The sequence below is a fragment of the Euprymna scolopes genome, chromosome 23 (genome assembly GCF_053919585.1).
Source record: "Euprymna scolopes isolate OS-2025 chromosome 23, ASM5391958v1, whole genome shotgun sequence".
Lineage (NCBI taxonomy): Eukaryota > Metazoa > Mollusca > Cephalopoda > Sepiida > Sepiolidae > Euprymna > Euprymna scolopes.
Genome location: NC_136504.1, coordinates 10455346 through 10527434, shown reverse-complemented (window position 1 = coordinate 10527434; position 72089 = coordinate 10455346). Strand labels below are relative to the sequence as shown.

The window sequence follows — 72089 nt, the reverse complement described above, 5'->3', positions numbered from 1 at the left end:
CCAGTCTACTTGGCTCACAATCAATTATTGATAAGTACGCTCCCCCTCGGTAGTGTGCTATGTCAATAGCTAGTCTCGTCCAGTTCGTTAAAACTCCAATTTCCCCAGGATTATGTATATTTGGGGCAGGATCGATCGATTGACACCGAACACAGTTCTTTACTATCATCTGAATTTCTTCCCGTTTTACATTCGGATCCACTTGCCTCACCAAATATAATGTTCTCTCCACTCCCATGTGATGCATGTTATGCAACTCTTTAATTTCTCCAATTCCAAGACAGCATATCGGCGCCTCTTCTTTCTCAATTAACCACTGTTTTTTTATCCGTGTTAGCGCATCTGCCTTGTTTCTTTCAGAAGGCACAAACACTGCTTTTATTTGCAGTTTCAATTCAGACATCAACTCTCTAAGCATCCCTAATCTCCGCTTTATTATCACTTCTCCAGCACCCTTTGTTCGTATTCTGCCACTCTCCTCCACAGTAGAGTTCACCCAACTGAGTACAGTGGCTGAATCAGTTCTTATTTCAATATTTGTCAGTCTCCATTTGATAGCTAAATTGACACCCTTTAGAACAGCATGTAATTCAGCTATGTTAATGTGATTAAAGTCATCACTTTTCCTCAGCCAAGTTGCATCTTCCGCCACCACACCGCCAATCTCGACAACCATGCCAGTTGCAACATTGCTTGCATCACACCACATGACTCCTGTGCTCACTTCAGGTATGTGCCAAGCGCCATTAACAGGGTCTTCTTTTTTCACCTCAGCTAAAACCTCCTGCATCACTTTCATGGTTCTGCAATCAACTTTTTCTTTCCAATCCACTCCATTTGCTCTTCTTTTCACATAACTGGATGCTAATCGCAGCCATCCAGCAATTGGATAGTGCCCCAATAATTTACCACAGATCGAAAATAGCTCCCGCCTACTAATTTCTGCTCCCATTTTTGGGATCTCGTTGCCTCTCCTGAACATTAGTGCACCCATCTTATTTTTCATAAGCTTAAGGCCCAGTGCCGCTCCTCCGTCCAGGGATTCCGGAGATTTTGCTGCTAACCCAAACCCCTTCAAATGTTCCACAACTTCCTGTGTCGATATTTTCGTTACGTCTACCATTATATCATCAATGTATGAATCGGTGGCCTCTTTCGTCCTACTTCCTTTCTTTAATACTGTTTTTAAAATGGCTGCCATAATCTTTGGTGCGACATTAAGTCCGAATCCTAATCGTGTTAGGCAATAGGTTTTTCCTTTATAACAGACCAGCTGGTACTGCCATAGTTTCTTTGCCACATGTAGTTGCAGGTAGGCAGACTTAAGGTCCACTATTGCAGTCCCTCCTACCAACTGTCTCCACTTTCTTATCTTTTCATCACATACATCTATTATGTCGCTCCCTGTATGACACGCGACAAAACGGTTCAACTCACGAAAGTCGAACACTGGCCTAACTTTCCCTTTTGTGGCCTGAAATACTGCCATCAATGGCAACACGCCTTTTCTTTCTCCTTTCCATGGTAACAGAATACCATCCGATATCCATCTTTCCACCTCTTTCTCGAATTCTAATTTCTTATCGCCTTCCAGAGAGTTTTTAAAATATTGGACTTTGTTCTGCAATACTGGAGGCTCTCCCTTCCATGTCCATCTTACTGTCCATTTATCTCCATCGAAGTTTGCTTCAAAGTCTATATCCTCGATTTTGCAAACATTCAGCTGATGGGCAGCCACGGCACATTGTATATCTCCAAACTTCACTTTGGCTTTCTTTATAGTTACACCTCCCAGCTCATTAATCACGTCCATTCCAATTATGACGTCGATCCCATCAACGATGTGATTCATCAAGATTGCCCTCACCTTTACGTGCATTCCACAGACTTTTATCTCCACTTGTCTGGCTCCTTTACATTCTATATTCCTCCCATCAACTGCTTTCACTGTACCGCTCCTTCCATATCCCTTCAAAAGTTTGGAATTGATTAAAGTAGTGGTGCACCCAGTATCGACAAGTGCAGTCATTACAGAATCATTCACCTCTACTTCTATTATAGGAAGAGGCCAGTATCGCGCCTTCATTTCATTATTAGGGTAGCTTGCGGCGCAGAAGCTCCTCCTTACCCATTTCCCTGAATCTGAGGACAATATCTCGCAATGTGGCCAAATTTTCCACAATTGTAGCATGTTGCCCTGGCCCTAGGGATCTCTGTGCAATCTTTTTTTAGGTGCGGTCCTTGACATCTAAAGCACTGAAGGCTTGATTCTTTCTTTCCCTTATTAGTCTCATTAGTTTGCGCACTTGCGGCCAATGTCCGAGTTTCTACGACTCTTTTGCTGACTAAAAGCCGTGCAGTCGGTATCAGTTTGCTGACATCCATTCTCTCTATGTTTGGTAGCTTCTGTAATGCCACAGATACATCGTCTGGGAATCCAGTTATGAATGCCAGTTTGGCTGTATGTTCCAGCCCTCTTCCCAGATATCCCGCCAGTCCAGCCAATCTTTTGATTTTATTAGCATAAACATCCACCGATTCTCCTGTCCACTTGAATCGTTGCAGTTTTTTGTATGCCTCAAAAGGCCCCTCAGTGAAGGCGGTCACGAGTCTCATCTCCATCAGTTCTGCATCTTCTTGTTCTGCATTATTCATCTCAAGATAGAGAGCGAGTGCATCTCCCTGCAAAAAAAGTGGAATAAAACTGGCAAGGTCTGGCACATGTTGAAGCTTAGCCACCAGTTTTACTTTCTTTATCCATCCGACTACATCACCTTCTCCACTAAAAGGTGGTATCACGTCTTTTCCCAATCTCAGCATCCCAGATTTCATGATCTGTTCTTGGCCGAAATAGCTTGTGGTTAAATACAATGATCCCACAACTCAATCTTTACTCTTCAATCCTGCAGTCCAATGCACTTCTGACAGCAATTGCTTCTGCCAAACAAAAAAGACACCCTCTCTCCCAAATACAGGCTTTTTATAGGACAAAACCGTCCAAAGTTATTTGCATACTCTTCCCATGATCTCTAGTCTATAAATATAGACGCAGTGGCCATTCTCTTCTTCTTCTTTCACTCTCTGAAGCGGGCGTTGCCAGTGGTAAAAGGTTTGCACGATTTTCTTTTTTTTTTTTTTTTTTTTTTTTTTTACTTATGAAAAGTTGTTAATATTAACATACAACATGTCAACTCTCAATATTTTGTGTGGCCACCATCATTATCCAAAACTATCTTTACTCTCCTGGGCATGGAGTTTACCAGAGTTTCACATGTAGACACTGGAATACTCTTCCACTCTCCAATTATGATGTCACGGAACTGACGATATTTGAGACGTTGCGCACCTCCAGCTTCTGCTTGAGGATGCCGCAAAGATGTTCTATTGGGTTCAAGTCTGGGGACATGCTTGGCCAGTCCATCACCTTCACCCTCAGCCTCTTCAGTAAAACATTGGTTTTCTTGGATGTGTGTTTTGGGTCATTGTCATGCTGGAACAGTGCTTTGCGACCAAGTTTCTGGAGGAAGAGGATCATGCTCTGCTACTGTATTTGACAGTACATGTTGGAGTTTATGTTTCCCTAAATGAAATGTAATTCTCCAATACCTGCAGCACTCATGCAGCCCCAGACCATAATTTTCCCACCATCATGCTTGACTGTAGGCATGACACACTTATCTTTGTACTCCTCACTTGGTCGCCGCCACACATGCTTAAGGCCATCAGAACCAAACAAATTAAATTTCGTGTCATCAGGCCATAGGACATGGTTCTATGGGCTTTGTTGACATGTCTTCAGCAAACTGTTTGCAGGCTTTCTTGTGTATTGTTCTCAGCCATGCACACCAATTTGAGGAGTACAGTTTCAGACATGGTAGAAGAGTCCTATCGCTCTTGGGATTTGTACACAACTGGTCAACTGGTAGGTAGTTTACAACAAAAGAAAACTGAGTTTCATTAAATGAAAATGTGATCATTGTTGGCTTCTCTATGGCGACAATTTTAACCTTACACACACACACACACACACACACACACACACACACACACACACACACACACACACACACACACACACATATCAGTCTCTAAGGCATTTCCTCTGTATTGTATAATTATAAGAACGATAGATTTATTTTAGTCGTACCTTATTTTTATTTTATTTTTTTCTTTCTGATAGTTTGATTTTATTTTAGTTGTTCTCCGTTTGAATTCGTTTTCCGGTACGACCCCCTCCCAAAGAAAAACTCGGTTTGGCTTTGAAAAGTGAAGGGGGTAACCCTGTTTAGCTGACTCTACGCCCTTATTTATTTAATTTTTTTTTAAACCCCCATTGAATGTTTTTCCTCCGGCATTCTTCTTACCATGATTACAAAAAAAAAACTCCGTCTTCCCTTTTTAACTGCTATATACAGTCCTGGTCAAAATCATAAGACCACTTAAGAAAGTAAGCATTTATGCATATTATCGAATTTTTAATCAAACAAATGGTTGAAACCATTGCCAAAAGGGAAAATATAATGGAAAAAAAATGAAATCTGCTTCATTCGAAACCTTAACCCTGATCTAATAATTATTTTTTAAAAACCAAACATTTTCACCTGGTTAAAATGATAAGACTACTTTAATGAAATCAGTTAGTTTTGAAAAAATGAATACAAAAAGCTTTCTATGTCACTAAAAGCAACTTGTTAGTGGATAAAAAACATCTTACTTAATTATAAATGGCAAAAGGGAAACCATTATCAGAGTTTGAGAGAGGAAGGATCTTTGAGCTTAATAGGAGTGGACTCTCCCATAGATCCATTGCAAACGAAATGAATCGTAGCAAAACGGTCATCACCAATTTTTTAAGAAATTCAGATCAATATGGGCAGAAAAAGAGTCGAGGTCGACCAAAAAAAAAAAAAAATAACCCCATCACTGGATCGCCGTATCAGAAGAAGTTTAAAAAAACCTCCAGTATGAGCTCAAGTCGATTGAAAAGCCAAACAGCAGGAGAATGTAGTCCTAAAACCATCAGAAGGCATCTGAAAATGAAGGGTTTCAATTATTTAAAGCGACTGCAGAAACCACATCTTCTTGAACAGCACAAAACTAACCGACTTAAATATGCCGCCAAATACCAGACTTGGGATGAAGAGGAGTGGGAACATGTAATTTTCTCCGATAAGAAAAAGTTTAATTTAGATCGTCCAGATAGATTTCAACACTATTGGCATGATAAAAATTTGTCCAAAGAGACTTTCGGCATAGTGGAGGAGGGTCTTTAATGATCTGGGTGCTTTCTCGTCAGCTGGGACCCTAAAGTTGCAAGTAGTGAAAGGCCAGAACATCATTGAAGTACATTTCAATGCTTGAAAATGCTTCTATCAGAACTGAAGGTTCGTGTCTGTGTGGAAGAAATTGGATTTTCCAGCAAGACAACGCTGCGATACACACTTCTCGACAAGCACAAGAATACTTTTCTTCAAATAATTTTTTTTTTTACACAGTGATCACCACTTATCAAAGGCTCGGAAGCCACTCAGGGATAAGAGTTATTGCAAGTACATTACGTTAGTGTGGAGATTTGATGAAGTGTTTAATTAAGGGGGCGGTTCATTAGGAATTTGTTAACATTGAACACACCCAAGTTGTAGTCCGGTGGGAAGCAGGCAGACGGAACAGAGTTCCACAGGTGTGCAGTTCTAAGAAAGAAGCTTTGTTCATGGAATCCACGTTTTGATCTAGGCACAGATAAAGAGTGGGGGAAATTTTTCACAGTGGATTCGGCTAGACGGGTGTTTTTCGTGAAAGATTGGCGAGGGGGGACCAGAGATTGGAGTTCAGACGAGCACCTGCCATGGAAATAACGATAAAACAAGGATAGGCTCGCAACGTCTCTTCTGTGGGAGAGAGGTTGCAGGGTAGAGAAAAGGGCATCCCCCACTAAGCCACAAAGTCTATTTTGTACTCTGTCAAGGCAGGATAGGCTGTTTTTAGCAGCTCCTGCCCAGATATGGCAACAGTATTCCATCCTTGGACGTACTTGGCTTTTATATAGATAGAGAATTGCATCAGTAGTGAGATATCTTCTTGAGCGGTAGAAGGATCCCACCATCTTTCCAGCGACCTTGGCAACAGACTTGATGTACGTGTTCCATTTCAGATCAGGAGTAAAGGTCAAACCCAGAAGCTTGTCAAAACACGGGGCCTCACCCAGACGAGAGCCATCCATCACAATTGATGCCAGATGGGGATCAGAGCGTTGATGTAAGGATAGGAGTTTGGTTTTGGATGCATTAAAGGTAACCAGCTACATCTTCCCCCACTGAACCACGCGCTCGAGATCAGAGGAGAGAGAATCAGAGAGAACTTTTTCATTTACAGCTTTTGATGTGTTGCCGTAGATGGTCATGTCATCAGCATAGATGTCAACGAATGATTTAAGTATGTGTTTAGGGAGGTCATTGATGTAGATCAGGAAGAGAGTTGGGCCTAGGATTGACCCCTGAGGGACTCCAGCATTTATATTGCAGGCCTCCGATTTTTGTCCATCTACCACTACTCTTATGAGCCTATCGGAGATAAATGATTTAATGATTGAGAAAACATTTCCAGTTATACCGTAGCTGGAAATCTTGTGAAGTAGACCCTTATGCCATACCTTTTCGAAGGCCTTTGATATGTCAAGAGCAATTGCCCTAGAAAGGAAGCCTTTGTCAAGAGATTCACTAATCCTGTGGGATATAACCGTCAGCATATCTACGGTAGATCTTGCAGAGCGGAAACCATATTGTGTGTCACTAAGAAGGTTATTCCTGCTGAGATGGTTGACTATTTCTCTATTTAATATGGATTCCAGCAACTTACTCAATAATTGGGATGCCATCAGAGCCAGTTGCTTTACTGGAATCTAGGTTCTTGATTAGCTTGGCGACCTCATGCACGGATATTTGTATGTTACTTAGCTTGTTCTGTGTTATAGGAGGAAATATGGGGAGTTGATGGCCTTTGTTGCATAGGGTAGAATTAGCTGCAAAGTTCTTTGCAAATAGTTTGGCCTTATCTGAGGCTGATAAGATGACCTCTGGTCCATTGATAATGGTTGGGATAGAACGCACACTTCTGTTCAGGATCCTATTTGTTATTTGCCAAAACTGGTGGGAACCAAGCCGCTGATCAGCTACCTTGAATTTAACAGACTGGGCATATAGCTCTCTTGCATTTTTTATTACTCTTTTACAGTGGTTGCTGGCAGTCCTGAAAGCAGCTTTAGTCTCAGTGCATATATTACGTTGGTAGCTATGGAAAAAGTGATTTCTGTAGGCGATAGCAGCAGCACATTCTGGGGACAACCATGGCTGGCTGTTAGGTTTTTATTGGAATTTTTTAGATGGTATGAATCGGTCTATGCCTACAATTAACCATTCGGTGAAATCTGATACTATAGAGGACACTTCCTTTTTAAATATGGAGTGCAGATGTAAATCAGATATGAATGTACAGAAGCTATCCCAGTCAGCCATAGAGTATCGGTATACAGTACGGTGGAGGGGTACATCTGGGGGCTTCTTACATTTCGTTTTTATCTTAACTGATACGATGGAGTGGTCGGAGGATCCTAGAGGAGAATGAAATATGAACATAGGTCAGGGGAAGTTGAGAGAAAAAGGTCTAGGAGCCTTGCATATTGACGGGGTGTATCGGGCACATGGGTGGTTTCACGAACAATCTGAGTGAGGTCATAAGTCAATGGCAAAATCATGACAAAACCTCCCCTCATCATCTGTCTTATTTGAATGGGTCAGCCATTCCACATAATGGACGTTGAAGTCACCACAGATGTGGATGTTAGCCGAGGGATGTGAAGACAGCATGCGGTCTATTTTCTCAAATATGCTCTTAAAGATAGTAACTCCGCTGTTGTTGGGCCTATAGAGGGCAAATATAAATGCAGTGGTGTTAGCAAGTGCAACTCTGAAGCAAATATAGGGTAAATTAGGATCTTGTCCAGAGATATCCCTGCCACACGGGAAGCCATCCTTAATGTAGGCACATATTCCATGCCCATGGCGATCTTGGGTGTCAGAATTAGCTGTTAAATTAGAGTATCCGTTAATTATGAACTCATCTAGGGAAGTGGTCGGCCCTATTCCAGTTTCACTTAGAAATAATATGTCCGGTTTCGTCTCCTGTAATTGGGTTTCAACCTCTGGAAGGTTAGAACGTAGACCCCTGATGTAGGAGAAGGAGACCTGGTAGTAGGGGTCTACGTTGGAAGATGGGGTTCTAGGTTTAGTCGAGTTTTTATTCTGGAGATATTTCATGTTGAGGTTTTGGGATTTGTGGAATAGGTCGGCATACTTGGTTAGAGCAGTACAGAGAGGGAAAGTAAGAGAGAAAAAGACAGGAAATTTTTTTTTTTTTTTTTTTTGTAGCACACGAAAAGGTAAAGCCGTAAAAATTACCCACTAGTATGGCATCGAGAGGCCCCACCAGAGACTACTGCATGGTCCAGATCCACTCACCAAATGGCAATACAGCAGTCCCAGTACTTTGTGCCTGCTGATAGGACAGCCTCCTTAGTGGTTAATCCAAGGTTCGGGTCCCTGACTATCAGGCGGATAACGTCAGCCCAGACAAAACGTTTACCTCCAGCACCCTTACTAGTGATATGACCACAAGGACAGACATAGAGACAGAAAAATTTCCTACATCTCATACTACTGGTCACCAACTACTACCGACCTTTAAGCAGCTTTTTCTTCACCCTTTGTCAGAAAAATCACTCATTGAATGAGGACTGAATGACAAAATAGGAGAAGCGAGAGTTACTAGAGCTGCCGATAACACATCCACTGTATTATCTACTCCCCATAATATAGAATTTTTAGATCATCCAGCATATTCTCCGGACCTCAATCCCATTGAAAATATTTGGGGATGGATGGCAAAAGAAGTGTTCAAGGATGGAACCCAGTATGATTCGATAAAGGAACTTTCTGATTCAGTTTTCAGTACATGGAATAAAATTCCTTCGCAACTGATAAAAAACTTAATCGCAAGCATGCCGAAGAGAATTTTTGAAGTAATTCGTAATAATGGAGACTAAACTAAATACTGAGACCCTTTTTAGTAATTTATAATTGCCTTTTGTTAGATAAATTATCAATGGTCTTATCATTTTGACCAGGTGAAAATGTTTGTTTTTAAAAAAAATAATTATTAGATCAGGGTTAAGGTTTCGAATGAAGCAGATTTCATTTTTTCCATGATATATTCCCTTTTGGCAATGTTTTCAACCATTTGTTTGATTAAAAATTCGATAATATGTGTAAACGCTTACTTGCTTAAGTGGTCTTATGATTTTGACCAAGACTATATATATATATATATATATATATATATATATATATATATATATATATATATATATATATATATATATATATATATATATATATTATTCTTATTTCCCAAACAAGGCATATTGTCACTATTTGGGATCATGTATAATAAGAAATTCTGAGGAGTTGAGTTATGAAATGTCTGTTCAAGAAAAAACCCATAAAATCAACTTTTTTTTTCCATTTTAAAATTTCTTAATTCTCTCTAATATCCAACAAAATGTCAATTGCATTTCACTTTCCCAAAAGTAAGGTTTCAGCACAAGACAAGGCAAGAATGTGCACACCCGTCATAACCTGGAAGTCAAGGTAAACTTCTTTTAATGTATTTAGCAATAACAGTGACAGAAGCCTACTAATTCCACCGGCTTTTGTCTACATTATTGAATTAATTGTCAATAAAATAAAATAAAATGTAAAAATCCAAACTAAAAGAACTGAATTATCTCTCTTGTATGGAAGCAAGGGAGATGATTCAGTTAAATGAAGAGTTATCGAACTTGAATTCCATGTTCACATTATTTATCAAATTTTCGTGGTTTTTAACATGATTCAATTATTTTTAGTCATTTTGTATATTTGATTAAGTGACAATAAGTCGGTTTATTATTTCAAATCCTTTATTTTATTTCATAGATTAAGTGGAAATAAGCCTTTCAAATGTCCCAAGTTTTGACAACAAGAATTGTTTTTAATATTTTTTTACTTTAATATTTTTTTTACTAAAATATTTTGTTATTATTTTTATGACAAAGTGAAGGAAATTACACTGAGGGTTACACCATTATCACCTTCTTAATTACATGGATGATTATTTTCGGAGTTTTGCCTTAGAGTGTTCGTGATGGAAAAAAGACGAGAGACATGTTAAACGAAAAGAAAAAAATCAAAACAAACGAAAACTAAAAAGCACACATTGACACAAGAGATGTATGTATATCTATATGCATTTAGGAATGGTGGATTACAGCAATAGAATGTTCGTGAATGTTTGCGAGTTTTTGTCGAGCAAAGATAGAGGTTTTATTTGGGATAAAGAAGAGTTCTGATGTTGACAGTTTTAGTGCCATGCATTGCATGAATTTGAAATATCGTATTAAAACTTCTTCACTCAATTATATGGATGATATTTTCTTGATTAAAAGTTATTAAAGAGAGTGTTCATTGATTTTTATATTATTAGAAAGAAATTGAAATAATGTTTAAATGTTGTGTGTATCTGTGTGTGTGTTCGTTAAGTTGTGATGGATTTTAGTTATCTTTTAGTGCTAAGAGGCCATTGTAGTCTCGCCGCCTTCACGACGAGACTACTCAAATAGAATAACGGCGCACACACAACTCCAACTGTAAAACCCAGTCACATGCGCAACTGTATAAAGTTTGTTTCAACTGTGCACACAGTTCCTTTCTACACCCACGCAAATTCTGTGGATATATAAACGAAATTCTGTCTTTTCACGCGGAAAGCATCTTATGTCATAACGATGTTTTTTTTTCATCCAATCAGATTACGAAGAAAACAAATTTCACAAATAATTTTTTTCAGGCAGTGTTCGTGGAGCCAGCTTGAAATCAATAAATAGTGCATTTCTTGCCAAACCAATCAGTTGATCCCCAACCAGTTGTAAACATCAAAGTCGATCTCATCCATCCATCCATCCATCCATTCATCCATCCATCCATCGCTTTGAACTCCTGGAGGGGCATAGGCCATCTACAACTTTTCTTTTTTTAGATGTTTTTGTAGCGAGGAGTTCTTTTTACAGGGTGATAGTGCTGGTCCCACACCCAACCTTCCCAAAGAGTACATACAGCGCATAGCCTTCCCAAATAGTCACCCATCTGGTACTGACCAGGCTTAACGTTGCTTAACTTCGGTGATCTGGCAAGAACCGGTGTGTCAATATGATTGTGCCATATGCCGATCTCCATCCCTGGGACGTTAAATGCTTGCACGCCTGATAATTAATTCTCCTTGTGGAGATGGACTTTTTATCCTAATGGACTTTTACCCTTTTCTATCTCTCTGCTAAAGTAAGCGATGGACTTTTATGTTTGATTCTTCCTGAAAAGAACTGGTTATTTCTCACCAAGAACTTTCATTTTTCTACTTCATTTCATTTTATTACCTCAGTCGCAGGAAGAGACTTTCAATTAAGAAGAAACTTTCTTGTCTTCTCTTCTCACTTTATATCGATTTTGCGAAAATAAATTTTCTATTAAATTTGTTCATCCGTCTCGTTCATCCTTGTTTGATTGTGCAACTCCATTTCACACCCATTTATCATCATTTTTATTTCCATTTGTTGCAAAACTGTGGGTGTCGATGTTAATCCCACAACAAGGCTTTCGATGAGGCACTGTTGTATGCGTGCAGTCAGTTCTGGATTCAAGTATGGAAGAGAGAGAAAAAAGGTCAAGGTGTCTTGGTTTAACATTTTCATCTATTTAGTCACGTGCTCAGTTTGTTTAAGAAATGGCGTCTGATTGGGAAAACTGGAAGGTAATTTTTATGGGCACTGCTTTACAATTTGTCACTGTTTTACAATTTGTCACTGTGCAGAGGAAGAAAACTCTCGTTTACTAAGAGATTTGTTCATTTTTTCATCTCATGATTTGAGACGCGGTATTTTTTTTAGTGAAAACATTAAAAAAAAGAAGGTAACTTTTTTTTTTCTTAATTAAAAAGTAAATGTTATGGTAAGTTTATTGAGAAATTAGTCTTTAACCTTTAAAAAAATACCAAGAATGAAACTCTTTAATAAACCAAGAATAAAACTTTTAAAGCTGCAGTGAAAATTTTTTTTTTTTTTTTACTGTAACCAACCTTATAATATTAATAACACCAACATCTAGTTTTTAACGTTACAAAAAATGAAGATGCGATGATAGTTGTAAGCTGCAGCAACTTTTTTCTACATTTTTTACGACTTCTTTATTATTCTTGATATTCATAAATGACCTCCCTTACAAAATTGTCTCTGAGATGGGTATATATGCTGATGACACCACGCTCTATAACAGGCATGACAGGAAAACAAATGGACACATATCTAAAGAAATGTCAGAAACACTAGAGGATGACCTCCAATCTGTAGTAGAATGGGACATACATTGATAGTCACATTGAATGCTGCCAAGACTAAACTTGTTTCCTTCAATAATTACAAGAAACCTTCTCTACCATCAATAGCAATGGCCAAAGACATTATCTGAAAGTACTTCTTTTAAACTCCTTGGCCTTATGTTCACTGGAAACATGAGTTGGAACAATTACATTGAGAGCATTGCCAGGACCACTGCAAAGAAGGTAGGTTCTCTCTATCATGCTAGAAAGCTACTAACGCCCAAAAGTATCCTGTACCTCTATAAGGCCACCATTCGCCCATGTATGGAGTATTGTTGTCACATTTGGGCTAGTGCATCTGCTCCTAGTCTTTCACTCCTAGACAAGGTTCAAAAGATAGGTCCTGAACTGTTTACACTATATACACTTGAAATGTAAGCTTCAGCATCTGTCCCATCGACAAAATGTTTGCATCCCTCTGCCTGGTGAATGCTCCAACGAACATCAAGCACTTGTACCCCCTCGACATAAATAGCCTTGACAAACCCGACAAGCAGTTAAATCAACACAGTAGAGATTCCTAGGTGTAAAAGAGCTTTCTACTCCAGTAATTTCTTCCCCAGAACTGCTAGACTTTGGAATTTCCTTCCGGGTCCCTGCTTCCCCAATTGTACTGACATGCTGGAGTTCAAGTGTAACGTAAACCGTCATCTTGCTGCCCGATTCCCTATATAGTGCCCCTGTAGCTTAGGTCCCTGATAGTAACGCCCTACATCAAAGTGGCAATGTGCCTTGTTTGGGGTGAAAATGTAATATATATATATATATATATATATATATATATATATATATATATATATATATATATATATATATATATATATATATATATATATATATATATATATATATATATATATATATATATATATATATATATATATATATATATATATATATATATATATATATATATATATATATATATATATATATATATATATATATATATATATATATATATATATATATATATATATATACAATGATAGGAAATTATATTTTTTTTCAAACAAAACTTTTTATTAAAACAAAGATGAAAATATGAAGAAAAAAAAAAAATTTTTTTGTCTTTTTACTGAACAAAACTTGTGATATTAATAACACCAGCATCTATTTTTTAACATAAATAATAAATCGCAGCTTTTGTTTAATAAAAATTACAATACGTCTACAACTATCGTCGCATTTTCATTTTTTGTAACGTTAAAAACTAAATTGTTGGTTTTATTAATATTATAAGCTTTGTTACAGCTTTAAAAGTTTTATACTTGTTTTATTACAAAGTTTCATTCTTGGTATTTTTTTAAAGGTTAAAGACATTTCCTTTTTTTTTTAATTAAATCAATTCTTTTTTTAAATGTTTTCATCTAATGAAAATATCGTTGGTTTTCTCTTAATAGTTGCGTAAAGGCTACATTTTCTATTATTAATGTTATCGACTTTCTTACATTAAAAAAATTCGTCGCAAGCTTTTTTTTTTAATGTTTTGATTTAAAAAAAATATCGCGTCCTAAATTGAAAATATGAAAAAATTAACAAATCTCTTAGTAAACGAGAGTTGTCTCCCTTTGCACAGTGACAAATTGTAAAACAGCGCCGTTTTATGTCTGCACAAATCAGTCTTGAGCTTCTAAACAAAATATATTTAAACTAATAGGCTGCAAAGTGTTGTTGCTGCTGCTACACTTTAATGTGTTAATATTTAATATTTTAATGAGTTTTGAAAAGGTCACCCGTAAGAAATAAAATTAAAATTTTTATAAACAATTATTATTGAAATTAATGTTATTAAGTAGTAATGCCCCTTTTTTTTTCTAATACTGTCATTAAAACGCTATGTGAATTCTTCAGCTGGGAAACACCAGGTAGCCTTGCTAGTTTAATTTGTGTGACGCTTTGATTTCTGGGTAACGTAACTGACTAAAATAAAATAGCAGAGGGGAAACCCTCTATGCTGGGACAATTATTATTTTTGATCCCAACCAGAGTGCCTCTTTTGCCTTTTTCCTTTTTTTCGAGGAGCTAGTTTAACCCCACATTAAAAACGACCTTGTGTCACATGTTGCTTTGGTGGGAAAGCAAATAAATACTAATAGTGAATGTTTGTTTGTATTTCAGTAAACTTCTAATTGCTTTGAAGCTTTTAAGGTTAAAATTAGTATTAATGTTTGAAGTTTTTAAGGTTAAAATTAGGATTAATGTTTGAAGTTTTTAAGGTTAAAATTAGGATTAATGTTTGAAGTTTTTAAGGTTAAAATTAGTATTAATGTTTGAAGTTTTTAAGGTTAAAATTAGGATTAATGTTTGAAGTTTTTAAGGTTAAAATTAGGATTAATGTTTGAAGTTTTTAAGGTTAAAATTAGGATTAATGTTTGAAGCTTTTAAGGTTAAAATTAGGATTAATGTTTGAAGTTTTTAAGGTTAAAATTAGGATTAATGTTTGAAGTTTTTAAGGTTAAAATTAGTATTAATGTTTGAAGTTTTTAAGGTTAAAATTAGGATTAATGTTTGAAGTTTTTAAGGTTAAAATTAGTATTAATGTTTGAAGTTTTTAAGGTTAAAATTAGGATTAATGTTTGAAGTTTTTAAGGTTAAAATTAGGATTAATGTTTGAAGTTTTTAAGGTTAAAATTAGGATTAATGTTTGAAGCTTTTAAGGTTAAAATTAGTATTAATGTTTGAAGTTTTTAAGGTTAAAATTAGGATTAATGTTTGAAGTTTTTAAGGTTAAAATTAGGATTAATGTTTGAAGTTTTTAAGGTTAAAATTAGTATTAATGTTTGAAGTTTTTAAAGTTTAATATGAGTATTAATATTTGATTTAAAATTAAAAGCAAAATGTTTGCTTTTCAGCAAAATACTTTTTTTTAAAGAAAACAAAACAACAAAGCAACTCGAGGATAAGGGTTAAAGAGTGTAGAGTAGTCAATGGGACAATACCGTAGTAATCGTTAGTAGTGGAAATTTGGTAAATTGGATTACTTAAGGGGAACGACTCATCAAGAACTTGTTTACATTGGACTTGAAGACGATCATATTGTAGTCAGCTGGAAAGCAGGCAAATGGAAGAGAAGTGTGCAGTTCTAAGAAAGAAGCTTTGTTCATGGAATCTACGTTTAGGTTTAGGCACAGATAAAGAGTGGGGGAGGATTATTAATAGTGTTTTCAGCTAGACGAGTTTTTTTCGTGAAAATGGCGAGGGGGGACTATAGATTAGAGCTCAGACGAGCACTTACCATGAAAATAACTACAAAGCAGAAACAGGCTCACAACGTTTTCTTCTCTTCTCAATACCGAATTTCATGCATGATAGCATAACAATTGTCATCCGGCAACTGACAGTCAAACTTTGTTTGAAATAACTTGTAATGCCAATTTCGGGCATATATAGAAAAATCACACCTGCATCTAACGAGATTTAGTGCCATAACAAGAAATGTGTAATAGAGAAACTATACGTGTTGTTACTAGCTGCACCTGTACAGCTCGAGAAACCAAGGCAATTACTGTGGCGAACATTAAAATAACCAAATACATGCATTTGGAAGCTAAAAGAAACGAGTGACAAATATAATAAAGACAGCAAATGGACTTAGTCTTGAAAAGATCAAGTTTACAGGTAGAAGGAAAACAGTCAACAGGTAGGGAGTTCCAAAAACATGCAATTTTGTTTTTTTTTTAAATAATAGACTAGAATAATAAGATGTATTATAATGAAGTATAACAGCTACGAGAAGAATGCGTTAAATGAAGGAAGTATTAAATAAATCAAAGCCAATCTTGAAGAACACATATTTAACAATGTAATGTACGAGTGATTATTGATGGATAAATTATTAAGTTAAATAGATTTAGCAGTTTAAACAATGCCAGAAAAGAAAGTGACCGTTGCATTACTTATAAAAAGTTACCATTAAAAGTGTTCTATGGGCATCCATTGCACAAGCCTTAGGCAGTGTAGCCAAAAATAGATTGAGAAGTGGCGCTTGCTGGTCCTCATCATCTGAGAGACAAGTCGGTAAATTGACAATCTGCACGAGGGATTATGCCATGGAAAAACTATATGTGCACTTATCAGTTGTGTTTGTATAGCTCGAGAATTCAAGCCGATCATGATGGTAGACATTAGAATCTTCAACTACTTGTATTTAGACACTCAGATCTAGTGAGAGTTTTGTGTCGATATTATCAGAGACAAAGTTGCTCAGGATACAGTTGAACGACAGATGAAATATAAGTAACTGATGCTGTTTTATAAGATTCATCCAAAGTACATTTATGCTTCATCGTCTGATTAAAAATTATGTTTTCTAGTCTAAGTGGGGGGTGTTACGAATATGAGTCTATATTCGTACCCACCCCCGTCGACTAGCAAAAACAAATAGAAAATGAAAAAATTATGGATTGTCTTACTAAATTCCCAACCATCAATATTTGGCTGGAGTGGTTAGATTTAAATGCCAATCTAAAGTGGAAGGTTAATGTGTAAAGATTAATTGAAATCAGAAAAATCTGGACTTTTAGGGTATCAGAATCGGTATTGGAATTAGAAAAGTTTGGACCTATTGATTCAAGACAATGATCTCTAGTCAACGGGGTGGGTGTTCTGGATATAAATGAGTTCATGCATGTCAGAGTCTTTGTGGTATTCAATCATATCAAAACCATTAGAGGAAACTGAGGAGTGACGGTGAAAATCCTACTGAATGAAAAAAACTGAAACTGTATAATTGTAAGGTACCCCACTTCCCATTCTTTTTTTGGGGGTGGGGGTCACCATAAACGGGCACTGCACCAAATAATGAAGGTAAAGGAGGATGGAAAGACAGAAGATAGAAAGCACAATACAGACCTCCACTGGCTGAGTGCATAGAGGATTTGGGTGGCTTATTTTTCAGTGATTTGGGAATCCATAGAACTATGAATCATCATCATCATCATCATCATCATCATCATCATCATCATCATCATCATCATCATCATCATCGTCGTCGTCGTCGTCGTCATCATCACCATCATCATCATCATCATCATCATCATCATCATCATCAGCAGCAGCAGCAGCAGCAGCAAACGAATGTGTCCTCTACAGTATCGGACCTGACTGACTGATTAAGCATTGATATAGACTGCTTCATACCCACCTAAAGATTCCAACAAAAACCAAACAGCCAGTCGTGGTTCACTCTAGAATGTGCCACTGCCATTACTTTCAACGAAATAGATGTTCTGAAAATAAAGCCGCCTTTAGGACTGCCAGCATCCACTACAAAAGGGTAATAAAGAATGCAAGAGAGTTGTATGCTCAGTCTGTCAAGTCTAAAGTAGCTGAGCAGTGGTTTGGTTTCCACGAATTTTGGCAAATAAAATGGTTCTAAACAGATGTGTTAACTTTAGCCAAACAACCATCATTAATGGACCTGAGGTAATTTCATCAGCATCTGACAAAGCCAAACTCTTTGCTAAGAACTTTGCATCAAATTCCACCCTTTGTAACCAAGGCCGTCTGTGTCCTGCATTTCTTTCCATGACTGAAAACACACTGTGCAACATCCATATGTCTGTGTGTGATGTTGCCAAGATTATCAAAAATCTTCATTCTAATAAAGCAATTGGCGCTGACAGCATACAAATCATAGTCCTAAAAATCTTCAACCTGAACTAGTCAAGCTGTTTAAATGTTGCTTTAAAAAGAAATGTTACCCAACGTCTTGGAAAACTTTGTTAGTGTGCCCTGTATTTAAAAATTCTGTACATCGGTTATTTGCTTCTCAGTACAGACTAATCCATCTCCTGTCCTTCGTAAGTTGTTTGATCTGTGATAAACAGTGAAGTAGTCAACCACCTCAGCAAAAACAACCTACCAATGACATGCATTATGGTTTCCATCCTGCTAGATCTACAGCTGATGTGCCAACTGTAATATTACACAGGATTAGTGAATCTCTTGATGAGGGAATTGCTCTTGACATAGCCAAGGCTTTTGATAGGGTATGGCATAAAGCTCTACAAGATCTCATAGGATCAATGCTGGCGTCCCTCAAGGTTCAATCCTGGGCCCAACTCCCTTCCTGATCTTCACTGATCTCCCAAATCACATTCTTCTTAGATTAAACAAAGCTTCTTTCTTAGAACTGCACGCCTGTGGAACTCTGTTCCGTCTGCCTGCTTCCCTGTGGACTACAACTTGGATGTCTTCAAGTCCAATGTTAACAAATTCCTAATGAACCGCCCCCTTAATTAAACACTTTATCAAATCTCCACACTAACGTAATGTACTTGCAATAACCCTTATCCCTGAGTGGCTTCCGGGTCTTTGATAAGTGGTGATCACTGTGTAAAAAAAAAAAAAAAAAAAAATCATTCGTAGACATTTATGCAGACGACACTACCATCTATGGCAACACCTCAAAGGTTAGCAATGACCAAGATCTTTCTGATGCTCACTCTTCTAACGTTCAGCGCATGGTGCAATGGGGAAAAAGGTGGCTGGTTAATTTTATTGCATTTAAAACCAAGTTGCTCTCTGTTAATCACAAATGCTTGGACCTCACCTGGAAAATGGTTGGATCATTCTACTGCTCCAGAAAGTATTACATTTATGACCTGTGTGAAAGATAAATACGTTCAAAAATGGAGTACAGTTACCAAATCTTGGGAGGAACTGTTCAAAGCATGCTCTTCTGCCTGGATCAGGTACAAAACCGAGTTCAAAATTTGGTGGGCGATGTCCTTTTCTTCTCTCTACTGCCTTTTTCTCATAGACGATACGTTGCGAGCCAATCTCTGCTCTATCATTATTTTCATAGTAAGTGCTCGACTGAGCTTCACTCTATAGCTCCCTATCATAAGGCATGTCAAACACTCGACTAGCTAAAACCACTATCAGCAACTTCCCTTACTCTTTGTTTGTCTAAACCTAAAAGAAAATTCTATGAGTTTCTTTCTAGCTTCATAGAACTACTCGTCTATGCAACACAATGATGTGGAGCTGCTTCCCTGCTGACTATAACATGGCCGTTTTCAAGTATTTTGCTTCATGTTTTAAAGGTGAATCTGGTATTGTTTGCTTTTTTTGTGTGTTTACTTTCACGTCAGCATGTTGCAAGGGTTTTGCCAATGTGCATTCTCCTGGATGCATACATTACAGAACAAGAACATAAAAAAATAACAAAATACAGATTTAAAAATGTATTTATTTATAAAATGTATAAAAAAATATGAATATTCATTTTTTGATATGTAAAATCAGTGATTCCAGCAAATCCGGTGAGAAGAACCTGCAATTAAATAAAAATATATAAGAAAATATAAACATATATATATATATATATATATATATATATATATATATATATATATATATATATATATATATATATATATATATAATTTAAAGGAGATTAGAATAATAGTCTAAAGAGCTAAGTGTATTTTAATGTAATAGTGAAATTACTAGTTTAATTAAAATACAGGAAATGCTCGTTGTAATTTAGATATATAATAAGCTCGATAGTTAAATGTCCTAGAGCTAATTCAATATTAAGTAATGTGATTTATAATTTAAAAATTTAAAAAAAATTTTTAAAATTTAAAAATCAAAATTTAATTAAATTAAAAATCAGTTTCATAAGAAGGAACAACAACAAAGTCAATTATCTGTACGATCGTTTCGGAAATCCGTGCTTTTTATTTGTGGTATACATGAAGTCATGTAGAACAATTATACATAGTTTTTTTGGTAAGCACGGTCTCCTCATCAGCAAATTTAGGAGGATTTCTATTGAATTGAAAAGACACCAAAAATAAACCTAGCATTAAAAGTAAGGCAGATAGATGAATCTGAAAAATTGAAGTAAAAGGTTTGGATTTAAAATTTATAAGAAAATTAATAAGAAAATTGGTATAGGTTAGAGATAGAAATGAGTAGAAAAAAAAATATTTTTTTGAATTTACATAATAAATTTGATTTAAAAATATATAGATATAGTTACCTTTTAGTTTTTCTTTTTTTGAAATCAGGAACTGTATTTAAAGTAGTCATTTAGATGTTTGCTATAGCTTTTTATTTTATTGAATGATGAATTTTAAAAGGGCGACGCTCGTGCAGTAAATTGTTTCCGTTAGCGTATTTTGATTTAAAGACGCTACAGTTAATATCTATAGAGAGAGAATATTTATTTTGCAAGTTTTTAAGGGGAGATAATTGTCATGGCTTTATTTATTATTTGATTTACGAGTCTAAGGGCGGTAATTGGTCTAACTTAATTTATTAAAAAAAAAAAAAAAAAAAAAAAGTAATCTATTTTTACTAATGAGTAATTTTTAATGATTTAAGGTGGTTTATATTTATTAAATTTAAACCAACGTTTATGATTACATGATAGAAGCTCGTGTCTTGAATTTACTAGTTTGGTTGTGCTTTTTATATTTTCATATTTTAAAATTTTTAGGGTTTCTTTTGTACATAATGTACAAAATTTATCTCCTGGTTTATATGATTTGCAAGTCTCAATTATTTGCCATTTTAAGTTGAAAGAAATATTGCTATTTTTTAGTTGCCAAATATAGTTGGATAGAGTAGTTTGGTTTGATAGAGAGTTATTTTTAAAAGAATGTTTGTGCATTGAAATTCTATGTTTTATTGGGCCAGATGTGGAACCAATATATATTACCTCTTGATTATTATGATTATTTTCCGTTAGGTCTATTGTTGGATTATAATGTGGTGGGTTGGTTAATAATTGATCGGTAGATTGATTTAAGTTGGTGTTATTATTTAATCTGGTAGTTGAGTTATGGCTGTTGATAGGTTCTTGTATATTTGGAGTTTTTGATACTGTGCAGCTATAGATAACATTTTTAATTTTACATGAGCCTTGTAGGGGACATTTATTTTTCTTCTACAGTTACAGTCCGATGTATTTTGTATAGTTGCATTTTGTAGTTTATTAATTTTATTATTATTAGAGCTAATTATTTTCTGATGAAGGTTAGGCATAGTAGAGTAAGAGACTTTAATTGTGTTCTTATTGAAAATCTTATTATATCTATCTTTTAATTTTGATTTTTAAATTTTAAAATTTTTTTTAAAATTTTAAAATTATAAATCACATTACTTAATATATATATATATATATATATATATATATATATATATATATATATATATATATATATATATATATAAGAATAAATATAGGCATACTGGTAATGTCACTAAATAGGGGTTGAAGGTGACATGAGAAAATACGTCTATGTAGGCATTAAAAATGTTTTTTATTCTTAAACATTATTACATGAGGATTCATTTCGAGTAAAAATCTAATTTATTTTACCCATCTAAACTCCAGAAATGCACGATTAAAAAATGTAAACATTGAATGAATAATATTCAAGATGGCTGTCATCCACAATTTCATAGCGCAAGTAGCAGCCTTGACCTTGCGATCAAAAACCAAGATCGAGTGAAATGAAACGAACAGAGGCAAAACTGACAAGTTGGAAAAACACCATTTTTTTAACAAAAATTTTTTAACTTAAAAATAAAAACGGTTTAAAAATTGTTTACATACTTATGCACTTATGTTACCGTGCTAACGTTATTATTTAGAAAGCCATTCTTAACATGGGAGGAGGGGTTTTGTAAATATTCTGTACTTTCACCTAACAATCTATCTATCTTCTATACTCCTATGAATTCGTTTTTCTTTTGTTTGCAGTGATATTCATATTAAAAACCCTCTTTTCTATGTATGTTAAAAGAAAATACAACTTTGTTATATATGGATCGTGCAATTGCATTCATCTGCAAAAGATCTAACTAATTTGCATATTCTTTTAAACATTCATTTTAATTAATTCCCTATTAGTTTTTTTGGTTTTCTTATGAGATGATCATCTTTAGTTAACGGTTACGTGTAATTATATTTATGCAGATATTCTACATGATTTATACTTATATAATATTTGTGTAAAAAGGTTATAGTAAACACAAAATTGTTTCCATATATATTTATGTATATGTATATATTTTTGTTTAATCTATCTATCTATCTATCTATCTATCTATCTATCTATCTATCAAAGTGAACGTGTCTGTATATCTGTCTCTCTGTGTACATTTCCCTACGCAATAACTCTGTCAATTTTTAGTCTACAGACTCGAAATTTGATATACAGGGTACTGAGATTTGGGAAAATCTATGTGATTGGTTTTCGGCCAGAAATTTTGCTGTTAAGGCGTCAAAGTTCAATGATTTGACCTTTGAGAACTCAACCAAACTCGTCCGACAATTTTGTGTCTATACACTTGAAATTTTAGATATAGGTTCCTTGGACATGGATCTAACTTAATAACTTGATTTGAGCCCAAAACAATAAATTTTAAGGGGTCATAATAGGTTAATAATAAGTTTAAAGAATTAACCCTTTTTTGGTTGTTTTTGCTCAGCATGCACCTCCAAACACCCGGGCAATACCGGGATGAAATCCTAGTATATCTATCAAAGTGAACGTGTCTGTGTATCTGTGTGTCTGTGTGTCTGTGTACATTTCCCTACGCAATAACTCGGTCAATTTTTAGTCTAAAGACTCGAGATTTGATATACAGAGTACTGAGATTTGGGAAAATCTATGTGATCGGTTTTCGGCCAGAAATTTCGCTGTTAAGGGGTCAAAGGTCAATGATTTGACCTTTGAAAACTCTACCAAACTCTTCCGATAGTTTGGGGTCTAAATACTTGAAATTTTAGACATAGGTTCCTTGGACATGGATCTAACTTAATAACTCGGGGTCAAAGTTAAAAAAAATTGACCTTTTTTTTTTTTTTTTTTTTTTTGCTCAACATACACCTCCAAACACCCGGGCAACGTCGGGCACCCATGCTAGTTTTAAAAAAAAAAGATATCGTAAAACTCGAATTTTACATGAAAATACGATTAAAAAAAATTGCATGGTAACATACGATTAATTATAAGAGAACGGCTACAACTTGTAGCAACATTTGGTCAACATAATTTTAAAATAACATGAAAAAAAGAGTAAAGAAAGACAGGCAATGCATGACTTTTTTATGGAAATCTCTACAGACAAAGCATGAAGCCACTTGAGTTAACAAATAAAAGAAAAATACTATTTCAAGGTGAAAAACCGTCTAATGATGAGTGTTAGATGGAATAGATTAAAATCCAGAAAACAGAAACATGGAATGTGAGGACTAAAAGACAAAATAAGAGAAACGAGAGTTATGAGGCTCTCAGGAGTAAACCTGATGGCCCACCTTTTACTCTTAAAAATTCTTCAAATAAATTTTATCATGTTTATGAAAAGGATGCTATAAAAAGATCAATTTGAAACTATGTGTTTGGGGGGGGAAAAACATGATCTTTAAGTGACGTCTAACATGGTGTCGTGCCACGACCCTCTGTAATATTAAGATGGCCTAAGCACTGAAGTCATATAACTTGCTGATGTCATTGATGTTGGTCTTGTGAATCTGGTCACGTGGCCCAAAAAAACAACCGGAAGTAGATAAAGTTTAATAACAAAATCATTTTGGGCGATTTAACAGAGAAACCAACAAAGGTAAAAAAAGGGTCAATAATTCAATTATATAACAAATGAATGTTACCAAAAGCAAGATAAGTTACGCTTTTCTTTTTTTTTATTCAATCAGTTTCAGTAAAAATCATCATGTTCCTTATTTTCTCTTTTTTTATGCAATTTCTTTAAGTAAAATTTTTCTCATGCTTTTTGTAACATTTTTTAATTCATTACTGACAGTCTGACTATTCGATAGATCTTGCTTGCTAAAACCTCACACATGACATCATTTTTTCAGCTCACGGGCCTTAATGACATATATTACGAAGGTCATGATCATGCTAACTGATCCCTTTCAGAACACAACAGAAATGAAATCTTAACTTACACGTTCATTTTTCAAGAAAAAAAAACAACTTTTTATGCATCAATAAAATACCAAATATGTATGAATATTGTAAAGAAAAAGAACTGAAAACACTTTAGCTTATTTTGATGCCAGTTTTACGGCTGTGAAATAAAATATTTGGGAAAGTCTTGGAGAAGCGAAAAACCTTGCTTTCACTTGGAGAATAGAAAGTGGACCTCAGGCTTATTTTGGGCAACCGTGTAACTCTTGCTTCCCTTTGTTTTATTCTTTAGTTTCTCATTCCATAAGCGATATTTCTGACAAAGGGGAAAGTGTTGCTGTTTTCTGGATCAGAAGATGTTCCATCTAACACTTATCATTGGCCAATTTTTAACCTTGAAGTTGTATTTTTTTAGTTTCTTACATCAAGTGGCTTTATGCCTTGTCTGAGGCGACTTCCATTAAAATAAAATGCAATAACATGATATCCATCACTTGTGATGTGAAAACTTTGAAAGTGCAACGATTAACTGTTTAATGTTTAAAAAGAAAAACAAAATCAATTTCAAAGTAAATAAATGTATTCGGATACTTACGTTGAAGGTTCACACACACACTGTGGAACATTTCGAATTTCTACAACATCTGCCTTGGGGACTACCTTGTGGATAACCAGGATAACCAGGATAACCAGGATAACCTAGGTAACCTGGAAGAACTGGATAACCTGAATAATAATAATAATAATAATAATAATAATAATAATAATAATAATAATAATATTAATAGTAGTAATAATAATAGTAATAATAATAATAATAATAATAATAATAATAATAATAATAGTAATAATAATAATAATAATAATAATATTAATAATAGTAATAATAATAGTAATAATAGTAATAATAATAATAATAATAATAATAATAATAATAATAATAATAATAATAAGGATTACAAAAGATGAGACGAATGAAAACACCTGGAAATATCTACGAAAAGGAAACCTAAACAGAGAAACTGAATCTCTAATAAACTGAATCACAAAATAACGCGATTAGAACCAACCACATCAAAGCAAGGATCGACAAAACACAAGAAATCAGCAAATGCAGACGCCGTGGACGAAGAGACAAAACAATAAACCACATAATAAGTGAATGCAGCAAACTATCCCAAAAAGAATATAAAAATAGACGCAATCAAGTGAGGAAGGCAGTACACTGGTAATTATGCAGACAACTGAATATTGAACACCCAGGCAAATGGTAAAGCACAAATTGAAAATGAAAATCATAAGATCCTTTGGAACATGGATATACAAACTGATAAATCCATCCAAGCAAGGAGACAGGGTGTCATAATAGTCGACAAGAAGGAAAAGTCCTGCCAGATTGTAGATTTTGCTGTTCCAGCAGACCACAGAGTGAAGATCAAAGAGATGGAGAAGTAGAGCAAATACACTGACTTTGCTAGAGAGCTCAAAGGCATATGGAGGATAAAAAAGACAAGATAACACTACTAATAGTAGGAACAATACCGAAAAAGAAGAGACTGAAATCAGTGGAAAGGCTAAGAAGATACATCTGAGAAGATACAATAATGGAAACGGCGGAATTATTAAGGAAAACCTTGAATGCAGTGACTAACATGCTTAAGCTACAGGCATAAGTCGGACATATAGAAACTGCTACAGATGTAAAATAAATGGAATTGTATAATTGTAAGGTACCCCCCCCCCTTTTTTATTTTTTTGTGTGTATGTGTGTGAGTGTGAGTGTCACGATAAACAAGCACTGCACCAAATAATGAGGTTCAAGTAGGATGGAAAGACAGAAGATAGAAAGCACATGACAGACCTCCACTGACTGAGTGCATAGAGGATTTGGGTGGCTTATTGCCACCAAAATTCCAGTAAAGACCAATGGTTGCCGCCAACTAGAAATTCATGGTAAGCCACTGTTGTGATAATGCAAATTCTTTTGTGAAAGTTATCGAAAGAGGTGGATAGTACTGGAAGTTTAGGAAGACTTATCGTCATTCAGACTCCAATAAACACCACAATTTGTTCTCAAAGAGCAATATTTGATAGTGGCTTGTGTGATTGCTACTAATACTAATACCACTGATAATAATAACGATAATAATGTTATAGAATGGAGAGAGAGAGAGAGAGAGAGAGAGAGAGAGAGAGAGAGAGAGAGAGGGGGGGAGATGAGTAAATTATATTGAGACACGTTGACTGAAAATCAGGCTCAGCTGATTAGATTGCGTGTGAGTCATGTGATCAGGTTAGCTGAATCGTGGAGATTGGGTTTTGACCTAGAAGGCGACGGACGGCTTAACAAATGTCTCCTCCCCTTCACTGGGGGGGGGGGCTGACGTGTGTAGAACAGAGACCAAGAGAAACCACGCAGGCCAGAGATTCACTTTCCATCCTTCTGCGAGACATCTGGAAAGTGAAATAAACTATAAAACCAATTCCTTGTCTTGGAGTGAAATGAATAATCGTCCCAAAAACAGGTACCAGTCTCCCTCCTAGACACAAGATGATTCCAGATCGGCCAACATTGACGACGCGCGAAGGTATGTTGAAAAATACATGTACCACACACACACAACAGCATATGAACATATCATTTAATAGAAAGATCACTAGACGATCACTGAATATTAGATCGCACAACATTAACCCTGAATAGATATCACACATACGATCCCCTTTATGATAGACAACACAACCATAATAATAATAACAATAATAATAATAATAATAATAAAATAAGGATGAAGTAAAGAATAGATCCCCCGTAGCAGACGACGCCGCCTGGCGGTGCCAGGCGCACAATTCAACTAACACCGGTGATTCGACCTTGACATTGGCACAAGCACATGGCGTCGGTTGTTTTTAAACACGTCAAATAGCAAACATGCTCGAATATGTACCAGCATTTTTTTAAAAATATATTTATAAAACCTTTGAAGATTTAAAAGAAAAAGTATATATTTACAAAACATTTTAAGACAATTCAATTCAATATTTATTCTTTAAAACATTAACTTCAGCGACAATTAATATATTTTCAAAATAATATTTTTAAATATTACATTTTTACGAATATTCGCGAGCAAGATTTTTTTTTTTTTAATAAAAGATATTTCAATAAATGGGTGTCTTTCTGAGTGCGTGTTTAATATATTTACAGAACTTTTTAATAACTATTTTATTCTTTTTATCAAACAAAAATAGAACTTTTATAATGACATATATATTATGGACTGTTTCGAAATTTTTAAATTAAAGTTAGTTTTATTTTTTAAAAAAAAAAAGACGAGGTGTTTTTTTGTTTTTTTTTCAATTAAATTATAAACTTTATTTGAACTTTCAACAAACTTTTACAGACATAAAAATAGACTTTAAAGATATTTTATAATAATTTTTAAAAAATATATTTAACGAAAAGTTTTTTTTTATCATTTCATTGTTGAATAAAATTTCAAAGTAATAAATGGTGAAAAAAAATATCTCGAAAAGAAAAAACACCTCGTCTTTTTTTTTTGTTTTAAATAAAACTTTAATTTTAAAATTTCGATGTTTGAAAAACAGTCCATAATATGTATTTCATTATAAAAGTTCTATTTTTGTTTGATAAAAAGAATAAAACAGTTAATAAATAATAATTAAAAAAACAGTCCATTAAGTTCAAATAAAGACTGTTTGAATAAAACTTATATAAAAAAGATTCATTCTATACGGTTTTGGCCATTTCTTTTTCGCGTTTTTAATACAATTCAATATTTATTTACAGTGCGATGTATGTCGATGGTCAGTGAAGGAGAAATCCTTTTAGGCCGAGGCAATTTTTTATGCATAATAAAATCACAAGTATAAACAATCGAGATAAAAAATATATTATTTTATTCACATATCTTTTTATAACTTTTATTTTATAAAGATGAAATGTAGTATCACAAGATAGAAATGTTTTTATAATTTTTATTTTTATTTAAAAAAACTTCCTATTTGTTTACTTATCCACAAAAGCAAATTAAATACAAGTTTTTAATGTAACGAAACATAACATTTAAACAAAATACATTTAAATAAATGGATGTTGTACAGAAATGATATCACACAATTTGAAAAATGTATTTTCTGAATTTCTTTCATGCCACATAAATTCCTTCAGATAGGAATCTAAGTGAGATCTTCTACAGCCGAGCATTGATTTAATAAATCGTTTATGGCGATTCCAATAGCTTTCTATTGTCTGTGTATGGACTTGGTTGTTTGGGTTCACAAAATGTTGTGAATGGTTTACATTGTAATGGGGAAATCCCAAATCAGTCTCTATCGTACTATATGCTTTCCATTCATCGCTATGAATGGTCGTTCCTGGTAAAACAATGTTTTTTATTATGGGTAATAAGGTTTCTTTATTCCTTTTTTTCGACTATCTCCATGTATCCTACTGCAGGCTTACTGCTTGTATCAACCAAGCCAAACACCCATAATGGCTTGTGAGTAGAGCTCTTCCACGATGATGCTTTGGTTTGTGGGAAAAACACGATTCATCTATCTGGACGATTGTTCCAGGCCCACCAAGTCTTATGGGATTATCGATAAAATATTTCACACATATTTCTCGAAATGCAGCATATATGTCATTGGCCGTCGGTTTCGAAATATTCAGTTGCATCATGGCATTTGTTTTTGGCTTATTCTTTGACTCCATAGATATATTGCTAATATCCATGTCTGTAAGGATAACTTAGAATTAAAAAAAATAACTTGTATCGTATAGATGTTCTGTTTTTATATTTTTGACACATTTTATTTTGGCATTTCCAAACATATTTATCCAATGTCATTGAATGTTTCGTCCAATTCATACGGACATTATAGAATTCACAATTCATTTCATTTGCAAGTAGGAAATGCTGTTTCATCCATTCAATTATGGATAGATGGTCTCTAGAAATCAACGGACACACAACATCTTTGAAAATGGCTTTATCCATTTGTTACAGTATTTAAAACAAAATGGTCCAAATATTAATTTCTTTTAATACCTCGTAAAATTTTGGCTTCTTCGACTTTTGGATTTTTTTGTCATTTAATAAATTGATCACGTGATGGTATCATGAGATTAAATCAAAATTCAATATTTAAAAATATTATTTAAAAAAATATATTAATTGTCGGTAAAGTTAATGTTTTAAAGAAAGAATAATTAAATAAATACTGAATTGTATTAAAAAACACACAGAAAAAAAAGAATTATAAAACACTTTACATAAAAATCAATCTTTAGCACAAAAATCCGCGAAACATAATTATTATTCTAAGGTTTATCTTCAAAAGTTTATAAATATATTTTTAAAAAAATTGCTGGCGAATATTCGAGCATGTTTGCTATTTGACGTGTTTACAAACAACCGACGCCATGTGCTTGTGCCAATGTCAAGGTCGAATCACCGATGTTAGTTGAATTGTGCGCCTGGCACCGCCAGGCGGCGTCGTCTGCTACGGGGGATCTATTCTTTACTTCATCCTAAAATAATAATAATAATAACAATAATAATGATAATAACAATAATAATAATAATAATGATAACAATAATAATAATAACGATGATAATAATAATAATAACAATAATAATAGTAATAATGATAATAATAATATTAATAACAATAATAATAATATTAATAATAACGATAATAATAATAACAACAATAATAATAACAATAATAATAATAATAATAATAATAACGATACTACTCTACTACTACTACTACTACTACTACTACTACTACTAATAATAATAATAATAAAATAAGAGTGATGCCAAATAATCAAGAAGGGTCAAGGAGGATGGAAAAACCAAGGAGAGAGCACTGACTAAACCTCTGCTGGACATATGCAAAGAGAATTGGAACCTTGGGGAGGCTTATTGCCGCTCACATTCCAGTGGAGACCAATGGCTGCTGCCAGCGAGAAATCAATGGTAAGTGGCTGTTGCGATAACAAAAAATTCATTTGCAGATGTTATCAAAAGAGGTGGAGAGTACTGGAAATTTGAGGAGACTTCTCAATCAGGTTCCAGGGAACAGCAGAGGTTGTTTTCGAAGAGAAATCTTTGATGACTTGTGTGATGGCTCCTTGTTAGCCGATAATAATAATAATAATAATAATAATAATAATAATAATAATAATAATAAACAGTGAAATAAAGAATAAGGTGAGAAAAGTAAAATGGGAAGAAAAACAACTACATGGAAGTGGGAAGGGCAGTGCACTGGGAATTATGCAAACACCTATATCTTGAACGCACAAATAAGTGGTACAAACATAAGCTGGCAACAGTACTTGAAAATGAGAATCACAAAATCCTATAGGACATGGACATACAAACTGATAAAACCATCCAAGAAAGAAAACCAGATGTCGTAATAATTAAAAAAGAAAAATCCTGTCAAATCGTAGACTTTGCTGTTTCAGCTGACCATAAGGTGAATATCAAAGAAAAGGAGAAATGTAGCAAATACATGGAGCTGAAAGGGATATGGAAGATGAAGAAAATCAAAATGATACCTATAATAGTAGGAGTACTAGAGACAATTCTGAAAAACTTTGAAAAAAGAATGAGAGAAATTGGAATCAGAGGAACGACTGGAAAAATCCAATGAATGACAATAATGAAAACAGCTGAAATGTTAAGGAAAACTCTTGAATGTGGAGACTAACACAGACGAACCAAAAGCGTAGATCAGACAAACTGCTACAGAGACAAAACATGAAGCGCTACATGGAACCAAGAACATTGAAGCTGCAGACCTATAAGTTCCCTAACCCCACCCCATCCCCCATTACTACATCACTGCCCCCCCCCCCTAAAAATAGGAATGAAACCAAATAGCCATGTAGTCAAGGAGGAAGGAAGGAAAGACCGAGGAGTGAGCACTGACCAGACCTCCACTGTATAAGTGCGAAGAGAATTGGGACCTTAGGGAGACTTATTGCCACTCAAATTCCAGTAAAGACCAATGGCCACTGCTAACAAGAAATCAATGGCATGCAGCTGTTGCAATAATGCAAATTTATTTGCAAATGGTATCGAAAGAGGTGGAGAGTACTGGAAAATCTGGGGAGACTTGTTGTCACTCAGCTTCCAGGGAACACCACAGGTTGTATTCAATGAGATCTTTGATAACCTGTGTGAAAGCTCCTTGTGAGCCCATAATGATATTAAAATTACTACTACTACTACTAAGATTAATAATAAGTTTGATAAAAATAACATTAATAATGATAATAATAATGATAATAAAATACTACTACTATTACTACTAATAATAATACTAATTATAATAATAATACTAATGCTGCTGCTGCTACTACTACTACAACTAATACCAATAATAAGTAGCTGGCGATAAATAACTTATGAGTGTTATAATCTGTACTCACCAGACACTGGCTGGCGATAAAAACCTCATGAATAATGTGATCTGTACCTACCAGCCAGTGTCTGGTGATTAATAACTTATGAGTATTGTGATCTGCATTCACCATGCACTGGCTGACGATGAATAATTTATGGGTATTGTGATCTGCAGCGACCAGACACAGGCTGGCGCTAAATCACTTATGAGTATTGTGATTATACACTGATTGCCGATAACTTATCAGGATTGTGATGAGCACTGATTTGATATTGGCATTTCCGAATATTCCATTTTCATAAGAGAATTCAGTAAATTAATTAATTGGTGTGATTTGGAATATTTAATTTTTATTTTACGATTACGATGATAACAGTCGAAGCAACAAACGTAATAATATATAAATAATGATAATAATAATGACAAAAATAATAATAATAATAATAATAATAATAATAATAATGACAAAAATAATAATAATAATAATAATAATAATAATAATAATGACAAAAATAATAATAATAATAATAATAATAATAATGACAAAAATAATAATAATAATAATAATAATAATAATAATGACAAAAATAATAATAATAATAATAATAATAATAATAATAATAATAATGACAAAAATAATAATAATAACAACAACAAAAACGACAATAATAATAATAATAATAATAATGATGACAAAAAAATAATAATAATGATAATAATAATAACAAAAATAATAATAATAATAATAATAATAATAATAATAATAATAATGATAATTATAGTAATTATAATATCGATATTAATTACAATAATAATGATAATAATAATGATAACAATAATGCTAATAATAATGATAATGATAATAATAACAATAATGATAATAATAATAATGATAATGATAATAATGATAATGATAATAATAATGATAATAATAATAATAATAATGATAATAATAATAATAATAATGATAATAATAATAATGATAATAATAATAATGATAATAATTATAATGATAATAATAATGATAATAATGATAATAATAGTGATAATAATTATAATAATAATAATAACAATAATAATAATAACTAAAATAATAATAATAATAATAATAATAATAATGGTAATAATGATAATAACAATAATGATAATAATAAACATAATAATAATAACAATAATAATAATGATAATTAATTATGATAATAATAATAATAATAATAATAATAATGATCATAATAATAATAATAATAACTATAATGATAATAATAATGATAATAGTAATGATAATAATACGGTCAATGATAATAATAATATTTATAATAGTTATGATAATGATGATGATAATAATAATGATGATGATGATGATGATGATGATGATGATGATGAGTATAATAATAATAATAATAATAATAATAATAATAATAATAATAATAATAGTAATTGAATTTTTGTGAACTGTTGTTTTGTATATAAAAGCCGGTAAAAATAGCTGCTAAGAAGTCAAAATAGAAAACATTGGAAGTTGGCAGACATAAGTCAACTTAAAGTGCTTCTGTACGCATTCATAAATAAACATTTATACATTAAAGTTGATTCATTTTTAACTATTTCTTATCCGTCTGATGATAGCTCAAATGGTAATAACCAACACTGGAGTGTTAAATGTTTGTGTTTCAATTCTTGCTGATGACACTCAAGTCATATTTTTGTTTTTTACTTTTGAAATCAATGTTATATATTGGGTACAGAATAATAATCAATAGAGAATTAGTTCTATAATAATAAATACGAAATTGGCATGAAATGAAATAGCATATTTAAGCATATTATATGGACACCTGTTAGTAATAATGATAGTAATAATAATAGTTAAAAAAAAAATTAGTTTAAATCATTATCGATGCCTCAGTTCAGTGGCAAGGAGAAGTCCAGGAGGACTGGAAACAATGCCGAGATAAGCGGAGAGCACATACAGCACCTGAAAGTCCCAAATGGTTACCCATCTGGTGCTGCGCAGGTTCATTGTTGCTTAACTTTTGTGATGTGATGGGTGATATGGTGTGTCAAATGTGCTTATGCCGTATGTAAAATCATTAACGAGCTTGCATAAAAGACTAATTCAAAACCTGATAAGAAGCATCCCTGAAAAAGACATACCAGAATAGATGACCAAGGGGAGAACCACAGTAATACGCCCCCCCCCTCACCTCAGCAACTACAAACCAATAACCTGTTTACCGACCATGTCTCCTCTTGAAATGTTAGTACTTTGGCTTCAAGCTAGCAACTTGCCCGTGTAAAAAAATTTTGCTACATAAACAGTCTAAATGTCAAATTCAAGGCAGCCATGTTTTAAAAGAAAATCAGACCAATCTCCCCTGATTTACAGACAGAAACAACATGCACAAAAGAACTAAAACCGCCGGCTCCCAAATGACTAGAAATGTCATCTGAGCATGGGCTCTGCATACAAGTTCTGGTCAAAAAATAAAAATAATATTTTTTTCTTTTTCGACCAACCAAAATGCTTTGCAATCAAATATTTCCTAAGTCGTCCTAAACTGACCAGAAGCAGACAAAATGCCCGAACCAGAAGTCATGTGGCCTCAGTCCAGAGAAGGCTGTTTACATAGAAGCATCATTAATTAAACGCTAACAAATCATCATGACAAACGACCCAAGAGTTCAGCAACACTGCCAGCAAGTCAATGCGTTAACCGATCACAACAGATGCCTCAACAGTTCAGAAGCACCGCAAACCAACCAACAGGAAAGGATTATTAACATCTCAATACCAAACTGAGTATAAAAGTATATAAATTTAATCCCTTTCTTGTGATCATACTCTTATTTATATCAGCCAGAACATTAGCTGTTTTACACTGTGATCACATAACAGAATCCAATAAACCCTCACATACGTTGGTTATTAGAACATGACCTGTACTCATCATCCAAACTGGCACAAATCCTTAAAGAAGTGGTGAATTACAATTTGAATATTCTTGATCTTTTTTTTCCCCCATTTTCCCCCCAAACAAGGCACAGTGCCACTTTGATGTAGGGGGCTACTATCAGGGACATAAGCTTCAGGGATACTATGTAGGGAGTTGAGCAGCGAGATATCTGTTCACTTGAACTTCTGCATGTCAGTACAGTCAAGGAAGCAGAGACCCGGAAAGAAATTCCAAAGTCTAACAGTCCGAATTCTAGATTTAAAAAACAAAAAACAGTTTCAGTATTTTATCAGATGCTACAAAGGTTAACTGGTGGAAGGGAAATGAAAAATACCATGACAACTACTGGAGAAGAAATCATAGGCTACAAGATGTCAATCAAGGAAGCTTGTATTTGCGACAACACTCGGAAGTTTATCAGCGAAAATAAAACATCAATGGAGGCACAGTATCACTCCTGAGCCCGTAGACTTATATCAACAATATATGGAGAAGGATAAGCATGTAAAATCAATGCTCAAAAAGACAAAAATATGGCAGACGAGACCAAAATAGCTGCAACCTGCATAAGAACTGTGTACTTAATTGCTAAGAAAACCGTCGGGCAGGTCCAAAGTAACAAATGAACATTGCTCTCAAAAGGAGAAGACAAGTCAGATGGGCCGAACATTTCAAGGAAGTATTAAGCAAACAGGAGTCACCCACCTAAGCAGTCACTAAGGAACCCTGCACTTTTCTCTCTATCAATATCAACGAATTTATTGAGGATGAAGTCTGTTTAGCCATTACAACCTCCAAACATAATAAGTCAGCAGGGATGGATGATATTTCTGCAGAAATGCTTATGTCAGGCGATGATAGCATCATCAAATGGATGTTCCATGCATCATCATCATCATCATCATCATCATCATCATCATCATCATCATCATCATCATGCGGCCTCAGCAGAGCTAGAACTCACTACACTCTTCCAGTATTTCGTATCTGTCATAGCACTCAAGAGATCTTCTTTGGTGATGAATGTATCTCGTTGTATCCTATCTGGAAAAGTTAACTTTCGTGATCGATTGTGAGATGATTCACAGTACAAATGATGAAACAAGTTCATCTGTGGCACGTGCACAATGCCCGGCAAACTGAACACGTCTTTTACAAACTGAGGTTGATACTCTGGGTGAGTCTTCATATATCATTCCTAAAGTTGGGTGGTTTCGCGATGAGAGGTTGAGTACTCTTCTCAAAAGACGCATGTAACATCCATCCAAGCGTATAGCATGGAATAAAAATGGTGAAGTTACGGAAGATTAGAAAAAAGGAACGGTTGTATGTTTTCCTGAGAACGGCAATTTTGTCAATTGTGACAATTAGAGAGGGTGACTCTTCTCTCTATACTGGATCCCCCCCCCAAAAAAAAAAAATTGAAATTACCTCCCTTTAATCCAAAACTCGGTGAATAAAGTTGCTTAAGATAAATAGTCTTTACTTACTGCAGTTATTAGTGCTTTCGCAAAATGCAGTGCAATATACTTGGAAATCTAAGCAACCGAATACAGGATCTGTAAAGAAGAATGAAAAACGGCGTCCATTACAAAACAAATTTAATAAGCAAGAATATTTAATAAATTAGAGTAAGAATTTCATGTCACGTCAAAAAAAAAACAATGCAACAACAATACAAAAGATTTATAAAATCAATGTTTTTGATTTTTTATTATTATTGTTGGTTTGTGGTTGGTAAAACACAAATACAGAGTGGAGCGATAAAGTTGTTGCCCTAAAAAAGACAACAAGATTCCATTTCCGTTTGTTAAAAACCGGTTTTCTTCTTTTTTTTTTTGTTGCCGACCATCTACTAGTTGGCCAGTTGTGTACAAATCCCAAGAGCAATAGGAACCTCCTATCATGTCTGAAAGTGACACAATGTTCAATGAGCAAGATCGGAAATGCGCCACTGTACAACTCATGCTCTCTACCAATCCAAGTTATGACAACAGGACCATTGCCTACACCTTCAAAATGCAAATCCAGGCAGTTCAACGCTTGAGGGCACAGCTCGACAAAGTTTCTGGCCATGGTTATGGTCTTTTGGTTTGGTTTCAAGTGAGGGCTACATAATGCCACCTCACATCTTTGAAGTCGGCTTGAAAGTCAGCACCAAAGTGTACCTGGATATGCTGAAGCGTGTGGTGCTCCCCTAATGCAATCAGGTGGCCGCTGGCAGACGACTCAGTGCTGCCCCCAAAATTCAAAGAGACCCGGGATTAGCTTCAGAAGAGTGTTACAACTTAGTATCCTTCTCTCACTGCGCCCCCCTTTCCCTGACCCAACCCACTGGACTACTTCGTTTGGTCATACGTTGAGAACATCACCAACATAATCTCCTACAACACCAAAGCTAGCCTGATCGCTGCCATCCACTGAATATTTGCTGAGCTCCTGCCAGCGTTTGTGGAAAAGGCTTGCTCCCTGTTCTGCACCTGTATTGAGGCAGTCATTGAGGCTGAAGGTGGCTACATTGAATAGATATAAGCTCTACTACATAATCAAGTTACCTGAATTGTTTCTTTTTTTAAATAAATTTGTTTTCTTTAGGGCGACAAGTTCATCGTTCCACACTGCATAAAGAAATAATTGGATGAAAACGAATTTATGCAGATCAAAAACAGTAAATGTTTTTTTGTATTTATTACTAATTTACAAACAACCGAGAAGATTTAATTATTTCTTGCTTTTTTAATTGTTCTGGTGTTTTTTGTCAAGGGCAGATAAGTCTGGTCAGATCAATCAATATTTCAAAATATTCATCAGAAAGGTCGATAACTTTTAGATACAAAGCTATTTTCTTTTGAATAGAAAAATATTTAACAGTATTATAGCATGTAGCCACCTAACCCTTTGAAATTTGTGCTCCTCAGTTTTTTATGTGGTCTGACCTACATTAGGTTTTTACATTGAGGTAAAATCTTTTGTTGAGCCATAGATTTTTCCATCTGCATGAATGGACTGCGTTGTCCAATAAAATTTCCAATGAGAAAGTATTATTTTGTGTATTGATTTCTGTGAAGGTCATAGTTGATTTGCATGTTCAACGCGATTTCAATAGTATTTCCAGTTTAGTGCAAAATGTAACTTTGTGTCCACTTATTTTTGTCATTTCTGTCATGGAACACGTACATCAAGTCTGTTGCAAAGGTCGCTGGAAAGATGGTGGGATCCTTCTACCGCTCAAGAAGATATCTCACTACTGATGCAATTCTCTATTTATATAACAGCCAAGTGCACCCAAGGATGGAATATTGCTGCCATATCTGGGCAGGAGCTGCTAAAAACAGCCTATCATGCCTTGACAGAGTACAAAATAGACTTCGTGGTTTAGTGGGGGATGCCCTTTTCTCTTCCCTGCAACCTCTCTCCCATAGAAGAGACGTTGCGGGCCTATCTTTGTTTTATCGTTATTTCCATGGCAGGTGCTCGTCTGAGATCCAATCTCTAATCCCCCCTCGCAAATCTTTTACGAAAAACACCCGTCTAGCTGAAACCACTGTCAAAAATTTTCCCACTCTTTATCTGTGCCTAAATCAAAACGTAGATTCCATGAACAAAGTTTCTTTCTTAGAACTGCACGCCTGTGGAACTCTGTTTCGTCTGCTTGCTTCCCACCTGACTACAACCTGGATGTCTTCAAGTCCAACATAAACAAATTCCTGATGAGCCTCCCCCTGCGACTTCTGTGATGCTGCTCAAACAAAGAGATATTTTTTCTTTCTATCGCTAAGCTTCGTCTTCAGTCTTCAATTTAGAAAACTTACATTGTTAATCATTTTTTTTTACTATTCGAAATTACTTAGAAACATTTAAGGTTAAGAAAAATTGTTTGATTTTTTTGTGGTTACCAAATAGTTTATCTGTTTATTAAAGTTTTAAATATTGATATTGAAATGCGAAGAAAGTGGGGTGTTCGATACATTGTGAAAGTGAGCAGTACTGCTTGCATTCACAATGTATCATACCCCCACTTTCTTCCAGAGCGTAACCCACACTCGAATATTCTATAAAAACTAATTTTTTGACTCTCGTTTCAATATTGATTCTTTTTTGCTCTGATGAAGCGTTATCCTTGAATTGGGAGTCCACTGAAACATGTATGCACATATGCAACCAATAGTGTTTGTATAATAAACAGACTCTCTCTCTCTCTCTTTCTCTCTCTCTCTCTCTCTCTCTCTCTCTCTCTATATATATATATATATATATATATATATATATATATATATATATATATATACGCGAACAAGCCGTAGAGAGGAAAGCCCTGAAACGATGCATATTCTCTCCTGATGACTCAACCTTATCTGTAAGACGAAATACCCCCCCAAAACATGATTATATACAGTTTTAAAAAACTAAGATATGGAATGACCCCCCACCAAAAAAACCCCCCCCACTATCCTCTAAAACTTAGATGAGGAAAGCCCTAGAAAGGCACGTTTTCTCTCCTGACTTAATGTCAAGAGGATTAATTCACAAGTGAAAACAGCTGATAAACATCAGTATATATAAGGTAAGCTGTTTTCTTCAAAACATAAGGTCCTGGATATGATCTTAAACTATATCCGATGGTGAGGCCCCAGCTTGTGGGCTTTGGGATATGTGGAGCCACCCTTTAATTGCCAGAGTAAATAGAAACCGACTTGAAAAAAACAAATATACTCTATTAAAAAACTTTTTCTTCAAAATCACTGGATTCGGCATTAAATAACCTGAAAAGTGTTGATATGCAAAAACAACCAACCAACCAATGAAAACAACATCTTCTGGTGTTCGCTTGCTTCATGGCAAGTTTCTGCTACTATTCCGGTTGTAATTTTTATTTTTTCTCCCCCCCCTCTCTTTCTCTCTCTCTCTCTCTCTCTCTCTCTCTCTCTCTCTCTCTATATATATATATATATATATATATATATATATATATATATATATATATATATATATATACTACACATTATGCATACAACTACTATTCTTTTTGTATTTCATCTCACTTCTTAAGTGACGAGGGAATTGTCTACCGTTTATTTTGCATGTTATCACCCCCACCTTTTTATGAGACATATTTTTTATTTTTATTTTATTTTTTTGTAAATATTTTTACATGCATAAAAGTTATCCATGGACACATGTTTCTGGCTACCAGCCCTCATCAGCATGGGTAGACGTTTTTTGGTAAAGACTTAACTACACACTACTTGTTAAAGATTCTTTTAATATCATAACGGCACAATCCAGAGTCCAGCATTTTACCACTGAGCTATGATGCCTTGTCAGATTTTATGCACGTGTTGTAAGACATAAATATGAAGAAATAAAATGGATGAAAACGATTCTATGGAAATCAACAATATAAAATGAGTTTTTTTACTTACTTTCGGCACAATTATTAGATTTCTGGCAAGTTTCTGCACAATATGCATCGGTTGGTATTAGACCACATGGTGCTGCAAAAAAAACAAAAAAAAACAAAAACAAAGCAGGTAGTTAGACTGATAGATTTTAGTGTTGACTAATAATCAAGACAAACAGCGTGGTATAGTTAATGAAAAGTGTATTAACAAATGTAGATTACAGAAGTATATGTCATGATTGGGGCCATAACTGCCATGAATCACACTCAATAATACGTTAGATGTAGTTATATATAAATACTTTGGGAAAATCCATTACTTCTGAAATATGAGGTGCCTTCAACAAGTTTCCAGACTTTTTGTGTGGCACTTGGAACTCTAGTCTCCTTACAAGTAATCTCCTCCAGCTGTAATGCACTTGTACCGTTTCAATAACGTTTGGAAGGCCCCATGAGAGTCAATGACTCTTGTCACAGCCTCTTTCATTTCCTCAATCGTCTCATAAGGCTTTCCTTGAGCTTAGGGAATAATCCAAAAGTCACAGGGTGCAAGATATAGACTATAGGGAGGATAAGGAACTGTCTTGATGCCCATCTTGGTCAAATAGTCTGTGACAAGGATGAAGTTGTGGACTGGTACATTTGCGCAAAAATATTTAAATGTAGGTAGGTGATAAATAGATTAGTTGCATCAATAAAGGCATGAACTCATTTTTACTTACAAACATACTGATATGGCGGTAAGCATCTCCGGTTGCATTTTGGACCACAACATTTCATTGCTGAAAAACAGAAATTTAAGTATTTTTTATAAGAAATGCATTCATAAAATTATCACACACACACACACACACACACACACACACACACACACACACACACACACACACACACACACACACACACACACACACAGATAATAATGTTTGGTGATATTTTTGTTATTCCAAAATTCGTGGACTTCCATTCTTTTTTTTTTTTTTTAAATAAATTATTCCGTAATGTATAGATAAAATTATATCAAAAGCTAAAATGGTTACCAGCCGTTGCCCGGGACTATATAAAACAAAATAAAAGTTAAATAGTGTGTAATATCTTTAAATTAAAACTTCTGTTCTGTCTCTCTGTCTCTCTCTTTACTCATTTCTCTCTCTCTCTCTCTTTTTTTTTGTCTTCCTCAATTTTTACCCTCCTCCTCCTTCTCCTCCTCCCGCCTATTCCTCATATTTCGATGTGTTCACAAAATAGTGTACCTATTTACTATGCCTCCCCACGGGACAGAGTTAGACACCAGGGTCGTTTTTTTAACGTGGAGAAAAGGTACAAAAATAAAAATTGTCTCAGTCGTGAAGGATTTCTCCTCCACCGAAAGAGAACAAGAAATAGAAGTGCAACATCTGAAGAACAGATACTACACTTTGATCTTGTCCCGAAGGGCAAGTAAGTTATAACGCGTATGAGCACGTACGAAAATATCAGCAGCATCTGGAGGATGGACACAAGCGGTTGTATTAGCAGCAGGAGCAGCATTTGAACGTATATGCAAATTAGGAAGTGTGCGTGAGCTGGCACGAAAAGAAAAAGGGAGAAAAAAAGGACATCACAAGGTTGGAGAGAAAAAAGTCGACGTCAAAAGAGACGGACGAGAATGAGCTGGCTGTCGCCAGCATGTGGTTAGAAGAAAGAGAAATGCGATCCGGTTGAAATGGGCATAGGACAGCGAGAGACTTTTAAGCTGGCGTCGAGACAGGAAGAAAGAAAGACGGTAATAAACGAGCTGTATTAAAAAAAGAACAAAAATACGAGTCGGATGTATTTATGTTGTTTGTTTGTTCCTGCAACGCTGCAACGTTACAATAGTAATAATGTATTTGGGTTTGTATTACTGTACACATAGATTCGAAAAAGTTGTCAAAAAACAAATATATAACAAATAAATGTTATCAAAGGCAAAATAAGTTACTTTTCTACCAAACTGGATACATTTTTCGTGTTTTTATTCAAAGTAACATGTTTATTCAGCTCGAAAACCATACAGTGTTTACCGATGTATTGGAACATTCAAGATGGCGTCTGATTCTCTCTTTAACACGGTAAGTTTGGGAAAAGGTGTTATAAATAAAAAACCGGATAAAATACTGTTAAAAACTCGCTCAATATATGTTACCGTGACATAGGTTGACATATATTCGGCAGGTTTTTAATAGTATTTTGTATAGTTTTTTTTTTTTATTTATAACACCTTTTCCCAAACTTACGGTGTTAAACAGGGTGTGAGACGCTATCTTGAATTTTCCAATACATCGGTAAACACTGTATGTTTTTCGAACTGAATAAATATGTTACATTGAATAAAAACACACAAAATATATCCAGTTTGGTAGAAAAGTAACTTATCTTGTCTTTGATAACATTTATTTGTTATATATTTGTTTTTTGACAATTTTTTCGAATCTATGTGTACAGTAATACAAACCCATGTATTTCAATTACTGGAGCAATTCTTTTTAAATGCAGTACTGTAGGGGAGATGACAACGTTAGGTTTTTGCAACTCTTGCAGGGATGTGTCGACATCCTCCTACGTACAGCACTTGGAATTTCTAAATTGGTCACCTATCTGATACTGACCAGGCTTAACAGGAATTGGGTGTAATTTGATTATGTAAGGGGACAGCTCAACATGAATTTGTTTCCATTGGACTTAATGATGACCATGTTATAGTCAGATGGAAAGTAGAGCAGCAGCATAGATTCAAACTCTATTAACAAAGCTTCTTTTCTAGAATTGCCGCCTGTGAAACTATATTCTGCTGACCTGCTTTCTAACTGACTATAGCATGGCCGTCTTCAAGTCCAATGTAAACAAGTTTTTGTTGAGCCGTATCCTTAAATAATCAAATTACACCCAATTTCCACTATTAACGATCACATAGCTATTGTATCAGTGATCACCTTACACTCAATTCTTATCCTCAAGTGGCCTCCAGGCCTTTATTAATAGTGACTCCTTTGTAAAGCAAAAGAGAAATTGTGTTAATAATGACAATTTTATTGCTTTCGGACGATGTCAATATGACAATAATTAAGTTTGTTGGCCTTTTACCTAGGAACAGGATGTAGTATCTGTGCTGATTCTACCCTTAGTCTATTCTGTCCTTGGTCAGTGAATAAATCCCTCTAGACCGAGACAATTTTAATTTTTTTTTCAATCCAGAGTGCCCTGTTTCGGGAAGCTTGATTTTTCCCGACATTAAAACCAGTCTTGTGTCTAACTCTGCCTTCGTAAAGAGGCACATAAATAGGAACAATATTTACTGTTACTCCCTCCCTCCCCTACCAAATATTCTGTGTTATATATATATACTAGCAGGCCGCCCGGCGTTGCCTGGCCGTAAAAATACGCATAAATATTATATTTTAATTCATACAGAAACTGAGACATTTGCATGCAAGTATTATGTTTTTTTCCAAACAGTTGACTTCTTGTAAGTAAAAAAAAAAATACTTGAGTTGAGATCGAAACCAAAGCCTAAAGACAGTGAGTCAAGTACGATAAGCATTAGACCAGCTTGACACAATTTTAAAGAGTGTTTTCAAACCTACTTATTCTTAACATTAGTAACCTGTTATGTGAATGATTAACGCATGCGCATTTGTGAAACAGTTGACAAACAAATAAAAATCTGATGCCCCCCCCACATACGAATTTTTCAATTTTGACCCCCTGCAGGCCTTTCTTTTCTAATGAAAACAGGTTAAAAAAATTTTCATATGTCTAAATATCCTATATACCAAATTTCAAGTATGTAAATCAAAATTCGCTGAGTATATAGGTTGAGAGTTGTCCTCATACACACACACACACACACACACACACACACACACACACACACATTCTCACTTATATATATATATATATATATATATATATATATATATATATATATATATATATATATATATATATATATATACTAGCAGATCACCCGGCGTTGCTTTTCCACATGTTTGAATACTCTATAAATCAAATTTCAAGTCTATAAATAAAAAATTTGTTGAGTATATAAGTTGAGAAGTGTCCTCATACACACACATTCTCACTTTTATATATATATATATATATATATATATATATATATAAATGTATATAGTATCAATATTTATTTGCTACTGTAGTTTCACCTGCATCAATTTGTGTTTCCTTCTACTGTCTTAGAAACCCTGATTTGCAGAAGAATTGTTATAATAAAAATCCATTACTTACTCCCTTTACAATCCTTGTCTTCAGTACATTGCTCAACACAACTCGGCCATTGTGGATGTGGTTGGGTTCCGTAATAAGGAGGATACGGAATATAATACCAAAACTCTGGAGCATAGAAAGGACGAAACGGCATATGCAAATTACTTGCCATCGCATTTGTCACATTCTTATTTTTCAACGGATGCGGCCCCAAGTTCGTGTATGGAGCATAAGGCGGACAAACACCTGCTTTAGCTGAAAAAAAGAAAAAAAAGAAATAGTATTTGTTTAAAAAGCATAAAATATAACCTATCTTCGATCCCAAAGTGCAATCTCTCAATTTACGATTTTATCAGAACATATTCTACTACGTATTAATAATCAAAACTAGGTTGATTGTCCCCCCAATATAAAACATATGACCTTTTAAATTGTATGTTTAGTGATGAAAATTGAAGTGTGACAGAATAACAGAAATATTATATTAAAACTAAATTTTAGAGACCACGAAAATGTGTTCGATCTTAAGTGTGACAGCCCGACAAAGGAAAGAGGGAAACACTGGCGCAAATGTTATTTTAAACTTATGTGTGACAAACGGAATTTTTTTTTCAAACTTAAGCAATTATAACTTTATGACTCTATTAAGATTTAGAGGAACTATGGGTTCAATTATCTCTTACTGGGGAAGCAATTGAAAATAAAGACCTATATAAAGACCAAATGAAACGTTTCTCTAATAAAACTTTACTATGAATTCAATGGTGATATTGATTTTATAACATTTTGTTTTTTGCAGTAATAATAATTTAATGACTTTGTTTTTACAATAACATTATAAGGCCTGTTTCCCAGTTGTAGATATGGCAGGTAGGTTGCCATAAAATTGCTGCTTCGTGGGCTGATCGTGCCAAGATATATTTAACACTGTACGTAGTATATGGGTGTACATACCGTCTGGAAAGATATATAGACAGCACATACATCCAAACAACATTGAAAGAAGTCAGAGCAGCAACATATTACTGGATATATACTAAATAAAATTAGATCCATCTTAGACCATAAGATCATCCAAGTTGTCATTGATGGACGTATATCCAAGCAGCATAACATTAATGTTGGAGTGCGTCGGAGGCTGATCCTTGGATTACTATTATTCCTGATATTTATTAACGACCTCCCTGATAATATTGTGTCCAAGGTGGGTATATTTGCTGATGGTACAACGCTCTATAACATGCACAAAGGAAGAATAGATGTACTCAAATCTAAGACAATGGAAGAATCGTTAGTAAATAACATCCAAACCATAATAGAATGGGGCTATAAATGGATGGTAACATTTAATGCTACTAAGATTAAGCTGCTCTCCTTTAACAATCACAAGACACCTTTCAATCACCAATATCCATGACAAATAACTCCCTACTTGAGAATTCTTCCTTCAAATTTCTCGGCCTAACATTCATGGGCAATATGAACTGGAACAAATACATGGAGGACATTGCAAAGGCTGCTGCAAAGAAGTGGTTTCCTTCTAACGTGCTAGAACATTACTCATACGTGAGAGTATCCTGTACCTTTACAAAGTCACGATTCACCCATGCATGGAGTATTGTTGCCACATCTGGGGTGGTGCCTCTACCACTAGCCTCTACCTTTTGGAGAGAATCCAAAAAAGAGTCTTCAATCTATCAGGTCATCCCATAAGTTCTGTCCGAATTTATGAATAAAGAAAAAAAAGTGACCAAATGTTACATTTTATTAACGATTTAATCATCAATATATTTAATCATCAATATATTTAATCATCAATATATTTAATCATCAATATATTTAATCATCAATATACTTTCTCTGATTATCTATGACTTCCTCCCATTTATTCACAAGCTTATTAATTCCATCACAGTAAAATCCTTTTGGCTTTGATTCAAAGAACTCACAAATGTCAGGTTCAACATCTTTCTGCTTTACAAAAGCTGTTCCTTGCCAATGATTTTATAAGCTACGAAACAAATGGCAGTCTGAAGGAGCAAGGTCAGGAAAATAGGGTGGATGAGGAATTTTCTCCTAACCAAGTTCTTCGATCTTTTATGAGGTGATTCTTGCTGTGTGGGGTCGTGCATTGTCCCGATGAAACATCACCTCTTTTTGATTCACTTGAGCAAGTCTTTTTCCCCTCAAAGTTTGGTTCAAACGCTCTAATTGCTGGCAGTAGATTTGAGCATTAATTGTTGCATTAGGTGGTAACAATTCAAAGTGGATTATTCCTTGGCAATCCCACCATATTGAAAGAAGAACCTTATTCCCATGAAGTTCCCTTTTCAGCTGTGGCTGAGGACTTTCCCCTTTACCAAGCCATTGTCTATGATGCTTTCGTCACCAGTCACAAATCTATCCAAAAACACGTGAAACAAGTTGGCAAGAATAGAAAGAAGAGCAGATGTCGACCCAGCATTTGAGATTGTTTTCAGACAATTCATGATTCACCCATTTTCCAAATTTAGGAACTTTTCCAAGCTCTTAAAGATGACTATGAACAGTTGCATGGTTTGAACACAAATGTATTTTCAATTCCTCACCTGATTAAGCAGGATTGTCTTCAAGAGCTGCTTCAAGAAACTTATCATCAAACTGAACTGGACGTCCGGTTCGATCTTCAAATTTTTTTTCAAGTCATTTTTCTCTCTCTATTTTAAACTAAATGAAACTTCTATAAGCAAAGCTTTTTCCGTCCATGGAAAATCTAAGTAAATAAGAAGAGATTTATAGATTGCTCAACAAACGAGTCGGCATAAGGGAATTAACTCTTTAATTAAAATATCAGAGATATTTCCCTACACGGGTACTGGTCTCCCGCTTTATGGTTTTTTAAATCAGAGATTTGCTTCTCCAAGAAAGGTTGCCTTCACCAGGCTTACGGGGGTCTCTCCACCCCCAACACACACATACTCACAAACACACATGGTGTTAGTTGGTTGTTGATCCCGAAAAAGAGTTCATTCGCCCTTTAAAATATATAAAATACTATGTTGCTTATATTACGAAATTGTTTTACTAAAGTTGTATTTTCTTACACAGACTTTAAAATGAATGTTTTTACAATTATATATTTATACTTTTGTATACAACAACTGTTTTTTTTTTATGAATACCTTCCGTTCGGAAAAAAATGGTTTATTATAGATTTGATCAAGAATAAATCGGATTTTTTTTTTCATTTTTTATTATTACGTTATCTGTTTACGTCAGTCTTAATCGGACGACTGAAACCGCCGGATTATACCGAGCGAACAAACCCATGAAAAAGAAAAAAAGAAAACAAAAAACTTACCGTAAAAATTGCAAAATATTTTCTGTTACAGTTATATTTTATGTCAACGTTTTTTTTTTTTTGTTTTTTTTTTTTTCGTAATAACAGTTTGGTTTCTTGGAATTAGTGAACAAATATATTTTGGATGCTTATGTATTTTTGGTACTGTGCTATTTGTAAATAGTTTTATTACGTTAAATTCATGTTTCATGATATTTTTTTTATTGTTATTAAATTGTTAAGTGAAGTTACGGCATAATCCGGCGGTTTCCTTTGTTTGCCGAGTATTGCCCAGCGAGACTCATGGAAAAACGAGCTTTATACCTGCAGAAGTACCTAATTTTTGGAATGGGTGTTTTTTTTTTTTTTTTTTTTTATAGCGTTGAACAATACAAAGTACAATTTTAGGTACTTATGTATTTTTGGTACCATGCTGAAATAATGTTTTTTTATTTATTTATAAAGCCATTTAAACCACGGAGGTGGAGGGGGGAGTGTTGTGTCACTATTCTTCCACCTTACGATTGAATTAAAAAAAGTTAGCGTGAAACTTGAAATTAACTTGAAAACACTATTTACAAATAGCGCAGTAATAAAATTGCATAAGAACCAAATTTTAAAGTGTTCCGCCTGCCTGCTTCCCTCCGGACTACAACTTGGATGTCTTCAAGTCCAATGTTAACAAATTCCTAATGAACCGCCCTATAATTAAACACTTCATCAAATCTCCACACTAACGTAATGTACTTGCAATAACCCTTATCCCTGAGTGGCTTCCGGGCCTTGATAAGTGGTGATCAATGTGTAAAAAAAAAAAAAAAAAGATATTGAAACCCATTTAAAGTTTAATAGACAGATTTAAACTTAACCAAACTTCAGTGCTTATGCATTTTTGAGATCACGGTATTTGCAAATAGTTTTTTTTTTTTCGGGTTAAAACCGAGTTTCACGATATTTTTAAATAATTATTTTTTTAGAATTCTGCTTGTTTTTTTGTTTTTTGTTTTTTGTAATTCAAATTATATTATCGAGAAAAAAATTATCAAGAAAAACCTTTTTTAACATAATAATATTGATTTTATGTCCAATTTTATTGACAACTTTAAGGTAAGTGAAATAAATAACGGGATTTTAAAAATAACTATTTTTTAATTATTTGATCTTTTCAGCTGTAAAAAATGTTGCAATCTTTATGAGCCTACATTTATTTTGTTTAGTTTCCGTAACATGAAATATGGGGGGGGGTATAACGCCTAAAATAAAACATTCCCTCTAATATATTTAACAAAATATACTTCTATTATGTAAGTTTATTTAATAATGAATAAATATCGAAAAATTCCAAGATTTGATTTTTTTCTAGATTTTTTTAACATGGGTATGTCTACGGCTTCAGAAACGTCACTACATAGGAACGTTGTTTTAAAGTCTCGCATTTCCATTATTTTTATGCTGTAAAAAATTTGTAAAATATATAAGCAGTTTATTTGAAGCTTCTTCTTTTGAATGGTAAAACAGTTAGGATGATAATATTAAATTACAGTTACATGGTGTTATATACAGGAGGAGGGTAAAACTGTCGCGCGCGTTGCAGGTACCTATTATACACTTATTAAAAAAAACTAAAACAACTAATTAAGCTATTTTGGCAGTAAAGACCCGTTTCTTTTCTTCAATCTTAGTACATACGTTTACTTTGAACATAGATATTGTTCTCGAAAACAAATATTGCAGTTGCTCTGTTTTATCATTAAATTTTATAAACATTATCCAACAAAACTAAGCTGTTAGTTTTGGGAAACGCAAATACAGTGGCGGCTCGTGCATGGAACTGTGGGACTGCAGCAGTGCAGCAATGCAGCACCCCCAAGTTATTTCTACACAATATTAATGATAAAATTAAAAATAATACGTTTGTTTGTTGTTGTTGTTTATTATTATTATTATTATTATTATTATTATTATTATTATTTATTTATTTATTTATTTATTTATTTATTTTTTCTATGAATACATTATAAAATCATTAACTTTAATGTCGGTATCTCCAAATTCATATAATAACAAAAATAAAACTTGCTTGGAGCTGTTAAATTCACAGTTACAATTTCTTAATGAAATTCTCTTGTACGCATGCGCGAATTAGACGCTTTAGACAGCCGATGAAAGCTGCGTGAAGAACTGTCGCTGGGCGCAGTTCCGTGTCGTGAAATTCGTTGTTTGCTTAGAGTGTGCGCCTGTATAAATATGATAACATCGTTATTGAAAAAAAAAAAGGTGGTTTACTTATATTTTTTAAAATTATTATTAAAATTTGCACATAACGTGTTCTTGTACATAAAATATTGTGCTATTTTTTTTTAATACGCACACTTTTAGCGTTGGGATTTAAGTCGGTAGCAGACGGAAATATATAATATGCAGAAACTGTTTATTTTTATTTATTAAAAGTATTCGGGAATTTAGCAGTGAAAGCTAACACGCGGCCAAGAGTAAAAACCAAATATACAATAAATAAATTTTGCCATAAAAATAAAGTTACTTTTCCATCTACCTGCCTTTTTGTTTGTTTCTTTAAAGTAGTTTTAAATGCTATTTATTTTGCAACAACTAAACTTTACAAAAACAACTGTTTACATTTTTTTCCTAGAAGCAAAAAAGCGAAGAAACAGTTTATGTTGAAAATATATTTTAGTTAGAAATCTTTTTAGCGTGTATGTTTTAGATATAAAAAAATTAGCATTTATTTGCCTCCGACAAGGACAATGTTAGAAGTTTTACACTTTGAAAAATGGATTTTTTACACAAGATTTTTAAATTAAAATGTGTTTGTAAGTAAAAAAAAAAACACAGTTTTTTTTAATAATCATGTATTTTTAAACTTTACATTGAATTTGTTAGTAGATGGGTCAGATAATACGCATTAAAAAAAGTAATTAGAAATCCTTCTGGACTGATAAATTTTAATTTTTGTTTTTTCGAGAAGAAAGCTACATTAAAATTCAATGTTTTATAATGCTTATATATGACATCCTATTTTCTTATAATAAATCTCCACTTTATGTCGATCGTTATCGGCATGGGAAGGTCAGTAAATAGCCAAATTTGTTCTTTTTATATAAAAAGCAAGTTGTTAAAAGATTTGTAAATAAAATTTTGCATCTTTAAATATTTTTGTTTGTTTGCTCATTATATAAAAATGTAAACTTTTTTATTTTGCATTTTATTTACAAATACGTTTTGTTATAAATACATCTTTAAAAATAAATTTTGTAAATAAAACTGTTATTAAATAAAACGCTATTTTCAAATAGTAAACTCCTAAATTAACACTCGTATGGAGGCAGATAAATTTCAAAGTTTTTCTTTTTTGTTTTTATAAAAAATAAGTTATTTTTAAATATGTTTTTCGTTTGTTTGCAAAAAAAAACAAACAAAAAAAAACCCCGCAAACTTTTATTTAATTTGAAAAGGAATAAATATATATATTATTTTTATTCTGTAAAGTATACATAATTTAAAAAAATCTTTTTAATAAAAAAGTTTTTGCGTATTATCCATTTCTGATTGATTATTTGTCTTTGTTATATATTTGAATATTTATTTGAATGTTTGTTTATTATTTGATTAAATATTTATTTATATATTCGAATTCCTTTACACGATATTAAAAAAATACATAAAATTTTTGAAGCAGCACCCCCACTAATCTCAGGCACGAGCCGCCACTGCGCAAATATGTCTAAAGCAAAAATATTGTTTTTCCTATTTCCCCATTGTTTGTTATTTAAATAAACCGTTTTATTTATAATGTTTACTTTTATAGCTTACTTAAAAATGATCACTTTCTTAAATACCGTTTGCGTTTATACTTGGCAATGTACAGGTAAAACCAAGAATTTAATTTCCTTTAAGGGACACAAGGTTCGATAGTTTTTGCCACCATAACTCAAGTCTTGTCAACAAAAATACCTTGTCTGGAATTTTACCCTGAAAAATACCCTGAACCTCCCAGCTAATTTTGTAACAACACCACCCCCAAGCACAAAATGGGGTGTCTATTCCGAAAGCCATTTTTAGCATGAGGAGGTTGAGGGGGTTGGTCAACAACAAAAACAACAGTCGTATTTTAAATTTTTACGGGTGCATGCACTGCATGCTACCAGCGGGCAACGCCGGTTAACAGGTCCTTCTAGTTTATTATAAACATGAAATGCCGTAGGTATTAAACGTAACGTTAAATCCCTTTAAAAATGAAGTAAAAACAAACAAACAAAAACCGCAAGAAACGGAGACATATACATGCGCGCATTACGTTTTTTCTAAACAGTTCACTTCTTGTAAGCAACAAAAAACAATACTCGATATGAGATCGAAACCAAAACCTAAAGACAGTGAGTCAAGTACGATAACCATTAAACCAGCTTAACAGGATCTTTAAAAAGTGTTTCAAACCTGCTTATTCTTAACATAAATAATCTGTCATGTGAACAATTAACGCATGCGCATTTGTGAAACAATTGACAAACAGATAAAAATCCGATGATCCCTACGCACTAATTTTTAAATTCTGACCCCTTAGCAGACCATTTTTCCGGATAAAACTTATTTAAATGATTTCCTCATGTCTGAATATCCTATACACCAAATTTCAAGTGTGTAGATCCAAAATTTGTTGAGTATAGGTTGCGAAGTGTCCACACGCACGCACGCACACACACACACACACACACACACACACACACACACACACACACACACGCGCACGCACACACACACACACACACACACACGCACGCACACACACACACGCACACACACACACACACACACACACACACACACACACACACACACATTCTCACTTTTATAGCTATATAGATAAATTATGTTGTTCGATATATAATATCTAACGATGTATGTTTGAGTGTTCATTCTGTAAAAAATAATCCTGCGTTTTTATATTTGAAATAGAAATTTAATAAGGTTTGTGATCATTGCGTTTTTATTATTTTTTTTTTATTTAAAATTAAGCTTTACGGCTCGCAAAAATACTTTGACAAGTGATGAAAAAACTACATAATAAAGGGACCTAATAAACGAAAGTCTTTATCTGTGCTTAATCCTAAAGTAGATTCCATGAACAAAGTTTATTTCCTAGAACTGCACGCCTGGGAACTTTCTTCTGTTTCCCTGCTTTTCAGCTGACTCCTAGATGGTCGTCTTCAAGTCCAATGTAAACAAGTTCCTGATGAGCCATCCTCTTAAGTAATAGTAATCCAATTTACCAAATTTCCACTACTAACGATTACTACGATATTTTCCCATTGACTAATGTACGCTTATTAACCCTTATCCTCGAGTGGCCTCCGGGCCTTGATTGGTGACTGAAAAAAAGGTTACACTTCAAATTTCAAAAATCAAAAAGGAATCATCGAACATGCCAAAAAACATATCAGAAAGGAATTCAATTAGAGAAAAAAGAATCCTTAAACTGAATTCAGTACGGAAACAAATCGAGCCCTGTTATATATCCAAAAAGAAATAAGAAATCCGCATGCCAGTAGTGCACTCAGATTTTGGTCTGCGGGGATGACTATGGTTTCAAAAGAAAGTTCATATTAAGATGGTGCAAAAAATAATGTCGTTTTTTTGAAACGACATTATTTTTGCACCAACCTAATATTACGGGGTGGAACGATAAAATTGTCATCTTACACAAGACAACATGATTCCATTTCCGTTTGATGAAAACCGGTTTTCTTTTCCTTTTTTTTTTTTTTTTCTGTAGACCATTTAATAGTTGACCAGTTGTATACAAATCCCAAGAGCGATAGGAGTCTTCCATCGTGTCTGAAAGTGAAACAATGTTCAACGAGCAAGTACAGCTTATGATCTCTACCGATTCAAGTTATGACAACAGGACCATTGCCAGCACCCTCAAAATGCATCGCTGGATTGCCACAATCACATCATGTCACCTCACATCTTCGAAGTCGGCTTAAAAGTCAACAGCAAAGTGTACCTGGATGTGTTGAAGAGTGTGACGATCTCCTGGTGCTATCAGGTGGCCGCTCGCAGACACTAGGTGTGGCAGCAGGAGTTGACGCTGGCCCACAAGTCCAAAGAGACACAGGCTTGGCTTCTCTCACTGGCCCTCCTCCTCCTCCCCGACTTGAACCCACTGGACTACTTCGTTTAGTCATATATCGAGTACATCACCAACATAACCTCCAACAACACTAAAGCCAGCCTGATCGCCGCCATCAGCCGAGTATTCACCCAGCACTCGGCGGTGATTGTGGAAAAGACATGCTCCCAGTTTCGGACCCGTATTGAGGCGGTGATTGAGGCTGAAGACGGCTACATTGAATAGATGTCAGCTCTATTACATAATCAAGTTACTTGAATTGATTTTTTCAATAAAAGTTTTAAAATAAAGCTGTAGTGTTTTTTGTTTTTCTTTAGGCGACAAATTTATCGTTCTGCCCTGTATTTTGGTTATTTGAACCACTGATTCCATTTTATTTTAACAAAGTTTCAGCCGATGTGACCTCTGACATTTTCTACGCGTATTCTGTCGAACTCGTGAATTTTTCTACCGAACTTGGGAATGTGCATGGAATTTCGAATCGAACCTTTATTTAATCCACAGAAGTAGCATGTTCTCGTTGCGTCAGCCAGTACCAGGTAGAAATCCGATGTAATTCGCACTTGTATTTTTGACTGTCGTCTGCACTAAGGGGTGAACCTTCGACCTCCAGAAGAGTGTAACTTACAAATGAAATTAACGAAATATAATACTTTATCAACTGACTTCTAATCACCCATGATTAAGGCAGTTAAAGTTTCTGTTATTTTATCTGAATGTTCTAAAATTTTAAATGTTATATAACATGGTTATTTATGTGTATGTGTTTATATTTTTTTTACTCGTACCCAGTGACCGATGCTATAGCGTTATATAACCACACTGGTGAATCTTATTTATATAAAACATATGTTTATGTGGATAAATAATGAAATATTTATTATAAAAAATATTTAATTGCAATATAGTTGTATGTATATGATTCACTGCTAAACTAATTAACTGATCATTATGCATTTTCGAACACGGCTCCTAGGCGTAAGCAGTGGTAATGTGGGATATATTAAGTTGAATTTAGTTTAATGCAAATGGTTAAAAGTGGTAGAAGATCAAGAAAATTCATTGTACCTCTGTTTTTTTTTTTTGTTTTTTGTTTTTTTTTAATAAAATGTAAACAATATTAATAAATATTTCCAAAATTTCAGTTTTTGGAATATTTCAAATGGTTTTTAGGAGGCACATTCTCCGATCTTGAAAGCGAAAATATTTTAGATAGGCATTAAATTTTAAGCTATTATGAAGAGTTGTGCTTTCATATAATTTATAAAGGAGTGTCCAAGAAAAGTAGATGTTAATATTTTTATGGGTTAAACAGCGATGGGCCACGGCGTACAAATGTAGCGTTGTTTTAATGTCCCTGTATGTATTTCTCTCTCTTTGATACGATAATTTAATATATGTATCTCTCTCTCTCTCTCTCTCTCTCTCTCTCTCTCTTTCTCGCTCTCTATCTGTCTGTCTGTCTGTCTCTCTCGTACACGCGCGCGCACGCACGCACACACACACACACACACACACACTGTTTCTCTTGCTTCGGTTATTTCGTACATTTAGCAGTTAATATGTTTTTTTTTTTAATTAACTGTAATACTTGTTTACAATAATGTTAGATATAATCGTAAGAAAAAGAAACAAATGCAATCCCCATCTGTCTGTCTGTCGGTCTCTTTCTCTCTTTAGCTCTGTCTCTGTCGATACGATGATCTAATCTTTCTCTGTATCTCTCTCTCTCTCAGTCTGTTTCTTTCGCTTCGGTTCTGTTTTTCTATATCTACCTCTTTCACTTTCTATATCTCGCTCTAGGGGGAGCTGGTTCGAGAACCAAAGAACTTGGTTGAGGCGCAGAAATCGCTTTATGTAATATAAAAATCTGGCCTCCTCTAGCGATAGTAGCCATATTGGATGCCGGATTCATTTAGTGTTCGTTTTAGTGAGTAGAATAGCAATCCAGAATAAGAGATCGGTGTGATCTAAGCCAATCACGTTATTTTCGAATAGACGGACGGGAGTGTAATGGTTTATGAATCTGTTAAGAACTGTGTAAACGCAGTATCCGTAACTTGTGTATAAATGTACACGGTGTGGAATGGGGGAGTAAGAGGACTGTTGGAAGAGATGGTGAAAATCTAGCTACTTCGTATGTATGTTACAACGATGATGAATATGGCGCTCCTCGGAATATAAGTAATGTTTTAATAATACGAAATAATGTGTATGTAAATGCGTTCTATAGGTAAATAAGGTAATGGTTAATGTTGTAAATATAATAATTTTTTATGTGTCATCTGTTATTGTCAACCTACGCTAGTTTCATCCAGGGGGTGGGGAATTGCGCCTACTTTATTATATATAAATTATACAAATAATAATGATAATAATAATAATAATAATAATAATAATAATAAGAAGAAGAAGAAGAAGAAGAAGAATATATATATATATATATATATATATATATATATATATATATAAATATATATATACAATTATTTTTTACTATAATAATTAAATACCTACAGATACTAGTGTTTCATCCTATCGGGAATCTTCAGTGCAGGGTGTCACGATTAACACCAGGCGATAGATTCGAACCTGGCAACACGGGCCATCTCTGGATCGATTACTAAAGATCGTATCCAATCGGCTACCATTAACCGCAAGAAATAACATTGAATTTAAATATTTTATTTTTAAATGTTTTTAACGCCAGTCACAGTGATCTAATCCTTATACAACGAGCACTTTCTCTTTTCCGTATTTCAATTAAACTAGTAATTTCACTGTTGCATTGAGATACACTCAGCTCTTTAGACTATTGCTCTAATCCCCTTTAAATTATATATATATATATATATATATATATATATATATATATATATATATATAATGTAACATAATATATAATATATATAAAAGATAAATAAATAATAATAATATAATATAATATAATATATAATAATATAATAATATATGATATATAATATATAATATCATATAAATATATAATGTATATATAAAATAAATAATAATAATATCATATAATATAATAATAATATAATAGTAATAATAATATAATATAATAATATAATATATTATAATATATAATAATATATAATATGTAATATATATATATATGTATATATATATATATATATATATATATATTTGTTTATTGTTATATAAACATGGTCACATCCTGCTGCTACAAATAGCCACTTGTTTCAATCAAACAACAGATATCATCAGGCAGCGACTTGACTATTCAAAAGTTCAATGAATAATGGATTTTTATTTTAGGTAGGAACTCTTTAAAAGTTGGAGTTAAAAAACTTAAAACACAGAACTTTAATTATTAGAAGTAAAGAGGGAGGGGGCAATTTAAATAAAGTTAAAAGATTATAATGGAGAGAGAGTGATTAAGAAGAGAAAAAAGAAATAGAGAAAGAAAATAGAGAGAGAAAAAATATATAGAGAAAAAAATATACATATATGGAGAAGAAAAAGAAAAAAGATATAAATGGTTATTATAAAGAGAATAAGGACTAGAAGGGAAAAAAAAGAATGTTGAGATATAGTTAAAGAGAGAAAGAAAGAAAGTAAGAATTAATAGGAAGGGAATCTTAAAGAAGTTGCCAGTATATAAAAAAAAAAGAAAAAGAAAAAAAAATCTGCGTGTCAACCAATTTATGAACAATTATACAATTCAGTAATTAGACAACATTAATACAAATACAATCTAAGCGTTAGAAAGTTAACATGTAAAAAAAGACAGCGAATGTATCCAACTGACATATTTATCATCTAACATACGTCCACGAGTAATATAAACGCAGTTCAAACATACGTCTACAATTAATTAAGCCCTTTATACTAAATGATATAAGTTTAAAGCTTTCGCGTTTTTATTAAATGAATATATAAGTAAAAGAAAAAATAATAATGAAAAAACAATATTAAAATTATTAATATTTTTCTTTTTCTTTTAATTTAAATCGTATTTTTTATTCTCCCCCGTCTATTCCGTTGAAATACCCCCTACCAAACCAGCACCCGTTCTTACATAGTGTTCCTATTTACAATGCCTCCCCACGGGACAGAGTTAGACACCAGGATCGTTTTTTAATGTGGAGAAAAGGAACAAAAATAAAAATTGTCTCAGTCGTGAAGAATTTCTCCTCCACTGACAGAGAACAAGAAATTTAAGTGTAGCATCCGAAAAACAGATACTACGCTTTGATCTTTACCCGAAAGTGTTATCTCTTCTAATCTTATCATAAATATATTTTTGACGTTATTTTGATTTTGTTTATTATATATTCTTTATATTTTAAGGGACCTTATCATCGCCTTCTTTATTATTATTATTATTATTATTATTATTATTATTATTATTATTATTATTATTGCAGTTAATACTATTATTATTATTATTACAGTTAATACTATTATTATTACTGATCCATATTTTTTCTTAATAATATTAGTTATTATATGGAAAAATGCGCGCATGAAAAGTAATATTCTTAAGATTTTATTAAACCTGGAAAAGTAAAGGACAAGAAATTCAACCTGGAAAAGTAAAGAACAAGATATTCTAGTAAAGTAAAAAATAAGAATTTTTTAGACTTAAAATATTGCAGCTAAAAATAAAATTTGAATATTGATAAATATTTCATTTATTATTTGCATATGTTGTTGTTTATTGTTGAGTTAGAAAGGGTGTCAGTCGCTGGATTGAACTTATTTCCCCCCTATTATTTGCATATATTTATGTAGTGAAAATTGTTTGAATAAAATTAATTCATTAGTTAGTTAGTTAGTAGATGGAATTAATAATTTTATAATTTACATAAAAATTAATAATTTTATTATATCATAATTAGGATCATTTAATTCTTTCTAACTCAACAATAAACAACAACATATGCAAATAATAAATGAAATATTTATCAATATTCAAATTTTATTTTTAGCTGCAATATTTTAAGTCTAAAAAATTCTTATTTTTTACTTTACTAGAATATCTTGTTCTTTACTTTTCCAGGTTGAATTTCTTGTCCTTTACTTTTCCAGGTTTAATAAAATCTTAAGAATATTACTTTTCATGCGCGCATTTTTCCATATAATCCATGATTTTTCCAGGCATTGCTATTGTATTAATATATAAATTTATAATATTTATTAATGATTGTCAAAAAACATTATCTCTCAAACACACATTTATGCAATATTTATGATTCAATCACAGTAGTTCCGAGCCAGGGTCTCTACCGAGACTGCGGTTCATGAATTCGTGATCTGTATAGAGCGTAAACTAACAAAAAAAGAAGATGACACTCGGTGTCTTTTTAGATATCGTTGGAGCTTTTGACAACATACCCTTCAGTAGTATGTTCAAGTCGCTACGAGAACTCAATGTGCCACCAGTACTCATCCGATGGATTGAGTATATGGTGAGGCACAAAACAGTTCAAGTAGAACTACTGAGGGCAACTGTTAAAAGGGAAGTAGTTAAATGAAACCCCCAAAGTGGGATTTTATCACCTTTACTATGGAACTGTATGCTGAATCCTCTTTTAAAGGAGTTTAAAAATAGGAATATTTATGCCCAGGCTGATGCTGATGACATCGCAGTGCTGGTCGCTGGTTCAAAAGCATCATTGGTCAGACGCATTGCCAAAATGGGACTACATTTTTCATCAAATGTGATAACGAAAAATTTGAGTTCAAAGAATATGTATATCATAGAATTCACTAATATTTTTAATCGATAAATTCACCATTTTTTGCTATAAAATCATAAGGAAAGTTAAAAAAAAATAGTTATTAAAAAAGTTCGGTTTTTTTAATTATAAAAAAAAAACGATACACGGGATTGAACCTAAAATCTTTCCACCAACCGCCGGTACTCTAACCGTTACGCTAACATGTCATATTGGCACAATCGCAGTAAAAAATATTTATATACAAAAAAAGTTATGCAAAATAAAAAAAAAAAGCGTTAGTCACTTATGTACTTACTCTCCTGTTTGTGAACCCACATATTTTGTTGTAACTTTTTTTTACAGAACCAATTTTCGAATTTTTTTTTCAAAATGTAGCTAATGAGGTGTTCTATCCAACTATATAACCTGTTTGAAATTTGGTTGCGTACGGAATTAGTGGTAGGGGTTTGAATGTGTCTCGATTCATTCAATTTCGGACTTAAGCATATATTCAACCACTACGGTGGTTGAATGATTATGACTATTGCTATAATTATTATTACTATTATTGTTGTACTTTATTTTCATGCTAGTATATTCCTTTGTATGTTGTTACCCTACGCCATCCATATTTTTTCTGCCTTTATTAACATATACCCCACCTGTACCAAACCTGCCCGATTATCATGTTATCATATAGCACCATCTTAACACTAGTCAGCAATCTTTATCACCTTTCACTGTTCGCATGCAAATTCTTTTTTTTTTTTTCAATTTACTTTATTTTTTTTTTAGATTGACCCTAAATATTTTTATTCTTTCACACACGTATTATTATTATTTTAAAAATTTTTTATTCTTTATTTTACTTACATGTAACTCACGTTGGATCCTAATTGATTCATTTAATAATTAATTAGTCAATGAGGATTCCCGAAAGAATGAAGCACTATACATATATATATATATATATATATATATATATATATATATATATATATATATATATATATATATATATATAAAGAGAGAGAGAGAAAGAAAGAGAGAAAGAGAAAGAAAGAGAGAGAGAGAAAGAGAAAGAAAGAGAAAGAAAGAGAAAGAAAGAAAGAGAAAGTAAGAGAGCGAGAGAGAAAGAAAGAGAAAGAAAATGAGCGAGAGAGAAAGAGAAAGAAAGAGAGAAAGAGAAAGAAAGAGAGAAAGAGAAAGAAAGAGAAAGAAAGTGAGAGAGAAAGAAAAAGAGAGGAAGAGAGAGAGAGAAGAAAAGAAAGAAAGTAAGAAAGAGAGAGAGAGAGAGACAGACAGACAGACGGACAGACAGACAGAGAGGGTTGTTTAGTCGTTTCACAACTCATCAGTGTGGTTAGATGAAACTTGCTCATTAACCCCAAGTTTGAGATAGATAATTTGACAAGTGATTGTAATTTCTCCACTACATCATCATTATTTTTTTTTTATAAAACCCAAAATAAATCACATTTGTTTTATAAGCATTTTACGAAAAGGTATTTTTTACTAAGGAGAAACCAATGATCCAGGCCAAAAGACACACTAGAAGATAATATGTAAATAAGATACATAAATTACCAGTTGAATGAAGAATATTACGATAGAATTGAAAATAAAGAATAGAATAGAGAAAATAGTTAATCAAGCATAATTGTAAAGAAACACGACCAACTTCCAAATTGAATAAAAACGTTTGGTGATTTACAATTTTTTTTTAAAACATAAATTACATAATTTTCTCTAAAGTTCACCAAAAAGCAGGGAACATTACAAAAAGAATTCGAATCATAAAGACTTACTGTGCTGTACATTTGCGGGCTTGTCTGCGGGCTTGCTTTGCACAAGAGCAGCAATTAGACCCAAGAACGCGAAGATGATCAGCTTCATCTTTTCAGTGCCTTCTTTTTTGTATGTGTTTTTTTTTGTTTGTTTTTTGTTTGTTATTTTTTTTGTTTTTTTTTTTTTTTGTTTTTTAGTACTGTGGACTTTAAAGATAGGTGGTGTAAAACCCCGAACTTCTGTAAGTTTCTTAGGAACTGGATGCGAGCAAAGCAGACGCGCTCGACAATGAATCTTATTCATTCCTCGCCTCAGCTTTATATATATATATATATATATATATATATATATATATATATATATATATATATATGTATATATACACTTTTTGTCGGCATTGTTTATTAATCTCTTTTCTTATTATTTCCGAAACGTACCGATCTAAATTTAGCTTGTGGGAAGAATGCAAAAATATATCCAGATTATGCTGAGAATCCGTTGGCAGACCGTGCGAAAGTTCCTGGAATGAAAGAGGGAGAGAGAAAAAAAAGAACATGGCATGTGCATATATCAAGCCGCATTTTCGCGTCGCACGTGTATTTTCCTATTTCTTTACCGGACAGGTTAAATAATTACAAAATTAGTACTAATACTATGAAGCTGGAAGCCATTTAGAGGTAAAAGCATAAAAATAATTATACATATCAGATGTCTCAACCACCGATTGCCATCGACTTAATATTCACAAGCAAAAAAAGAAAATATTTTGATACATTAACGACGTTGCCAAGGCTGCTGCAAAGATAGTGGGTTCCCTTTACCATGTTAGAAAATTACTCACACCAGAGAATATTCTATATCTTTACAAGCCACAATTCGCCCATGCATGGAGTACTGTTACCATATCCGGGATGGTGCATTTATCATTAGTCTCTCTCATTCTTAGACAGGATCCAAAAAAAGAGTCTCAAATCTAGATCCCACACTATCAGCTAATCTGTCCTATCGCCACAATATGCGTCTCTGTATCTGTTTTACAAGTACTTAAATGGAGTGTGCTCTGACGAACTTGTAGCACTGATGCCCCTTCGACTAACATAATCATGATTAACCCGACAAATAGCAAAATCTCACCCCTTTACTGTCGAGGTCCCTAGATGCCAGAGAGCCTTCTACGCTAATCGTTTCTTTCTTTGTGCTTCTAGATTTTGAAATTCCCTGGCTGGTTCCTACTTCCCTAGCTGTACTAACATGCAGAAGTTTGAATATAATGTGAACAGACATCTCGCTGCTCAACTCCCCACAGTCCTTTGTTAGATTCGATCTTAAATAGTAGTCCCTTATGTCCAAGTGGAAATATATTCTTATAGAGGAAAAGAGTAAAAACATTCAACAGGAAAAACATTTTGAAATAATTCTTTCAAATTGTTAACTTATCCGGAAGTGGATGATCATTAAATCATACTAATCAGGAAATGATTGATAATTCCACGTTTCGAGTTCGATAGAAATCTAATATTCAAGTCTAAATTATGTTGTTATTGTTTAATTGCAAAGTTTCAGATATTTTTCCACACTATTTCTACATTTTTTAAAAAGTAGAATCTATTTTTTCCCGTTCTTTTCTAGGTGAAAGATTTTAAATGTACTCATTACTGTTGTGGTGTCCACCTGACGGACAATAATGCGCTCTTCCACTTATAAAGATCGGAAGAATATGCCTTTCGATGTTGTTCACAATTTATGTTCACAATTGTTAGTCGGACTGATGTATACCCACACTCTTTATTTGCTGGATTTGCTTTTCTGCCCAAGATATTTTGTTTCCAATAAAATACCGAGTTGTGTTTTTCTTACGGGACCGCAACAGAAACATTATTTAATAATCTTAAATAATAAAATATGTACGATATACCTATTTAAATTTTTAGCTGGGGGTTCACTTTTATATGTAAATCTAATGTAAATGATCTTCCTACTAGCTTTTTAAGCAATAATTTTATTCAAGGTGATCATGTCATATTTAACTTAGTAAACTGAAAAAAAAAAAAAATGTTAGAACCCCTGTTCGCTAACGTCGCAATTCCTTTTTCCTTTTTTCCCCCTTTTTCTTTGCGGCGTCACTGGGTTCAGGGTCGCCTAGCGAAGTCTCATTGATTGAAACAGATAGCTGTTTGTAGCGACCATATGTAACTGTTTACCCTCAAATAAAAAAAAATAGCTCTTATTATTGAGCACTATTTAACAACCTCGTTGTATTCGTTTGTCTCGACTTTTGAACATCTCAAACCTGAATATATATATATATATATATATATATATATATATATATATATATATATATATATATATATATATATATATATATCCCCGCCTGTGGAACGCTGATACAGACAATTACTATATATATATATATATATATATATATATATATATATATATATATATATATATACCGTGGAAGCAAAATCAAGACTTCAAAAAAGGTGTTGATGGCAACAAAAGTGTATTTCATTTTACGTTACAATTGTTTCCATGTCCAGTCAAACAATTTCAAACATTATATAATTTGAATATTTTCCAAAACCAGCATTCCTTCAGCCTTTATAAATAAACACACTTTTGACAATAGAGCATTTTTGAAGGGAAAGAAAAAAAGAAAAATTCCCTTACCGGGAAAAGCGTGTGAGAAACATTTACCTTTGCTGTAGTTACGGAAAAGCCCATTTAAATATTAATATATCGCCTAATTTTCGTATCTTTATTTAAGAACAGAGTCATGAGAAGTTTTCACAGAAAACCCTAAGCCATTTAAAAAAATTTTTTTTTATATCATTCGTTGAGTTCCTAAATTAGATCTCATTGTTTCATTATTTCCCAATGTTTAACTTTTTTATTTATTTATTTTTTACAAGATAGTCACCACTTATTAAGGCCCGGAAGCCACTCGGGGATAAGGGTTATTGTGTGTACAGTACGTTAGTTTTGGAGATCTGATAAAGTGTCTTACTTAAGGAAGCGGTTCATCAGGAATTTGTTCACATTGAACTTGAAGACATCCAGGTTGTAGTAAAGTGGGAAACAGGTAACCGGAACAGAGTTCCACAGGCGGGCACTTCTAAGAAAGAAGCATTGTTCATGGAATCTACGTTTTGATTTTGACACTGATAAGAAGTGGGGAAAATTTTTAACAGTGGTTTCAGCTAGACGGGTGTTTTTCGTGAAAGATTGGCGAGGGGGACCAGAGATTGGAGTTCAGCACCTGCCATGGTAGTAACGATAAAACAAAGACAGGCTCGCAACGTCTCTTCTGTGGGAGAGAGGTTGTAGAGAAGAGAAAAGGGCATCACCCACTAAGCCACGAAGCCTATTTTGTACTATGTCAAGGCAGGATAGGCTATTTTTAGCAGCTCCTGCTCAGATGTACTTGGCTTTTATATAGATAGAGAATTGCATTAGCAGTGAGATATCTTCTGGAGCGGTAGAAGGATCCTACCATTTTTCCAGCGATCTTGGCAACTGACTTGATGTACGTATTCCATTTCAGGTCAGGGGTAAAGGTCAAGCCCAGAAGCTTATCAAAACATGGAGTTTCCCCTAGACGAGAGCCACCCATATCAATTGATGCCAGATGGGGATCAGGGCGTTGATTATGTAAAGATAGAAGTTTGGTTTTAGATGCATTAAACGTAACTTGATAAGCTTGACGACATCACACACAGATATTTGTATGTTGCAGAGCGTGTTGTCCGTTATAGTAGGAAATATGGGGAGTTGATGGCCTTCGTCGCATAGGGTGGAATTAGCTGTAAAGTTCTTGGCAAATAGTTTGGCCTTGTCTGATGCTGACGAGATGACCTCAGGTCCATTGATGATGGTTGGGATAGAATGCCCGCTTCTGTTCGGGATCCTGTTTGCTATTTGCCAAAACTGGTGGGAACCAAGCCGCTGCTCGGCTACTTTGGATTTAACGGACTGAGCATATAGCTCTCTTGCAATTTTTATTACTCTTTTGCAGTGGTTGCTGGCAGTCCTGAAGGCAGCTTTAGTCTCAGTGCATCTATTACGTTGGTAGCTATGGAAAAAGTGATTTCTGTGCGCGATAGCAGCAGCACATCTAGGAGAGAACCATGGCTAGCTGTTAGGTTTTTGTTGGAATTTTTTGGATGGTATGAATCGGTCTATGCCTACAATTAGCCATTCGGTCAGGTCTAATACTATGGAGGACACATCTTTTTTAAACATGGAATGCAGTGGTAGATCGGATATAAGTGTACAGAAGCTATCCCAGTCAGCGGTAGAGTATCGATATACAGTACAGTGAAGAGGTACATCTCCAGGCTTATTGCGTTTTGTTTTTATCTTAACTGATACAACTGCATGGTCGGAAGATCCCAGAAGAGACAGAACGGAACTTGAACATAGCTCAGGAGACGTTGTGAGAAAAAGGTCTAGAAGGCTAGCATACTGACCGGAAGTATCGGGCACTCGGGTGAGTTCGTGGACAATCCGGGTGAGGTCATAGGCAATAGCAAAATCATGACAGAATCTCCCCTCATCATCTGTCTTGTTAGAGTGGGTCAGCCATTCCGCATTGTGGACATTGAAATCACCACAAATGTGGATGTTAGCTGAAGGGTGAGCAGACAGGATTTATAAAAAGCGTCTTTTAATTTTCATTTCTATATTTATAATATGGCCGTAACAACCTTGCAATAACGTTACGGTTAATTTTAGTTTCGTATTAGTGGCAAGTAATATTTACAGATTATCGTTATTGTAGTACTTAGATTTAAGACCATTTTAAGTTTACAGTTTAATTGAATATGAGAATAAATAAAAAGACTATATTATATATATATAAATCCTTGTACAACATTTCGAGTGAGGTTTTCTAATCTATTTATTATTATTTAATGTTTTGAAATTTGTTGTCATTCTACTTGAATGTTTTCATATCGTTTCTAAAGACAATTATGAAGGGAGATAATCCAATTATATTGTTAACTGTTACTAGTTAATTCTGTTGGAAACTGGGTCGATTATTATTTCCTATAACAGCTGAAGGGAGATAATTCAGGCCGTTTGATGTTTTCGGTTCATTGATTACTAGTAGGCGTCTGTGATTTAATAATTAATTTAATCAGACAGATCCAGAACGTGCGACGATGGCTTATTTAACAAATTACGTATATAAATTATGTTTTTAATCTTAAAAAATTGTTTTTTACCGATGGGGTTAACCCACATCTGTTATTAATATTATATATATATATATATATATATATATATATATATATATATATATATATACATATATATATATATAATGATTATTATTATCTACTTATTACTATATATATGATCTAATATTTATAATTAACGGTTCCCGTATTGTGTTGAATTCTATATTAGTTCTACTTAGTAATTGATCGTCACTCATCATATGTGAACTTCTTTGAGTCATCTTACTTTCCAATCTTCTTTTCTGTCTAGAATTTTTACTTCCTCGCATATGATTTCCAATTTCCCTCCATATATTTTCAGCCATATCCGACTTGTCAATCTCTCCCTGTATTACAGCGCTTAAATGTGCTTCTAAACGTACTTTTAGTGGACGACGTGTCTCACCTGTGTATATAGTTTTCAACATTTATATAGGATCTCATATACACAGTTCTTAGCCATTATTTTTTCTGTATGAAGCTTGACTCGCACAAAATTTTTCCGGAGAGTCGAATCGCTCCTGAATACTGTCGTGATGTCATATAGAGTTCATATTCTAAAAACATCTCTCTTTCACAAAAAAAAAAATGTTATGAAAACTACACTATTTTGGAGACATAGTAAATAAGCAGTGTGATGACTGCACGTTATCGGAATTAAAGTCTAACAATTTCGAATGTCTGTATTTGTGTCGAACGCAAACTTTGAAATTAGAACAGAATCCTTGACAAAATGAAAAATGAGCTCGTTTAACGCTCCAGTAAATAGCCGAGGTATACCAATGATTTTTTTTTAGTGTGCATAAGAATTAAAGGAAATCGAACAGAGTGAAGTATCCTATATTAGTAAAATCCGCAACACGAAAAAAAAAAAAAAAAAAAAAAAAAAAAACACGAAAAAAAACAACAAAAAAAAAACACGAAAACACGAAACACGGAAAAAAATGACTTAACCATTAAAAATTAATTGTTCAAATGAGAAGTAGTCAGTCACCTTTGTTGTATACTAAAGAGTTCTCATCTCAACCGAACAAGTTATATTTATACTCGCGTAGACATCACATCTGCTCCCTTATTTGTATTCAATATTCAGATTTTTTCCCTCTTTTTTCGAACTGCTGCTTACATACCTTCGGATTTGCTTGTGTGACGTTTTGTTCGTCTTAGTGCTATTGGGAGATCTGATTTTCTCCTCCTCCCCTTCGCTTTCTTTCTCACGTTCTATATCTTTCTGCCCTTTAAGATCGTCGTTGAAAGAGAAATTGTCATCCCTAGATTTTTGGTGAGTCCTGTCTTCTGTGATTCTTTTTATTTGTGATGTAAAATCAGTTTTTCGCTTCGCGTTATAATTGCAGCTTCGCCTCTGCGTTCTTTTACTCTCCATGGTATTGGTTAATAAACTGGCGTTGGCTTGTTGTGTTTACTTTGTTTAAGTAGTATGACATCTCCGGGTCATCTGTTAGTTTGTTTAGCTTTAATATTTTTGATCTGTGCTATTTTCAATCTGTCTTTCTCTCTTTTTTTTATTTATTTATTCTTATTGAACTTGAGAATGTTACTGTCAGACTCGGGAATCTGGACAGAATTTCGAACAGAACCCTTTTCTTTACTTCACAGGGGTAGCGCGCTCTCATTCTGTCAGCTATGACTGAATAGGAGTCTGCAAAGAACCATGGCACAGTGGTTAAAGTACTGGAAAAATCTATCGTAAAATTGATATTCTCCTGAAGGTTGAAGGTTCAATTCTCAGTGTGGGCGGCCGAAAAATACAATTGCAAATTACTTAGGGCCTCAAATCCTTGCCTAAAATAGACCAACCGTGGTCGAGAATTCTTATTGACTTTGCTGGGCAATCGGATGGGTTATATTACACTGTAGTCAATAGGGGTTATATTACGCTGTAGTGGATAGGGGTTATATTACACTATAGGGGTTATATTACGCTGTAGTGGATAAGGGTTATATTACACTGTAGTGGATAAGGGTTATATTACGCTGTAGTGGATAGGGGTTATATTACGCTGTAGTGGATAGGGGTTATATTACACTGTAGTGGATAAGGGTTATATTACACTGTAGTGGATAGGGGTTATATTACGCTGTAGTGGATAGGGGTTATATTACACTGTAGTGGATAGGGGTTATATTGCACTGTAGTGGATAAGGGTTATATTACACTGTAGTGGATAAGGGTTATATTACGCTGTAGTGGATAGGGGTTATATTACACTGTAGTGGATAGGGGTTATATTGCACTGTAGTGGATAAGGGTTATATTACACTAGTGGATAGGGGTTATATTACACTGTAGTGGATAAGGGTTATATTACGCTGTAGTGGATAGGGGTTATATTACGCTGTAGTGGATAGGGGTTATATTACACTGTAGTGGATAGGGGTTATATTACGCTGTAGTGGATAGGGGTTATATTACGCTGTAGTGGATAGTGGTTATATTACACTGTAGTGGATAGGGGTTATATTACGCTGTAGTGGATAGGGATTATATTACACTGTAGTGGATAGGGGTTATATTACACTGTAGTGGATAGGGGTTATATTACACTGTAGTGGATAAGGGTTATATTACACTGTAGTGGATAGGGGTTATATTACACTGTAGTGGATAGGGGTTATATTACACTGTAGTGGATAGGGGTTATATTACGCTGTAGTTGATAGGGGTTATATTACACTGTAGTGGATAGGGGTTATATTACACTGTAGTTGATAGGGGTTATATTACACTGGAGTGGATAGGGGTTATATTACACTGTAGTGGATAGTCTCACTAAAAAAAAAAAAAAAAACAAAACGACAACGAATCCTATGGATTTGAAACACTTCTAAATGAATTCCAATGAAAAATACACTTTTTTTTCAGAAACACCGGATTTTTAAACTTGTACTTCCGGTTGAATAATAACATAGACCGAACAATATGAACTAAATACGAATTGAATAAACTGTTATCTTAAAGAAAAATGTTTTATTATTAACTAGCAGTTCAGCCCGGCTTTGTTCGTGCCCTATGCACTGTTCATAACTTTATATGCATATATATATTAAAAAGTTTGACTCATTTCCAGGTAACCTACGTCTAAAATTTCAAGTGTTTAGACCCAAAAATGACGGAGGAGTTTGGTAGAGTCTGTAAAGGTCAACTCTTTCAACTTTGACGTCTCGGCAGCCAAATTTCCGCTCCACAGCTGATTAAAAAGCTTGCTGTATGTCTGAATACCTTTTATGTAAAGTTTCAAATGTTTAGACTCAAAATTGGCTGAGTAGTTTGCTAGAGACCGCAAAGGTAAACTCTTTTGAACTTTGACCCTTTGACAGCCAAATTATTTGGCCAAAAACCGATTAAAAAGCTTGTCCTATGTCTGAATACACTTTATGTAAAATTTCAAATGTGTTAAACCAAAAATTGGCTGAGTAATTTGGGTAGAGACCGCAGAGGTCAAATTTTCTTTAACTTTGACCCCTATTATGATCCCTTAACATTTATTCTTTTGGGCTCAAATCAAATTAAAAAGTTTGATCCATGTCCAAGTAACCTACATCTAAAATTTCAAGTGTTTAGATCCAAAATTGGCGGAGGAGTTTTGTAGAATTTTCAAAGGTCAAATCGTTGAACTTTGACCCCTTTACAGCCAAATTTCTGTCTGAAAACCAAGTAAAAAGATTTTCCCAAATCTCAATATTCCTTATGCCAAATCTCGAGTCTGACAGAGTAGTATGGTAGGGAAATGTACACACACATACACACAGACACACAGACACACATACACACATACACACAGACAGACATACACACAGACACACATACACACAAACAGACATACACACAGACACACAGACACACATACACATAGACACACATACACACATACACACAGACAGACATACACACAGACACACAGACACACATACACACAGACAGACATACACACATACACACATACACACAGACAGACATACACACAGACACACATACACACAGACAGACATACACACAGACACACATACACACAGACACACAAACACACAGACAGACAATCTCACTTTTATACATATATAGAAACGGTTTATCTTTGCACAAAATTTTGTTTGTTTTCTTGGTGAGAAATACGGTTAAACAAAAATGCTGTTGCGAATAAAAAATTAAGCAGACTATTTTCAAATCAAAATTAATCTATTAATAAGCGAACGTGAATAAAGATATAAAAAAGACAGGTTTGCAGATATGAGAAGCTGTTCTTAAAATAAACTTGAAAATACTAAAATAAATATCGTAATTTGAATAAAATAAAATATGCATCAAGTGCGTTTGAAAGCCAAATCACAACGTAATATTAGAAAAATAAACAAATATTTTACTTGTTTGAAATTTCAAACAAGTAAAATATTTATTTATTTTCCGAATATTACGTTTTGATTTGGCTTTCAAGAGCACTTGATGCGTATTTTATTTTATTCAAATTAAAACAACGTTTTTCTATTGAACTCTCATTCTTGACCGTATTGTCAGTTTATTCCTAACATTAAATTGATCAACTTTATTAATAGACAAAAAATAAACAGTGGATAAAAAGAACTAGAACTATAAAGCAAAATTATAAACAATATAAAGGTGAATTAAAAATTATGAACTAAGTGTTTCACAATCAAAGCTAAAAAAATTAAATATTTGTTGGGTCTGAAAGAAAGACACAACGCGGTAATTAGTGGAAATAAAATATATTGAACAGAAAAGCAAATACAATGAATAAAGAATGATGGTATACGTCAGTCCGACTACCACGTGTGCAAGACCCGTGCATAACCGCCATGAAGCATATTCTTCCAGTCTTTCTAGTAAGTGGAAAACCAAGCTTCCTCTCCTTTCATCATAATCGCTCTGACCCCCATCATGCCTCAATTGAAATGAATGGCTCTCGTCTTGGGAGAAGTTCAATATCTTAACAAGCTTCTGGAACTGGCCTTTACTCTTGACCTAAAATGAAACACATACATCTAATCTGTTTCCAAGATTGCTGAAAAAATAGTTTGATCACTCTATTGCCGCAGTATCTCACTGCTGATGCAATCTTCTATCTCTATAAGAGACAGATACACCCTAAAATGGAGTACTGTTGCCACATCTGGGCAGCAGCTGCTCGCCGCACTCTATCCAGCCTTGATAAAGTCCAAAACCGGGTTTGAAACCTAATTGGTGATGCCCTTTTCCCTTCCCTGCAATTTCTTCCCCACAGAAGAGACGCTGCAGGCCTGTCTCTGCTTTATCGTTATTTTCATAGCAAGTGCTCGACTGAACTCCAATCTATCGTTTCTCCTAACCAAATTTTCATAAAAACACTTGATTAGCAACAACCACTATAAACAATTTCCCCCACTCTCTATCTGTACCTAAATCTAAATGCAAATTCCATGAAC

General features: G+C 33.8%; 1 protein-coding gene across 1 annotated transcript; it reads right to left on the bottom strand.

Annotated features, from left to right (window-relative positions):
• Positions 1–19699: 19699 nt before the first annotated feature.
• LOC145245743 (uncharacterized) lies at positions 19700–61731 on the bottom strand. Its single transcript, XM_080107340.1, has 7 exons — positions 61449–61731; positions 44487–44720; positions 40943–41002; positions 40243–40314; positions 36310–36378; positions 25012–25142; positions 19700–19801 (listed from the first exon to the last, which is right to left on the bottom strand). The coding sequence occupies exons 1-6, from the start codon at positions 61729–61731 to the stop codon at positions 25021–25023; spliced, it is 840 nt and encodes a 279-aa protein (XP_079963466.1). The 3' UTR covers positions 19700–19801; positions 25012–25020.
• Between the last annotated feature and the right edge of the window lie 10358 nt (positions 61732–72089).

What these genes read in the sequence shown, in the direction of transcription:
- LOC145245743 (XM_080107340.1), bottom strand. Translation starts at nt 61,731, where the DNA reads ATGAATAAGATTCATTGTCGAGCGCGTCTGCTTTGCTCGCATCCAGTT. An exon ending in GCCCGCAAATGTACAGCACA is followed by an intron (nt 44,721 to 61,448) that starts GTAAGTCTTTAT and finishes TCTTTTTTTCAG; the next exon opens with CTAAAGCAGGTGTTTGTCCG. An exon ending in ACCGCCATATCAGTATGTTT is followed by an intron (nt 40,315 to 40,942) that starts GTAAGTAAAAAT and finishes TTTTTTTTGCAG; the next exon opens with CACCATGTGGTCTAATACCA.